At 53.6% G+C, this 67,934-nt stretch overlaps 5 protein-coding genes across 7 annotated transcripts in view; 4 read left to right on the plus strand and 1 right to left on the minus strand.

Annotated features, from left to right (window-relative positions):
• Window positions 1–6,617, plus strand: part of CDC42EP1 (CDC42 effector protein 1) — a 7,947-nt gene extending 1,330 nt beyond the window's left edge. Inside the window, exons 2-3 of the mRNA XM_058805105.1 lie at window positions 2,323–3,207; window positions 4,204–6,617. Of these exons, the coding sequence (XP_058661088.1) occupies window positions 2,763–3,207; window positions 4,204–5,003 (1,245 nt within the window). The 5' untranslated portion in view covers window positions 2,323–2,762 and the 3' untranslated portion in view covers window positions 5,004–6,617. The remainder of the gene's footprint in view (window positions 1–2,322; window positions 3,208–4,203) is intronic.
• Window positions 6,618–7,507: 890 nt separating this feature from the next.
• Window positions 7,508–13,480, minus strand: LGALS2 (galectin 2). 3 transcript variants are annotated; one of them, XM_058805874.1, is made up of 4 exons: window positions 13,405–13,480; window positions 9,233–9,315; window positions 8,862–9,021; window positions 7,508–7,705 (listed from the first exon to the last, which is right to left on the minus strand). In XM_058805874.1, the coding sequence occupies exons 1-4, from the start codon at window positions 13,408–13,410 to the stop codon at window positions 7,559–7,561; spliced, it is 396 nt and encodes a 131-aa protein (XP_058661857.1). In that variant the 5' UTR covers window positions 13,411–13,480; the 3' UTR covers window positions 7,508–7,558. The 3 variants fall into 3 exon arrangements, with proteins under 3 accessions (XP_058661857.1, XP_058661858.1, XP_058661856.1); XM_058805875.1 differs by lacking the exon at window positions 13,405–13,480 and adding an exon at window positions 12,895–12,990; XM_058805873.1 differs by lacking the exons at window positions 9,233–9,315; window positions 13,405–13,480 and having other exon boundaries at window positions 8,862–9,116.
• Window positions 13,481–28,188: 14,708 nt separating this feature from the next.
• On the plus strand, window positions 28,189–38,574 carry GGA1 (golgi associated, gamma adaptin ear containing, ARF binding protein 1). Its single transcript, XM_058804584.1, has 17 exons — window positions 28,189–28,311; window positions 28,668–28,752; window positions 29,052–29,127; window positions 29,743–29,841; window positions 31,045–31,168; window positions 31,637–31,737; window positions 32,773–32,853; window positions 33,262–33,399; window positions 33,547–33,628; window positions 33,817–33,924; window positions 34,195–34,350; window positions 35,110–35,174; window positions 35,300–35,478; window positions 35,585–35,868; window positions 36,081–36,250; window positions 36,488–36,598; window positions 36,750–38,574. Exons 1-17 carry the CDS (start codon window positions 28,281–28,283, stop codon window positions 36,858–36,860), a joined length of 2,001 nt encoding a protein of 666 aa, XP_058660567.1. The 5' UTR covers window positions 28,189–28,280; the 3' UTR covers window positions 36,861–38,574.
• Window positions 38,575–40,341: 1,767 nt separating this feature from the next.
• Window positions 40,342–50,242, plus strand: SH3BP1 (SH3 domain binding protein 1). The gene is made up of 18 exons (XM_058805632.1): window positions 40,342–40,576; window positions 42,325–42,367; window positions 43,751–43,855; window positions 44,245–44,321; window positions 44,601–44,712; window positions 44,813–44,889; window positions 45,263–45,398; window positions 46,033–46,101; window positions 46,486–46,576; window positions 46,870–47,012; window positions 47,109–47,220; window positions 47,305–47,386; window positions 47,671–47,751; window positions 47,859–47,975; window positions 48,430–48,521; window positions 48,703–48,832; window positions 48,997–49,112; window positions 49,501–50,242. Exons 1-18 carry the CDS (start codon window positions 40,515–40,517, stop codon window positions 49,833–49,835), a joined length of 1,980 nt encoding a protein of 659 aa, XP_058661615.1. The 5' UTR covers window positions 40,342–40,514; the 3' UTR covers window positions 49,836–50,242.
• A 942-nt stretch (window positions 50,243–51,184) lies between these two features.
• On the plus strand, window positions 51,185–53,515 carry PDXP (pyridoxal phosphatase). Its single transcript, XM_058805612.1, has 2 exons — window positions 51,185–51,761; window positions 52,004–53,515. Exons 1-2 carry the CDS (start codon window positions 51,185–51,187, stop codon window positions 52,327–52,329), a joined length of 903 nt encoding a protein of 300 aa, XP_058661595.1. The 3' UTR covers window positions 52,330–53,515.
• Window positions 53,516–67,934: the final 14,419 nt, after the last annotated feature.

Genomic DNA, 67,934 nt, shown 5'->3' on the forward strand with positions numbered 1-67,934 from the left:
TGCCAGATGGAAGTAGTGGCACCCAGACAGAGAGAGGGCCAGGCAGAGGGTCCCTTTGCCCAGTGGAGGAAAGGACAGCACCCAGGTCACCCTTTGCCCACAGAATCACGAGTTCCCCTGGCCTGGAGGAGTCTGTTCGGGAGGGGGGAAGGGGGCAGGGAGCGACTCCAGGGGCAGAAGGAAAGAAAAGAAGGAGGGAGAATGGAAGGAGGAAAAGCCCAACAGGCCTGCCAGAAACCTGCCATCCAGGTAGGGCTGGGCACCAGCTGCTTCACTCCCTCCCTCCCTCTCTCCCTCCCTCCTCTTCCCAGCACTTGCTGCCTGCCAGCAGGCAAGGAGAGCCAGGGGCCAGGAGTTGCTGGCTTGCTTCCCTGTGGTGACCAAGGGACAAGGAAGGAGAAACACTTTCCTCCACCCCACTCCCTCACTCAGTAGTTGTCCAGATAGGGAACAAGGGGATGCTCTCCTCCCACATCCCCCCTTTTCCTTGCCTCCCCACCCCACCCCAAGGTGTGATGTCCCACACAGGGGGGTGCAGGGCAGCTGTGTTGTGGGGGGATCTGGGGTGGGGGTAGGAGTAGCCCTGGCTGTGCAGTACATGCTAAAGGGGTCAGTCCCCACTTTGGGTTTCTCAAGGGCTCCAACGTGCAGAGGAAGGGAAAAACTTGAGTGCTGTAGCTCACCTAATCCCCTCTGCCAGAGTCACGTGCTTTCCTTGGGAGATCCTGGGGACAGCTCAAAAATATGGTTGCATCTCTCTCCCGGTGCTCCCAAGACCCCAGTTGTGCTGCAGGCACCATCCCATTAGTTTCCTTTGCACTCCAGGAGAGCCCTGCCCCAATGGCTGTGGGTGGGCTTTCACCACAGAAAGGAAATAGCCCCCCAGTTGTGTCTTTACCCCAAATCTGCCATGTGCCTGGTTTGCTGAAAGGCAGCACTGCATGGTGCCTGTGGGCAGGAGGAGGACATGAGCTACAGGACCTGGGGGCCAGCAGGAACCCAGCCTGCCACCACTCTGTCCCTGCTGCCACCAGCCACTGCCACCCCAGGAGGCCACTGCCACCCTGGGAGGCAGCCAATGGTGCTGGGTGCTGCTGGGGGAGGTTTGTTTTCCCTTCCCCAGTCATTAGCCCCGGGCAGATAAGAGAGGCCCCGGGTGAGCAAACAAGGCCAGGGCAAAGCAAAAATGCATCTAGCCAGCCAGGAAAGCAATTTCATGTCCAGGATCCCCTTCTCCAGGGCCTTTGCCGTCCTGGCACTGCCTGGCTGCTCCAAGGCAATGCACGGACAAGCAGGAGAGGCAGGGAACGTGGCAGGGAAAGCCATGCAGCACTGGGGGACCCAGCACACGCAGATAAGAGATGTGGCTCCTGCGTCACCGCTTGGCATGCTGTCCTTCACAGCCAGCCCTGCTGCAGGACTCAGCTCTGTCTGATGGCCCAGGCACAGAACTGAGCCCAGGGAAGGATGCGTCCCCAGCTGGCTTCCCAGGCCACCAACACTCTGAGATGTCCCAAATCCTCTCCTTTCCCCAGCCCACCCTCTCCCACTTGCTATGCACGCTAACAGGGGATCTGCTGATCTGACAGTCCTCCCCACTGACTGGGAGGTCATCACCCTGCCGTGCATCCAGTGCATCCAGCTGCTGCTTCCTGCCTGCCCCTCGTTGCCTCTGGGACCTGCCTGAGTGGAGGGACCCATCCCACCTTCTCCTCCAGCCTCAGGCAATCACCTCCCTTGCCGTGCCTCAGTTTCCCCTGTCTGCAGAGTGGCTGCCCTCCCCACACTGCCGACTCCCTGCTTCTCCAATATGTCTGCCCAGCTCCCAGGGACCCAGCCAGTGAAGGACAAACAAAGCAATATACAAATACTGCATTTTTGCTTCCCACCACTTCTCCCAAGAAGCACATGGGCCCCAGGCCTCACCCTCTCCTCAAGGGTTCATCTGAATAGCAAAAAGGAGGGAGAGGTTTCTCACCCCAGGAGCTGGGGCAGCCAAGCAGGGCATTGCTCTGGGAGGAGGTTCTGCCTCGGAGGGAAATCCTCGGCCTGTGTTGTGGCGTGGGTCTGGCAAAGCTGCTTTGCAGACAGGAAACTAAGGCATACTGAGGTAGGTCAGCAAGGTGAGGGAGAGCACATGTTTTTGGAGGAAAGCCTTTTTCTTCCTCCCCAGGAGAAGGGCCAGATAAAGGGGCAGCCAGTAGCAAGCTCGCCACTGCCTTTTGCACTGCCTTTAACCTCCTCAGGCAGTTCTGTGGATACAGCCAATGGGATTGGGAACATCCTGTCCAAGGCTTTCACTGTTCCTCTTGCCTTGTTTAGGTGGCCAACAAGGGGACCAATGCTCTTGCCCCGCCAGTCCACCTGAAGCTCCCTTTGCTGCCTGCTGTCCCATCCATGACTGGCTCCCACTCACCCAGCGACAGTAGAAGACAGCAGATTAACCTCTAAGTCTACGACCAGACACAGCCTCCAGTGACCTCCGCAGAACAGGGGGTGACCCAGACACCCCCTGGGGATATCCGCGTGCCACCACTATCCTCACCACTGGGGAGGTACCCTCTGAGGGTGATTTCATGAGCACAACGTAGCGCAGGGAAGCAAGAAACCTGCCGAGAGATAAAGTGCCATGCACCATCACCCCAAGAGCATCGGAGCAGAAGCAATGGGGAGGCTGGGGAAGTGACAGAGCAGCCCAGTGCCGGAAGCCTGGTGAGGGCTGATTTTTGGAGCTTTTTCAAAGGCAGGCTGAAGGGTGCAACATGAGCCTGGGGAAGCTGCCGGTGCTGAGCTGGGTGTCAGGCTCCCACGGCAAGCGGCGGCTGAAGTCAGAGCTGACGCCGGACATGATCAGCCCGCCGCTGGGCGATTTCCGGCACACCATGCACGTGGGGCGCGGCGGCGACGTCTTCGGGGACACCTCCTTCCTCAGCAACCATGGCGGGGCCAACGCCGCCAAGCCCAACAGCTTCCTGGCGCGAACGCTGCAGCATGTGCGCCGCAGCCCGCTGAAGAGACGGGGCAGCGGGGGCCAGGTGGGCGCCTCGCCCGCGCCCCCCGCCGTCTCGCCCATCATCAAGAACGCCGTCTCGCTGCCGCAGCTCAACGAGGCCATGTATGATGGAGACAGCACCAGCAGGGGCTTGACCAGCAAGTTCTCCTTCAAAAGTGCCTCTAACAGCTTCTCCAAAACACACCAGGCCTACGGTGAGTGCAGCGTGAGGCCCAGGCTGGTGCCCTGGTACTGAACACCCTCTGCAGCCCTTCTCCATTGCTCCATGCCTCAGTTTCCTCCACAGTGAGGAACTTAAGGTTTTAAGGAGGAATGGGATATTTGTGACCGCCTGGTCTTGACAATCGCCCCAAGCAGATAATCCTGACCTTCCTCCTGCCCTTGGAAGGTCTCCTTCCAGGGTGTCCCTCAAAGCGGGGCAGGGATGGTTTCTCTGTTTCTGCCCCTCTCCTGCAGTGCCACACAGCCTGTGTGCAGTACCTGTAAGGGAGCACCCCCCATCTGCCTTTTTACTTGAGCAGCCTCCCTGAGGAAGCCAAAAAGGTGCTGGGACAGTGCAGCAATTCCCACTCCAAAGTAGTGAGGTCAAGGGGACCCACAGCATGGCCTTCCCCACCTCCACACAGATGCTCCAACCCTGTCCCTAGCTGTGCCAGCCTCTACATCTCCATATGCTGCTCCTTAGGGATTCCATCCACCCTTCTCCACCGTGTCCACATCCCTCCCTGCCAGCCAGGGTGCCCTTTGGGGAAGGGTTGTGGGAAGGACGGGACAGGACATCTGTATGGCTCCTCTCCAGCCTCACTGCTCTGGGCTGTGCTCAGCTTTTCCCCAGGGAAGGAGGTCTGGAGCAGAAGGTCTCAGGGTGGGGGTTGGATCAGGGGTGCCTGCAGCAGCCGGGGGAGGAGGCCGGGCTCAGAGGGAAAGGCAGGCTGAGGCAATGCTGCCATCTCCTGGTCTCACCTGCCTGGCTCAGCCCCACTGCCAGCTTGCCGAGCCCAGAGCCCACCTGGAGACCCTCTGCTGTAACTCTGTGCTTTGGAGATGTCCACAGAGACATTGACCTGTCCTTTAGAGGCCAGTGCCACTGACAGGAGCATGGCCTGAGCCACTTTGTCAGCGGTGTCCCTTTTCCCCTGCAGAACTAAGTCAGGCTTGCTCCCTCACCAGCCATACCTTCTGCCTCACAGGTCTGGAGTCCGGATTTTGTACCATCCCTCGTGTCCCTCGTTTGGAAAAGGCCCAAGAGAGCACCTGTCCCGGGGAGGATGAGCTGGATCGCTCCGACTCCCTGCTGTCCTTCCGCCTCGATCTGGGGCCCTCCCTGATGAGCGAGCTCCTCCAGGTGATGAGCTTCTCTGAAACCAATGGCAACGAGGTGGGGGAGGATGGCCCACACCTCCTGTGTGAAGAGGGGACCAAGGACAGGGTCCCTCCAGCAGTGCCTGCATCCCATGAAGAGGACAAGGCAGCATCTAGCTTCTGGGACCACTCCAGGCAGAGCGACGTGTCAGGGGTCAGCTCACTGCCAGGCCTGTCGGTCCATGCCAACGGAGAGGCACGTGCCATCGAAGGCGCTGGAGCGAACTCTGTCTGGGCTTCGGGGCCAGGGCCAGTGTCCACAGGGTCCCCGTGGCAAGGCCACTGGAACGACTGCACCATTGAGGCTGGAGAATTTGACCGAGCAGCCCATGTCCTGGCCCGCCATTATGGTGGGACCAGCACCCCGCGGAGCCCAGAGAAGGGTGAGGGTCCCCGGCAGGCCCGGACACAGACCCCGTGGGAGAGCCCCAGCAGCAGCCTGTGGGGGTCACGAGTGACAAGGGAGAGCCGCTCCCCCGAGGCCAGCTGGAACCAAGGAGAGGAGGAGGAGGAGGAGACCAAGCTCTCCAGCCTGCAGGAAAGCCACAGCGGTGCCCGAGGGGGCCGCAGCAATTCCTTCGAGTATGCTGATGCGGAGGAGGAAGAGGACGATGAAGTCAAGGTGTGAACAGCCATCCCGCCCATCACAGGCCCCAGAAGAGACACTGGTGCCAGCGTCTTTGCCCTCCTCCCTGTGCCCCACCCGCTGGTGCTGGTGTCACCAGCAGGCCCAGTGGGTGACCTCCTTGCCAGGTGGGGGCACTGGGCAGGCCGGGGAGGGCAGGAGGAGAGCCCATCTCCTGGGGGGCTCCCTGGGGCTGGGCCAGTGGGCTCCACAGAGCCAGGCATAGCACCCCTACTCCAGCCTCACGGCCCTTAGACATCAAAGGAACAGCCCCATATGCCAAAGGAACCCTGAATCCTTCCTACCCCATCCCATTCTCCCCAGCACCCCCTCTCTCAAGCCCCAACCTGGCTCCACCAGCATGTCTGGGGACATACTTCATCCTTCCACTGATGTTCCCAGCCCTCCTCTGCAATGGCACGCGTGCCTCCCCAGAGGTATTCCCAATGATGGCTCTGGGAAGAAGGGGATGGCATTTCCCCAGCTCCAGCTGGTGCAAGACCCTTCAGAACAGCCCATCTATCAACAGGGGAAGGTCAGCTGGGGTCCCAAGGGACAGGCAAACCCCACAGAACTGAGGTTTCTCTTTTCCCCTGCCTCCCTCAAAAAGCTGTGTGCTCGGTGTTCAGGAGGTGAGAGCATGCACAGAAATAATCAGGAAAGTTTCCACTTGCCTCCTGCTGCTGGGCATCACTTAGGACAGCTTCCTTCCTTGCCCCCACTCCCCTCAGCAATTGAGAGGAGAGAAACTTTTTGGCTGACTAGTGGCAAAGGCAGGTTGTCAGGTCACCAAATTCTGCAGTTCAGGCCCTAAATATCCCTTCTTTTCCCCCTGCCTCAGAACAAGGAGACTCCTCTGCAACCACTTGGTTTGTGCCACCATCCTCGTGGTGGTGGTGGCACAGTTTGTGTCTCCATCCTGTCCCCTGCTCATTCCCCACACACACCCCTCTTTGCAGCGCACCCTCCCCAAGGGTGGCATGGAGCATGGCTGCTGTCCCCTGCCGGGTGGCCCTGGGTGACACAGCTGCCCTGGAATGAGCTGTCCCCACGCTGGCCCGCGTGCAGATTGGCCCTCACAGAAGCGCCTTTGTGCCACGGTGTGGAGCCAACATGCTCGGGGGCTGAGGTCACTGGGGGGACCCTCACAGGACCCCCCTTGTTCTCTGGGACAGCAGGGCGTGTGCAGTGGGAGGAGATGCTGGGCCATGGCTGCAGGACTCTGCTCCCACGCATCTCTCCTGCCACCTGGCTGCTTTTGCCAGGAAGCTTTTCAGAGCAGGATAAAGAGCTTCAGGATGCACGTGCAAGTGCCACTTGCAGCCAGGCCACCAAGGTTAAGGACAAGCCCATGTGCCCCAGCCTCCCCAAGGGGCTGCCTCATGCCAGCCACCAGCAGCAAACCAGGGCAGGCACCAGCTTCAGGAAGTCCCCAGGTCTGGCCACTGGCAGCCAGCAGGATCAGCCTTATTCTCCCATGCACCTTCCAGGGTGGGGACTGGGCTCTCAGGATGAGCTCCCCTCTGCCCTCTGCTTCCCAGACCATAACACAAGACCAAAGATCCATATCTGTGGAATTATCCTTTCTGCCTCCCCTCTGTATCCCATGCACTTATTATTGACCTTATTAAAACAGTTTTGATACTAACCTCTGGTGTGTCCTCTTGGCTGCTGTGACCTTATTGTCTTCCTTGCCATGTCTGCTGGAGCCCCAGCCACCAATCCCTCCATCTTTGGCAGTGAGGAAGTGGAGAGGGAGGGCCAGGACACTGCCACCTTGCCTTGGACCAGGCTCCCTGTAAGATGTTCTTCTACTCTGCTCTCCTCCCACCAAGCCTGAAGTGTCCCAATGTTTGTTGTCACACATCAGTCTCACTTTTGAGTTGGCAAGGTACTTTCGAATTAGAGCAGCACATGTAATAATTGGGACTAATTGCCTGTAGTCCTGTGCTAGGAGGCCAAATCCCACTGCCTCATTTTTGATGAATAGGATCTGCTGTGGAAATGTCAGAGTAATGGCTAACCTGACTGGAATGTGCCAGCAGATAAGTGAGGTGAGGTAGAAGGGAAAGTTGGAGACAATCCCTTATCTATGGCAGGAATGTTGGCTGGGGGCATACCTGTGCTGTCATCCCCATGCCACCTTTTAATGATGCACTTTTGTAGCACCTAATGCCACATCAAATGCCACTTCATTTACATTTATGCCTTCCTTCCCAATTCACCATCCCCCCTTCCCAAAAGCTTGGCTGCAGGAAGTAATGGAGCTTTGTGAAAAGATTACACATCCGTTTCCCCAGCAATCATATGGTGTCCTCATCCTGGACCCCACCTACAGCCTGCTTTGGCCTACCTACCATCCCTTCAAGCCCACAGCCTGTTCTGACCTGGAAGGTATCTGGCATTATCCCACAATGGCTTCTTTCCTATTGGTGGGAGAACCTTGGGCTTGGTCACTGGCTTGCACAGAGACACAGAGCTCTCACAGAAGACCAAGCAGCTGGAACAGCCAGACTTCCACTGGCTTGGGTTTTATTAGAGCCAGGAAGCAGTGCCCATCAGGTGAGCTTGAAGGAGATGATCTTCAGTCCCCCCACGATGCTTACGTAGCTGATGTTGCGGTGGCCGTGCCGGTTGGGGAAGCACACCTCATGGCCATCGGGCAGCTTCACACGGAACTTGTCCGACAGCATTTCAATGAAGAACTGGGGAAAAAAGAGAAAGAAGGGCAGGAATTGGGAGCAAAGAGGGTATTCAGGGGTCAGCTTTTAGGCAAAAGGCCTGACTACATAAGAGGGTCAGACCTGTCCACTACAACCTTAAGCAAGGTGCTGGGGGTTGAGGTGAGGGTGATTCAGGAAATGAGCAGTTGATATCAAGGGTCTAAGCAGGAATATAGACTATGACTGGGGAGAGGATCTCTCCCAAGGCTGTTTCAGCTACTCAGAATGTAAACTCCCAGCAGCTAAACCCAGGTATGCCTTTACATGTATTCACAGAGCATATGGAAGGTGTACAACCACTGTTCTGAATAAACCTGACCCCATAATGCCCTCAGCAGGTCACCAGGACTCCGAAAAAGGAGCTTTGCTGATAAACATGCACAAGCAGACAGGACAAGAATGCATCACTGGTCATTCAAAACTAAAGGCAATGTTCCCCAAAGCCGTCACCTCACTACCCCTTCCCCAAGAGCTGGTTCTGTCTAAAGAAACAAGCTTTCTCTCCACAGATATAGGAACTGGACTACTTCTAAATGCAATCCTGTTAATCCTAAATGGACTACTCCTAAATGCAGCCCTGTTAGTGATTTGGGACATCAGATAAGGTGAGGCAGCAACTACCAGAGGACAGGACAGCATCCCTGGCAGGAAGAGAGAAAGGACAGATTGGCAGCATGGATCCAGGAGTAATTAGGACAGAAGAGTTCAGCGAGAGGCTTTTGGACATTGCTCCAAACTCGAAGTTGCCTTAAAGCCTGTGTTTACACAGGAAGGAGGGAGAGAAATAAGGTAAACAGCAGCAAACTGTTTCTCTGCTTCTTGGAGACTCCCTTTACTTTCATACATGCCCCAGGTACACTCCCCTGCTGAGCAGACAGAGGGGCCAGGAAGCACTTACAAAGTGTGAGACAGACAGGGCTCACTTAAAATTCCCAGAAACATTGCAATTTTGAAAGAGGAGTGGAAACGGCAATCAGGACCAAAAACCCAGAAGAGGGGCCATGGTGAGGGAGCAGGAGGTATTGGGTGGAACCGGGAAAACTATGGTATGGGAATCTGCTAACCAGGGGCTTCCCCTCACACCCTATCAGCCCAAACACACCCCACATACCCCCTGACACCATGCTGGCACCCTCACCTTGACAGTGCAGCCCCTGAAGAAAGGGAGGTGGCGGTCACGGAGTTCCGTCTGCCAGGAATCGGAGCACTTGGAGTTGCAGACGATGACAGACTCGTTGAAGCGAGGATTGAAGTGAAATGCCAGATCTCTTGAGCTGCAGCCAAGATTGATGCTGAAGCTGTAAAGGAGCATGAGGAAAATCATATGCATGGACAGGAGAGGGTCTTGGAAGACTTGAGATCCAACACACATCTCTGCACCCAGTTCCTCCATCAGTGTTGCAGGTGGCACAACAATGTGCTATTTTGTATCTGGCAACCTTGGAAAACCACCTTCCTCTATAGCCCACCTTCAACCCTGGCATGGCAAGGTGGTTTCTTTGTACTTACCCAACAGTATCAGCAGATATTTTGCCCTTCACCTTCAGGGTGTTCCCAGGCTTCATATTCAGGTTTAAGATTTCAATATTTCCCTAAGGGAGAGAAAAATAGTCTGTGGGGCTCCTTCAGCCATTCCTCCTGACTTGACACTACCATTTAGAGGGTGCTGCTTGGAGGCATCCCAGCCAGGAGAACATAAATTGCTCTCAGCTGGTGCTCCTCTCATGACAAAACCCTCCACACTGCAAGTCTTGCATGAACTTCTCATTCAGTGAGAGAAGAGTGGGCTGAGTGAAACCCACAAGAGAGAAGAGACATCCAAGAGAGAGGAAGTGAAACCTGGCTTGTCCTCAGCAGAATGAAGAGAAAGCAGGACAGTGGAGACACAAAGAGCAGAGGGGCACTGTCCAGGGTTTGGTGGAAAGCCAATGCTGCCCAAGAAATGCAAGTGGTGAGAGTGGCTATGACTCGCCAGTCTCACTCAGCCTTGCTGAGCTGAGGACCCTGGGTGACAGAGGACAGGAGCAGCAGCCCTTACAGGCATTTTCCTCAGAGGGCAGAGTAACCAGGCAGGGAGACACCAGCAGTTTAGCTCAGAAATGCTTTGCACATAGGACCTTACGGCTCTGGACTTCCCAAGGCTTACACATTAACATGACTCCTGCTTGTAAAAAACTCCAACGGCTGCTATTAAGCCAGAAGGCTTTGATCCCAGGAAAAAAAACTCCATATGTACACTTCTTACTAGGGATTCCAGCAAATAAAAGCAAATCCCAGCCTCCTTGGTGGGGTCCCAGGGGAAGGACTATGACACAGAGACCTTAGGGGTGCTACTTTAGACATGAGATAGGACAAGCATCTTCCCAGCTGGCCAGGGAGGTGTGACCACCATGTTCCCTTCTTTCCTGTGTGTAACAGCTCACCCAAAAGAACATCCCAGCTCCTTCCTTTTGTGGCAAGGGGAAGCTCCGAAATCCATACCAGCAGACAAAAATGGTCTCCACCATCCTTCCCCACAGTGCTCCAAGGAAGGGCTCAAAGGGGCTTGGAGGAGAGGACAACCAACACATCCCCTCTAGATGGCTTGAGTTATGGAGCGTCCTTTGCAGGAGTGACAGAGTGGCATCCCAGCACCTTCCCTTCTTGTGGCTCTAGATTCAGCTGTGTGGATTGCAGTACCCATATGTGGCAGCTCTCTGCAACCTCCCATCCAAGCCCCATCCAAACCCAAACCTTTTAGCCTGAGGAGCCACACACCAGGCCACATCAGGTTCAATAGTTCCATCCTCCCTAATCCTTAGATATAGGAATGTTGTCCTCACAGGAGACTATCATCCCTGCTGTATTCTTCCCAGGTAAGAGCTCAGCAGACAGTGCCCCTGCTTTGCAAGACCCCAAAAGTCAAGTGGAAAAAGGAGATGGAGGAGAGGGTCAAGGCTTGAGAGACCAGTCATCCCTCAGTCCCTCTCCCAAGCCCTACAGAGAGCAGCTGAGTGCTCCTGCTGCTGCACAGACAGCTGGTAGACAGCTTCTACCATTTCCTAAAACATTCTGAAGAAAGGAGAAATACTGATAAGCACTCCTTCCTTGGAGTGTTTCCCACAAGCAAGGGGTCATATACTCCAGCAGGCTTGGGAAATTTGTTTACTGTGGAGGACCTGAAACTGTTGGTGAAACTTCCAGGGCTGATCATGGAACCAGCAGGAACCAGTGCTGGGGATGGTGTTTTCTGGCATTGGGTCTCTTTCCCACCACACTGCTGTGTCCACACCTTCCTATCAACTGCTGCCCTGCAGCCATCCCAGGGATAATACAGAGCCCAGGGTCCCCTTCTCAAATATTGGAGCAAAACCTAATGACTGGCTAAATTGCACAGTAACTCGCTTTTTCTCTGGGGAGTAAGGACTTGCTGTCTGAACAGTATCCTGGGCATTCCAGTCTTAGTAAATATACCCATGAGAAGGGGGTCTTCTACAGACTTAGGCAAAAGCAAACAAGCAGTAATTGCTTATTTTCATTAAGTATAAACATATTAAACCAAGGCATATCTTTCCAACACAGTTTACAAATGTCATACTTGTTAACCTTCATTACTTGGTTGAATTTGTAAACAAAACTTAGAGATACATACACAAATTAAAACCACCAGAACATAGTACACAGAAAAGCTAAAATCTGCTGTGGGTGCCTAAGGTTGGAATAGGAGAACTCTCAGCTCTAGGTGCAGTTTCTAATATGCAGGATTCCTATAACCTGGAAAAACCATAAAATGGAATTGCTCCGTTTCTGTCTAACCAGTGCACAGTGGGTTAACAGGAGGGCATTATCCATCTGGCAATAATTTGATGGATTTTTCCAGAACTGTCTTTCACTTCCCAAGGGTAACACAGAAAATTTCAGCTCTGTCACCACCCTATCAATAGCTGCAGCAGTGGGTACTGTTAATGGAATCAAGTCTTGGTTTAGATTTTGGCTTTGCTGTGCTGGTTTAAATTCAACAGACTCACCAGGGGGGTTCAGGTGGCTTCCCAGAAGTTGCTCCAACCCATCCCATATGGCACCAATAATTCCCTATTTCCTGGGAGAATTCATACCAGGTAGGTATGTGAATTTGGTCTGTAGATGGTTGTGCCACTGCTGCAGTAATATTCATGGTGCCATCCATTTGTATGTGAATTTGGGCTTTTGAAACAAACATTTTCAGCCTATCTGGAAGGCCACAAAGGGGAGGAGTTAATAGGGCTGGACTGACAGGAGCTACCATCAGGACTCGCCTTAATTGGTGTCTTTCATACATTGCTTAATTACACGCTGCCTTTTGCACAGAGGCTGCCAGATCTGAGAATCCTGTCATTTTAAACAGCAGCAGGCTTTCCTGTGTCCTCTGGGTCTATGCCCCCAGCCCAGCAAGCAGCTCAGGCAGTCAATGAGTAGTTATGGTTACCCGGGGTGGTAGTTAAAAATACTCTATGTCACCAGAATCTTTCTGCCTCTTCCTCACTCAGCAAGATCTGATCTCTGCCCATAAGAGAAACTTGTATTCAGTTTCACATTCCCCTGAACATCTAGAATGTTCTTCCTGCAATGTATCTTACTCTGCAGGGAACAGTAGTGTGAGTTTCTCCACCCCCCCTCATCCACAGTTTCAGTTTCAATTAAAGGCTGAACTTTTTCTGCTTTTGGGGTAGCGTGAGAGTCTGCCTCTAAATCACCACCACTGTACCAAATGTCCCCATCCCATGTTTCAAGATCCTCACAATATACCACCCTGTGATATATTTAATATTATTAATTATATTATTAATAGTATTTTATTAATATATTTTAAATAATTTAAGTAATTTATTAATATAATGTAAATAATATATTAATTATTAATAGTAATTTACCTAGATTTTTCTGCATCTGTTTTTCTCATATTTCAGCTGCAGAACTTTTTTTCTAATTGTTCATTTTTATTTAAAATAATATCTACTAGTTTTTACAATTTCTCCCATGTCCCTTTCTCAAAAGACAATGCTGTTCTAAGAACCTCATTTTCTGACTTCAAACTCGTGAATTTTAGATCTGCAACCCTTTTCAGGAGGCAGGTTTGATTTTTGCACACAAGATAAACAACCTCCCAAATCTGCACAAATAACTTACCTTCTTACCTTTGATGGGCAACTTACCTTTTCCTCGTCCCATTTTTCATTCGACCTGCAAACTAGTGATGTGTTCAGCTATTGCCTGTACATTATCACAATTAGTTTATACCCATTCCAGCCCTAGAGGAGAGAGGCAATTACCAAGACAGAGTAAAATTTTAGCTTTACACTGGTCACCCTTGATAACCATCTCCCTCAGAAGGAGGTAACCTGGGCACACCAGGCAGGAGAAAGATGTCACCCACAGAGGGACAGTAAAGTAACAGTAAAGGCTTGGTCAATCTCCCACCAGGTGGGAAGAACAGTCAAAGTTTGGAATTGTTGAACAGCACTTTGGGCCAGAAAATGGTGATGCCAATTAAAATGCTACCATTTGCTGTTGAAGTCATCTGCCCAAATTAAGGTGGAAAGGAGACTAAATGCCAGTTCAACAATGCCGACTTTATTTTACAAAATTAATCTTATGTGGAAAAGAGGGAGAGAGAAAGAGAGAGGGGGAGAAGAAGAGAAATAGGTCAAGTAGAAGGTGGTCACCTCCATGGATCTAGCAGCCTCCCGTTGGTCCTTCTGTGCCTTGGGCTTCTTGATGGTGGGGTCTCATCCAGTCCACTTTATTTCCTCAATAATTCTCATGCAGTCCCTTATTGGGTAAAGAGCAGAAGTAGAAGTGGCTTTCAGTTCCACATTAGCATGTGAGGGAAGAGTAGGCATGGTTCTGCCACCGTGCACACTCAGATCTTAATTCAATGGTCACCAGGGGATTCTGGGGGTTGTGTGAGACAAGTACCTCAAAAAATAAGTGTCCTATTTGTGACCCCACTTCTTGCACTTCCACAGTAGTTCATTTCTTATCCAAACACACCACAGTTGAACTTTGACCTGAACAGTTTTGATTCAGTTGAACTGAACCAAAACTGAAACCTTGTTTCCTTCATGGGTTGTGCACAGGCACTTGTGACTTTTTTTCTGCAACAAGTTCACCACCAAGCCCTTGTTTAAGGCATATACTGCAAATTACTAACCCTTTCCCTACAGCTGCCTGAGAGGGAGAGCAGTGTGTGTCTCCTACTGTGTCCAGTCTGGGCTCCTCAGGACGAGGGAGCCATGGAGCTCCTGGAGCGGGTCCATCAGAGAGCTATGGAGATGATGGAGGGACTGCAATGTCTCTTACGAGGAAAGGCTGAAGGAGCTGGGCCTGTTCAGCCTTGAGAAGAGACAACTGAGAAGGGACTTCACTAATGTATATCAGCATCTGAAGGAGGGTGTCAGAGGGATGGAGCCAGACTCAGTGGTGCCAAGCAATAGGACAAGAGGCAACGGGCAGAAACTGATTCACAGGAAGTTCCATCTAAACATGAGGAAGTGCAGGTGATTGCACAGTGGAACAGACTGCCCAGAGAGGTTGTGGAGTCTCCCTCACTGGAGATATTCCAGGACCATCAGTATGTTATCCTGTGCAATGTGCTCTGGGACAATCCTGCTGGAGCAGGGAGGCTGGGCAAGGAGGAGATGAGCCCCTGTGGGCCCTTCCAACCTGACCCATTCTGTGATTCTGTCTGAGGGATGAGTAAAACCCTGTGCAGAGAGTTGAGTGCAGAGCCACAAGTACTGGGGATGTGAGAATATGCAGAGAGAGAGGCGAGCAGGAAAGAGGCACGAGCTGCTCAGAGAGGGGCCATGAGATTTTATCAAGATAACATTTACCCCCTCCTACAATGCTCAGCAGGGGCGTTCACCCCCCTTTTATTTGCCATTGGGAACAATAGTGGGAAGCCAGGCAGCAACTCTGCCAGCACTGGCGACTTCCTTCATCTGCAGAGCTGAGCCTCCACGTGGTCACACACCAGCCCTGTGCAGATGGTATCCCTTGTGCAGGGGTATGTGCTCCCCACATCCAGAAGGGGATGAGACTTTAGGGACCCCAGAAGAGACAAAATTCTCCACTGCAGTTGGAGAATTTTGGAGATGGCGATTGGGATGATGAAAGGAGGGTGACAGGGGCAGGTTGATATTTCCCTGCTGACACTGCAAAGCAGAAAGCCTGGGGAAACAATGATAGCATGGGAATGTAAATCCCAAAGAAAGAGGAAATCCGGCTAAAGAGCATCTGCAAAAGAGGTGGAGGATCTGTGCAGTAAGGAAAACATAAACAATAGCTGTGGAAGCTGGCAGCCACTGGTGCAAAGGATCCAGGAACCCTTCACTCCCCAGAGAGATGATCCTATAATAGGATACCTGATTGGGAGCACCCTGCCAGGGACCCCTAGATTTCTACCCAGGCCAGAGGGCAGTTGGCTTGTACTGGTATGGGACACCCATGTTCACATCTCTGTGACCAGAGGCGCATTTGCTGCATTCTCAGAGGGACAGCAAAGACCCAACAGGCAGTCATTTGGTGTGAGGGTGGGGGCCACCAAGGGCAGGGTGAGCTTCCAGCAGTGAGCAGGCAGGCCTGCAATTTCGCATGGAGAAAACAAAATAACCCTAAACATATTTTAAGAAGGGAAGAGCCTAATGCAAGCATGTTGGCTTTCAGCCAGGAGAATGGTAGGGAAGGTCCTCTGCAGACAGCTTTCACCCCATAAAATGCAGCAGCTCTATTGCAGAGGTCCCACATGGTAAATTTTGGGGTCAACAATCTTTCCCAGCCTTCCCGCTAGTCCTGAGTGATCTCAGGCCACCAGGAGCATCAATGGGATCTCAGGACCCTGGATGCCTCCAGACAGCAGCACCTGCTGTACCATAGCCTAGAGCTGCCACCACAGCCACAGGGCACCCACACAGCCTTTGAGAACAGACTGAATGCCACCCTCCCCAGCAGGCTGCCAAGATCCTCGGCAGCATCCTTGCTGGCAGAAGGATTTATTTTGTTTTCTTATTTGGGCAGGAGATAAGCCAGCTAGGTGTGAAGCCCTGAAGAAAACCACAGACTTCTCCACTTCCCAGCCAAGGCAGACTCAGCAGTTAGAGGATTCTCAGGGCCTTTTGTGGCAGAGACAGCCCCCAGAATCCACACCAATCCAGCATGCCAAAATCATCCCCACCCTCTCTCTCAACAGGATTCTGAGGAAGGGCTGCAAGGGGCTCAGAGGAGAGGGCAGCCAACACATTCTCTGTAGACAACATGAGCTATGAACAGCTCCCTGCAGGAGTGACACAGGTCACCACCAGAGATAATGCTCAATCCAGAGGCATCAGGAAGATAGAGGAAGGCAAGGCAACCATCCTGGGTGCATGGATATATGTGCTACTGTCTCCACATCAACCCAAGCTCTGCAAGAAGAGGGCAGAGATCCCTTTAGCACCCTCATGAAAGGCTTGGTGCTAACTAGGCACCAAAGAAGTGGCACTGGAGAATGGCACTGCAGCATGGATGAGGTACCTGTCCCACGTTGCACTCCAGGCACCGAGGGAGCCTGTGCCTTGGACCAGGCATCAGTGTCTGCTCAAGGCAAAGGGAGCTGGAGAGATCAACCATGCATTCTTTCTCGGAGTAGCAGCTGCTTACTCTGCTATTATTTCCTACTGCTTCATATAATTGTGTACTCCACAGCAAGCTATTGTCCTTTCCCACTGGCTATTTATTTCCTTGAATAGCCTCTGGGGAAAGATTTCAGTGCAAGAGTAAAGAAAAAAGAAAAACTCCACACAATAAATCTCAAGCAGTGACCTGATTTAAACTGTGTTCTCTGACCTCATCTCTGGGCCCTGGTTGTGTTCTTCGTGGCAGTTGTGATTAAGGCCCTGTTTCTGCTTTGATTTCCTCTCTTTTCATTAAGCCTAGGGAGGAATGACCCCTGCCCTTAGAGGGCTGTGGGGTGGATTTTCAGAGGCCACGGCTCAGGACACAGACTAGCAGAGCAGAGCTTCCACCACCTCCTAACGGAGATGCTCAGCCCTCCACACCTCTGCCAGTACAGAAATTCCTGGATAGGACCTAGCTTCTCCTTTAGTCAAGAGGTGTTGGTTGATCTCTCAGCAGAGAGTGCTGCAAACCTACACCCAGCTGATCCCTGAGCTCTGAAAGTCAGCCAGCTTCCTAACAGAGGAGGACCGAAAGAAACAGAGTGTACTTACCTCAGCCAAACACTGAGGTAGAGCAAGAAACTGGGTAAGCAGGTCTGAGGATCTGAAGGGTGTTTACAGGACACAGTTGTCCAGGAGATGCAGGAGAAGCCAAAGCAAGGATGAGCACAAGAAAAAAGTGCCCAGAGCACCAAGCCCCTGCCTAAGATGTTACCCAGAGTGGGATGGCTCCTCTAGAGAAAGCACTGGTCTCCACATTCAGATCAGGTAAAATGGGAAGGAACAAAGGACTAGAGATTAATCTCCTGCCCCTCCTCCTGCCTCAGCTTCCTCACAGAGCATCATCCAGAGCACCGGTGGAAACTACAGAATTAGCATCCATGATCTAAAACCAGAGGGCATCCAGTAGGCTCTCCATGAACATCACCCCTCTTCAGCTGTAGGGTGCAATTTCTCTTCCTTAGGAAGTGGGGGAAGGAAGGAAGGAAGGAAGGAAGGAAGGAAGGAAGGAAGGAAGGAAGGAAGGAAGGAAGGAAGGAAGGAAGGAAGGAAGGAAGGAAGGAAGGAAGGAAGGAAGGAAGGAAGGAAGGAAGGAAGGAAGGAAGGAAGGAAGGAAGGAAGGAAGGAAGGAAGGAAGGAAGGAAGGAAGAAGGAAGGAAGGAAGGAAGGAAGGAAGGAAGGAGGAAGGAAGGAAGGAAGGAAGGAAGGAAGGAAGGAAGGAAGGAAGGAAGGAAGGAAGGAAGGAAGGAAGGAAGGAAGGAAGGAAGGAAGGAAGGAAGGAAGGAAGGAAGGAAGGAAGGAAGGAAGGAAGGAAGGAAGGAAGGAAGGAAGGAAGGAAGGAAGGAAGGAAGGAAGGAAGGAAGGAAGGAAGGAAGGAAGGAAGGAAGGAAGGAAGGAAGGAAGGAAGGAAGGAAGGAAGGAAGGAAGGAAGGAAGGAAGGAAGGAAGGAAGGAAGGAAGGAAGGAAGGAAGGAAGGAAGGAAGGAAGGAAGGAAGGAAGGAAGGAAGGAAGGAAGGAAGGAAGGAAGGAAGGAAGGAAGGAAGGAAGGAAGGAAGGAAGGAAGGAAGGAAGGAAGGAAGGAAGGAAGGAAGGAAGGAAGGAAGGAAGGAAGGAAGGAAGGAAGGAAGGAAGGAAGGAAGGAAGGAAGGAAGGAAGGAAGGAAGGAAGGAAGGAAGGAAGGAAGGAAGGAAGGAAGGAAGGAAGGAAGGAAGGAAGGAAGGAAGGAAGGAAGGAAGGAAGGAAGGAAGGAAGGAAGGAAGGAAGGAAGGAAGGAAGGAAGGAAGGAAGGAAGGAAGGAAGGAAGGAAGGAAGGAAGGAAGGAAGGAAGGAAGGAAGGAAGGAAGGAAGGAAGGAAGGAAGGAAGGAAGGAAGGAAGGAAGGAAGGAAGAAGGAAGGAAGGAAGGAAGGAAGGAAGGAAGGAAGGAAGGAAGGAAGGAAGGAAGGAAGGAAGGAAGGAAGGACAAAGATAGCTGAAGAACTAAAATGTGGGGGAAACCCCACACCTTTCTTCAGGGCTAGGGGCAGCAGTGAGAAAGGGAATCTGCATCAAGCAGGGGAGCAGATCAAGAGCACAGGGAACAAGTACAGCCTCAGTCTCCATCTCTCTCCCTCCTCTGTCTGAAGGGTGGTGGTGCCATGGTGGCTGGCATCTCCCATCTCCATGGGAGAGCTTAAACGTGCTCTGATAGATGCTTTCCAAGTTATGTCCTTGAGCTTTGCAGGGAATGTCTGTCTCAGGCAGCTCTGAAGTCTGTATAAACATTTCTGTGTGGTCTGAGCTGTGCACAGGGAAGGGGAGAAAGGTGGCTCATTTGCAAGGAAGTTGGTCAATAAAGGGTCATTTTTATCAACCCAAGCAGCCAGATGAGTCATGTCTTCTGTCCTCAGCTTGGCTGAGGGGCAGGGGAATGAACACAAGTGGCAGAGGGTGGATAAGGGAGGTCAGAGCACTGATGGCATGCCACCCAGTTCATTTCCAGACTTCATTTCTCCAATTCTTTCACTCATAGGTGCATGCCAGGAAATGCGGGTTGTGGGAAAGGCTTTCAAAAACACGCCTGGAGATAATAATTCCCTGGTGTTGAAAGCTTCTCTGCTGGAAAATAGAAGATGTATAGAAAGCTCACAGCTTCTCTCTCTCTCTGGGATTTTTGGGATCACACAGCTCTACCCACAATCTCTAGATGAGATATATTAACTTAATGGGAAAAGGATCCTCCAAAGAGCACTCCACAAAGGATCAGTTTCATGAGGTCTTGTGGTCCACTTGCATCTTCCACCAAAAGATTATCATCTGCAACAGTTTTATCTTACCATTGAGCAAAGAAGATGGCAGCTCCCTCACAAGAGGAAACTGAGGCACAGACACCCAAGTTCACATCCAAAATCAACTCCTCCTCTTTGGATTCTCATCCTAAAGTTTTCACGGCCACAAAATCAAATCAAATCATTTTGCAAACCTGTGCAAAAAGCTAAAAGGAAGCTGTGCTCTCCTAGCTGATAGCACTGCAGTATCAAAGATGCTGATCTCTCATCACACCATCTACTATCAGCAGGAGGTACTGAGGCATTCGGTGCCTCTGGAAAAAATCAGCCCTTGGGTGGGTCCAATTAAGTCTGAAAACCAGAGGCATTCAAAGAACAGAAGTCTTCCTGCAGTGGAAGCCATGGCACTTCCAAGATGCCCCAAGCCCAATTTGATTGAGTTCAAGGGGGCCATTTCCCACAACAGAGGCAGCATGAGACCAGCTGGCTGGAACTAGAATAAGCCAAACAGAAATGCAGAATTGCACCATTATACAAAAGATCCTTGGGGACCTCCCTCCACAGAGCAGCCATCCTGGATTCAACTCCCCAGCACAGCCAGGGCAAGCAGTGAGAGTGCCTGGCGAGTCTCCCTTTCAGAGTGATTCTCACAGCTTCCTGCGCTCAGCCCAGGCAGGTTGGACAACTCTTGAGGATTTGCAGGAATCTTTCAGACAAGCAGAATCCAACTGAGTCACACGCACGAGGCACGATGCCAATGGTGGCTCATCCACTGGAAAAAAAAAAAAAAAGAGAGAGAAAGAAATGCGAAGGGAGAAATAGCAAGTTTTGAAAAGCCACAAGAATTAACAGCTCATAGGCTGGAAAGAAGGGGAGCAAAAAAAAGTCTGTTCTCCCATGCTCACATCATTAAAGCCAAGTATCCTTCATCTCCACTGGGAAGCAGCAAGCCACCTTACCACACAGCAGCTCTGAGAGCATCTGAAGGGGTGACCCACCCTGGACCCAAGGCCATGACTGAGGTCTGCAAAGGAAGGGGTTGTCAAGTCAAAACTATCCATTGCTGCAAAATCAGCTTGAACAAACTCCCTTTGATGGCACTGCAAAATGAAACAGTAAAAACCAAACCAGACGAACATGGGAAAGAAAAGCTGCCAAAAAAAAGTGAGTCCAAATCCCCAAATGACTGACTCAGTGCAGGAAATGGGCATCTAAAGAGGGAACTGCAGGCATCTGAAGGAGATCTAAGAAAAGATCAGGCCCACACAAATGACTCTCCATAATCCTTTTCTCCCATTTTCCAGAGGGGAGGGCACCAGAAATACCTATGGACCTTCAGAGTGAGACACAGGAAAAGAGCTGGGCCACAGAACTGCCCTGAGGTATTTCATCTCCACTAGATACTCCAGGGAGCAGGGCAGTGACTGCTTTGCACTGATGGGACACCTGGTCTCCGTTTCCAGCACTACACTGGGCACTCAGGGACACCCTGTCCCACACAGGTGTCCTGTTCCTTCTCTGGACTGCACCCACGAGCCTCTACTCTTGTTTCTGACCCATGTGGCCAGTAGTACATCAGCCCTCACTGGAGCACAGTGGATGTTTATTTTGCATTCCCAGCAGTCATGCCAAGCTCTTTGTTCTCTCTGGCTCTCTTTCCCTTCCTTCCAGTTTGTGCCTTTTCCTGCTGTCCTTTTTTTCCCTCACCACTGGCAACAGGCAGGGGCTAGAACATGGCTGTGTCTCTCTAGCTGCCCCCAAGTTTCTTTGTGCTGCTCCCCTCCTAAAGAGCCCCCAGCAGCAAAACAAACACCAGGCTTTAATTGCAGTCAGATTCCTGGACAGAGGATGCTTGCTCCAGAGAGAAGAAAAGAATATTTGAAACTAAATGCCTTCAATGCGACTCACCCCAGACTAATCTTATCATATCACAGGCTGAAAAGCCTCAAACACCGTTGCCAACAAACAGACTCAAACAGACTTCCCAAGCTGGGAGATCTGATAAGCACAATGTGAGGACAGGTGGCTGCGACTGCCAGGCAAGTTCCCATCTGCAGCAGCTATCTTATCTCTTCTGTCAGGATGGGACACACATCCACACAGCAGGGAAAAGCCAGTGGAGACCTGCTTTCTGGTCCTGAACGTGCACGTAGCACTGCTTACAACACCATCCCTGAGGAACATCTCTATTATTCACTCGGCCTCATTAGGAAAGGGGTGGGAATCTTTCCTGAACATCTCTGTCAGAGACAGGGCTTCCCTGAGAGCTGGCTCAGGATGAGCTGAAGAGTGCCTCACACTAGTTCTGGACACCAGCAGGAGAAGCACAGCAGTCAGAGAGAAGAAGTCTCATAGCCCACTCTTGAGCCATGCCATGACATCAAAGCTTTTAACCCTACCAAATCCCAGTACCCTCCTGAAATTCAGCCAGAGCACCGCTGCTGGGAACCAGGCTACTCCCTATGCAAAGCTGCTCTCTTTGGGGAGGAGCAACCTCTGTGGAAAGAGGAGCACCCTCTGCTAGGAGCATCTCCCTCCTCTCCAAGATGAGGGGGCTTGGGCTGCTCATCAGGGACAGCAAAAGTTCAAGGTGGTTGCAGCAAGAACCACCAAGAACATGGACACTGCCTTTGAAAAGCCCGTGGAGCTGAGGGGAACAGTGAGTGGCTTGAACAAAGTCCCTCCAAGTGGAGACAAGGCAGAGGCTGGTCAAAGGCGCCTGCTCCTTCTTCTGGCTGGGGGACACGTCTGTCAGCAGCATGTTACATGGGGGATACATGAGCTCTGCCCCTGTTCTGCTCCCTGGCTTGATCTCCCAAACCTGATGTGGCTTGGGGTGGCAGGGGAAAGAGGACACAGGTGTGTGTGCATGGGAAGTTCTTGCAGAAGCATGTGCTCCATGGGCTCCTTGTTCTGCCAGCCTCAAGCAGGAGAGCCAGAAGGGCAAATTCCACATGCTTTTATGCCCAGGCCTGTCTGATCCCTGCATCGAGGAGCAGGCCCACACACTGACCTCATTTGCTTGGGCAACATTTTCTCCTAATATCTCACCCACCCGACATGACAGAAGGTCAAATGCAGCCAATGATGCATAGCATGGAGTATTGGACACTGAGTCACAACCCACAGTTCAGTCCAGCAGACAGAGCATTTCCCAGTTTCAGTCTGGCACACACACCTCCATCCCACACACTCACCCACGACCTGTTGCATGACATTCCCCAATCTTCAACGAGGAAAACACTGGAAAATTAGAGGATAAATGTACAGGCTGCAGGTGACTGCACTTCAAAAACCTGTCTTCTGAAGGACCTGGGCTTACAGGGTGTAGCTGTTTCACCCTTGGCCCCAAAAGCCAAGGAGCAGAACACAGCTCCCATCCATGGGGTTAAAAGCATGGCAACAAGGCTCTGTTTGGAACAGCCCCCAGCCTACCCTGTCCCCCAGCCATGCCTGGGCACTGTGGCACTGCTCAAAACCAAGGCAGGGGGATTGCTAACAACGGCACGACACAAGCTATCATCCTGAGGCAATGCTGAGGCCCAGCCCTGCTCCTGTTGCACTTACTAAAACAGATGAAGCCAGAGGGACTAGAACGGAGCCTATGAAAAGCCAGGTCCACCCTTGGGTAATCTGCGTATGCAGACTCAGCGTCTCCCTCCCCCTCCTCTTGGGTCACAGCTTTCTTTTGATCCCTGGCTCCACGTCCACCCTGCCCCAGCACTGGGATCACTCTGCCCTGCTGCTCCTCACCATCAGCAGCAACGGGGCAGAAGCTGGCTGTAGTGCCAGGTGGCAGAGACTGAACAGCCAGGCTGCAGGGAGGGCGCCGCCGGACTGCCTCCTCCTGCTGTTCCACAGCCCGGACTTCAGCCAGCGCTGGAGTTTCCTAGGGAACCTGAGGCGGCTGCAGCAAAAACGAGAGCGCTGGCAATGGGGGATTTTCAAGCCTGGGCCAAAACCCATCTATTCAAACTCATCATGGCACACTTGAGCCAGCTGCACAGCTGAGTACACGTGCATTCGGCACTGGGGCACTCTGCACCAGGAAAAGAGATGCTGCACACACCTGATCCCTGAGCTCCTGGGTGGCTGCCACATTAACCATCCCCAGCAAACGCTGCACAGGGCTGATCCCTGTGCTCCTGGGTGGCTGCCACATCAACTGATATAAACAAAGGCCAGGAGAATTCTTCTACTTTTTAATGCCTTTATTAAAAGTGATCAGCTCGGGATTGGGCGGCTCGACGGGTCTGCAGCGTCCGTCGTCTCTCCCAAAGCGACTCAGATGAGGAGGATATGCACAGCTCTGTCCACCAGGGGCAGAGCTAGGGATCAGATCCTCTTGGGAGCCTTTAGGGCGTGCTGATCCCGTCACATGGTACCCCTCCCCCTCTGTCAGCTTGGTCTCACCGCCGGGGGTCAACTCTCGTGGTCAGGGCGAGAGGGTCCGAAGGTGTTCCGCGTCTCTGCAGGCTCAGCACTCGGCTCCTCACGTCCAGACATCACTCCAGTCTCTCAACTCTTAGGTGGCTCGTTGTTTTTGGGGTTTCTCCATGAGTTTGGAGATGGGGGTCCCACAAAGCATTCTGGTCTTGGGAGTCACTTTGCACAACCCCCCCCACCTTCTCAGGTGTCTTCCCTATTCTGAGAAAGGTAAAACTTAGCCTCGGGCAAGGTCCCCACCCAGGAGAAGGGCCATTACCTCGCCCCAGCCAGGGCTTTTACTGATACAAAAACAACCATTAACGACAACGACCCGTGATTACAATAACAAAGGCAGCAGCCCAGCAGTAGTGGTAACTTTTTCTCACAGAAAAAAATATTAACCGAATTTTTGTTCATAACATAACCATCCCCAGCAAACGCTGCACAGGGCTGATCCCTGAGCTCCCAGGCTGCCACATTAACCATCCCCAGCAAACGCTGCACTGAGGCACGCTTGGCTGTCGCCGCAATGCGGGGATGTGTTCATCACCCAGCTTGGGGATTTGCTGCAGCTGGGCTCCCCGATTTGCTTCAGGATGCTGAGCTTCGTGTTGCCAATTTCTGCTCAGATCACGCTTGGGTGCCCATGAAAAATGCCTTTGCAATAGGGTTTTTCTCCTTCTCCCTTCTGCTGTTCTTTAGAGCCAAACTGTATCTCAGCAAAATCCAGGCTCTTGAAGTGCTTTTCTCCCTCCAGTACTTGTGCTCTCTCATCATGCCCCTCCCATCTGCCAGCTGCAACTCTGCAAGCAAGGGGTAAAGCAAGAATGGGTGAATCTGTTCACGTTTTCCAGTGCCTCTGCCGACTCCGGAGCACCGAGTGCACAGTATTGGTCATGGATCTGTTCCAGTCTGGAGCTGATCTCATCAGCAGTGCTGTGAATGACTCCATCGAGGCTCCCCCTTGCGGGCTCAGCGCCCTCAGCGCTCACTTCAGCCGCATAAATTCAAAGCAGCTCGCTCTAACCTGGCAGGTCTTCCTCTCCTTGTTCAGTTTCCAGCTACAAAACCTACCAGCCCCCAAGCCACAGCTACAACGAGGGCTTCTGTCCCATCAGTTTTATTTCATCTTTGCCTGCTGCAGATACAGCTCCTCAGCAGCAAGAGCATTCCCATATTCTCAGAGCACACCCCAAATGCCCCAGACCTCGTTGGAAAGAAGCTATCAGCATCAGCAAACCCACTTGAGCCTTCCCCAGCATGTAAAGAGACAATTTCACACCCCACACTGCACAGAAAGGCACTGCTGCCTGCTCAGGCAAGGAATAAAGACATCCCTTGAGCTGGGAAGTAAGGCTTGAACACAAGGAAACAGGGATCTGCACAGCTCACCTCTAACTCTGGTATTTGCTTCTCTCACTTGTCTCGCTGAGCCAGTTGCTCTAATGACAGAACCAATGTGGAAAGGAAAATTGGTGTACAGAGGTCAAGGCAATTCCCCAAAGGAAGAAAATGAAATTATACCCCCATGCTAACAACCAGGGAAACTGAGGCAGCAAGATTAGCTGAGTATTTCCCCGAGTCTTGCTTCAAGACGTGCTTAATTGCAGAGATCTAGCCAGCAGGTTTTCTGATCCCTTATGCAGCATCCTGTTTCCTCATTCTGCTCCTGTAGCTGCAGAAGGATGCCTTTGATCACCGGGGACAGGTCTTCCTACAGCTGAAAGGGAAACTGCTGCAAGAAATGGAAGGGAGCAATCCTGGTAGATGATTGCATACAAGAAAGTGCTGCATATGAAAGGGAAGGAGACATTTCCTATTAGATTAAAGGAGCTCAAACCTGCTCTCCCTCTACAGAAGTATGCAACTCTATACTTGCCTCTCTAATTGCAACCCTCTGCTGGGAAAGGTGCTTAAAAGTATTGCAAAAGGAAGGAGATTAGCCAAGGCCAGGGAATGGCAGGGCTGCAAATCCAGAGGACTATGTAAAGAGGTGCATGGTCCGAGGTGTTTTTAGGAGAGGTGCTGCCTGCTTGTTCCAAGAGTGAAAACTGAGCCAGCCCCCAGGAACTGGCTGCTGGAGTCAGCCAGAGCAGGAAAACAAACAAACAAACACACACACACACAAAAAGTAACAAAAGATCACAATACCAAACTTCAGGAAAGTGAAAGGTCTCTGGCAGAACACCTTGCCAAAGAAAGGAATCTGATGGGGAAAGGAAGGCTCATGTCCTGGAGCAGAGCTGACGACCCAGGAGGAAGCGCACACAAGCACATCTGAAAAAGATCACAGGGTTCACATAAACCCACACGGCAGAGAAGCCAAACAAACATGGGAACTGACAAGGGGTGACAGGGTGGTTCTGGCCGGCAGAAGATGACAGAGCAGGTGGAAAACCCCTCTCCCAGGCGGACCCGGCACTCCTCTGAGGCCTTTCCTTCCCGATGGAGAGGGACTTGGCTTGTTTGGGATTCACCTCGAGTGTGCAAGCAGCAGGAGCGCTCGCTGAGCCCGGGCCGCTCAGGCAGGGGCTCCCCTGCCTGCTGGTGCCCTCTGCGGGCGGTGCTGCGGAGCCGGGTACCACGGACTGCGTCCCTGTGCCGAACCTGGGACTGCAGCCCTGTGCCCAGCCTGGGACTGCAGCCCTGTGCCGAACCCGGGACTGCACCCCTGTGCCGAACCAGGGCCATGCTCTGACCCCATGAGCCGTGCTCATCCAGACCTCTGGCTTGCACGCCACCACTTTCCTCCGCAACTGGCTCCAAGCTAATTATAGCTCCGGTACTTTCCCTCTGGAGCAGTGTTAATTACAACTTGGAGCGCCTCACTCCGTCCAAACCTAGCTTAAAATTCCAGCTGTCGGTAAAAATAAATCGAGGGGAGAAAGGTTGTTCCTTATACATCATCTAGCCGCTCTTACAGGGAGCAAAGATTCACATTCCGATCTCTTTTTCCATTGGCTGCACTTTGGGTCCCTGCTATATGGAAAGCAGATGTAACAAAGGGGAAAGAGACTTGTAAATCTGTGAGAAATGAAAGCAAGGTCGCCGCTGACAGGACTGTTATGCACGAGTTCACTCGCCATTGTTTTCAACCAGCCGAAAAGAGGCGCAGCCTTCCATTCATCCTGGACTTGCTAACCACTGGGTGTTGCCAAAGACAGGAAAACAAACACGCTCGAGACTCAGACAGACCGAAACCTGAGCAAAAGGGGGCTGTGTAAAACACCGGCCTGCGAAACTTCTCATTCAGAGGCATCGCTGTGGGGGATGGAGCGGTGCGTGCCTTCTATGCAGATCGTACATGACCTGGAGGGCTCCTAGAGATGACTTCAGGATTCTCAGAAAAAATCAAAGGAATAGTGACAGGCAGGGCTGACTCATAAGATTATTTTAATCTGCGTAAAACGTGCCTGAACACAGCAAGGGGAAGGATGTTGCAATTTTCTATGAAAAGCACTTTAAAAGGGCTTTGTGATGCAAGGCAGTAACAGTTAAAAAAAAGAACTACATTCAGGCGCCAAAAAGTGCTTTTTAATGGCCAAAAAGCCCTTACCAAAACAATGGCTATCCATCAGGAAAAGCCATTAGGGGTGACAAGAGGGCAGTTCCCCCGTCAGCCGCGGGATCAGCGCTGTAAATGAGTAACCCAGCCCGGCCGCGGTGCGCTCAGACGCCTGTCTGCACATCAGAGGCCGGAACGCCGAGCTGCGGCTGCATTGTGCTTATCGCCGAGGCCCTGGCCCGCCCCGGCCCCAAGCCCGCCGCCCTCAGCGGGCACCCCTCACACAGACGCCCCCCGAGGTCCCTCGGGATCTGAAAGGCAGGAAAGCGAACTGCCAAAGCAGCGAGTCGGGGAGAAGCCGTGCTGCTCCTGGAGCACAGAGAAAACAGGCGCTGTTAGGTGCCCAGCTGGCTGGCCTGGATCACCAGAGCCACACGGAAAGCGGATATAAACGGAGTTTGTATTCTGGGACAAACGGAGTTTGTTTTCCTGGAACGCTCCAGCGGGTTCTGGAGCATCACCCCCACCCCCGCCCGCTCCACACGCTGCTCGGCCAGGCAGAAGGGCCAGGCCAGGCGCTGGCCAGAAGATCAGCTGCTATTTACAGTACAGTGCATGGAACGGCACTTGCTGCCATTTATATTTATATTTATTACTGGCCGACACCCGACCCCGGCTGGACTGCCGGGCCTCGGCGGGCGCGCAGCGCGCATGCGCGGCCCCGGCGGGCCCGTGTCCTTTTAAAGGACACCGCTGGCTGCCCGCCGGAAGTGCCCGTTCTCCATGCCGGAAGTGGCTTCACCTGCCAGTAACATGGCTTCTTCCGGGAGGGGCCGGCTCGCCCGGTTTCCGCGCGGCGCTGCTTTCCGGCGCTCCGCCCCGCCCCGCGCCCGCTTGCCCTCTGTGTCCTTCTCCGGGAGGGCCTTCCGCCTCCCTCCGCTTCCTTCCGCTTCCTTCAGCCTCCCTTCGCCTCCCGCGCCCTTCCCTGCCCTGCGCGGTGAGCTGATGGTGCAGCGGGAGCGCGGGCCGCCAGGGGGCGCGCTGGCAGCGGAGCGGCGCTCCGCGCGGCCGACTTCCGGCTCTCGGTGGCCAGAGCGATCGCGGCTCTCCATGGCGCGGCCGCGCCGGGCCCGGCGGCAGGGCGGCGGAGCGGCGCTGCCCCGCTGAGGAGCCGCGGGCCGCCGACATGGAGCCCGAGACGCTGGAGGCGCGCATCAGTGAGTGCGGCTGCGACCACCGCTGCTCTCCCAGTGGGGCGCGGCGGGCGCGGGGGGCGCAGGGCTGTGAGGGAGGGGGCCTGTGAGGGAGGGGGGCTGCGGGCGCGGTGAGACCCCAGGGCCCAGCCGGAGGCAGGGGTAAGGTGGGCCAGCAGGGAGGAGGGAGGCACAGTTGGTGCACAGGGCTGCCGTGGGAAGGGGCGAGTGGACGCGAGTGTGTTTCTCCTCCCACGCCGTCCCCTGCTGCTGCTGCACCCGCTGGAGTTGGCAGGGAGGGAGTGGCATCAATGATGTCCTTCCACACAGTAGGAGCCTGTTGGGTTTTTCTTCTCACCGTCCCCTCCTCCTGCCCGCAGACAAAGCCACAAACCCCCTGAACAAGGACCTGGACTGGGATGGTATCAATGCGTTCTGTGAGCAGCTCAATAAGGAGCTGGAGGGGTAAGTGCTTTGTCCTTTCCCCAGGCTTCTCCAGGTCACAGGCCTGGTTATGATTTCCCACCCAGCAAAATCCAGTGGGATTGCCCCAAAAGCTGAATAGGCATGAAGGCCCTTGAGGTGGGGGTAGGTGGGGGATCCACTAATGGAAGGTTTCCTCCGGATTTTGAGGTGTCTTAGTGCCTTATCAGCATCTTCAGCTTGCAACATGCTTTTCAGCTCTGGATTTGCAGACAGAAATGCAGGTACCAGACATTTTGTCAATAACCGGCGAGCTTTTCTTTTCCCCTCACTCCTTCCAGTCCTCCACTTGCCACCCGGCTTCTTGCCCACAAGATCCAGTCTCCACAGGAATGGGAAGCTATCCAGGCCCTCACGGTAAGGGCATCTGCAGGCTGGTAGAACTAGATGGAGGGGCAGGGTGTGGAGATGCTCCAGCTTGACTGGAGAAGCACGGGAACCTTTGAATTCCCTCTGAGAAAGCCCTAGAGCACCTGGGCCCTTGGGTGGGAGAGGGACTGAAGGTGGTTCCACAAGTCAGGAGAGGTTACTTGGAAAGGTTTTGTTCCTAGAAGGATCATAGCCTGTTGAAGTTGAATAGGAAGCTTTTTGGCTTTTGTTGTGGTGGCCTTGGCAGTGCTGTGTTAATGGTTGGACTGTATGATCTTGATGATACTTTCCAACCTAAAGGATTCAATGATTCTTAATCATGTTGTGGATCCCTACTTTGAAACCCTGGTGTTTGTGACCTCTCTAAGGGTAACCCTTTGGTTGGGCTGTTCAGTCATCTCTGTAAAAACTGGCCCCAAAGATGGGAATCTTTCTTCCCTGAGGGAGGGTGCTTGAGCACCCGGGAGGGAGCAGAGGATGTCCCTTTGTGCTGCTGTGACAGTAGCCACATGCTCTGTACCTGGTGAGGGGCAAGCAGGAAGGAGCAGGCTCCTGACCCTGCTGCTGGCCCCATGCTGGGACTCACGTGGCTGCTGTCCCCAGGTGCTGGAGTCGTGCATGAAGAGCTGTGGCAAACGCTTCCACGATGAGGTGGGCAAGTTCCGCTTCCTCAACGAGCTCATCAAGGTGGTGTCCCCTAAGGTGGGTCTCATGGCATTGTGCTGGAAGGGAATGCTGCCTGGTGGCAGGAGGACTTTGGGAAAAAGTGGTGGCTGAGAAAAAAGGTCAGACACCCACTGGGATGTGTGTGAAATAGGACAGTGTTAGTAGGAGATCTAGTCCTTGTTTCCTGGTGAGTTTTCTGGTGGGAAGTGAGTTTTCACCCCGCTGTTCCAGGCTGATTCTTGTTGTAGGAAGCTGAGCACCAACTGGACATGGTGCAGCCAGCACTTGTGAGACAGCTGAGCTCATGTGCGTGCCTGGAGTCACCTTCCCTGCATCCCTGTAGGGCTCTGTCTGTGCTGCATGTGCTCAGGAACATCCCCCAGCTGCGACAGGACCATGTCTCTTTGGGGTGTCCCAACCTGACTGAGACACTCTTGGAGGGCAAGCCCAGGCTTGGTCAGGGGTGTTCTGGTGAGTCCATCTGAAGGACCAAGTCAGTGCCTGCTCCTGTGCTGATGCTGCTGTTCCTGCAGCAGAACAAGCTGTGCGGGCTCCCCTGCTTCAGTCAAGGCAGTGAACACCAGCAAGCGTAGAGTTAAGGGAACCCAGGCTAAATATGACTAAGGAAAACCTTTGTCTGCCAGTCACAGCTTGTGATCTGTGATGATGAATAGCCCCAGACAGTGACAGCAGCATCCTAAAGTTCTCCTGCTTGGCACCCTAGAGTATGTTCTCTGCCTTAAGCCACTTGTTTCTGGTGGCACATGCACTGTTTGTACCACCAGTGCTCCCATCAGACCCATGTGAGAAGGCTGAAGGATGATTGCATGGCGCCTGCTGCGTGCTGCTCAGCTGGGCTCACCTTGCTCAGGGCCCTACCTCTGAGACCATTACCCACACCCCTCTCCCAGAGGGCTGCCTTGCTGAGCAGCTTCTTTTCACAGGACCCTTCCCTTCACAAGGTGACAGGAGACCTGCCTGAGCCTTCCCACCTGTCCCTGTGTGCCACTGAGGAGCTGCTGCTGCAGCATTTCTCACACCTCTTGTTTTTCCTGTGATGGAAACCAGGCACAGCATAGCATGTGTTGCAAGGCCCTCGTGAGCTTTCCTGCCTGCTTCCTCTTTCCTCCTTGTGCCATTGGGAACAGTCTCACTTCTCCTGGGAGGGCGAGGAGAGGAACAGGCCAGATTTGCAACAGCTCAGATCAGCTTCACACCTCCTCTTTTCTCTTCCTCTAGTATCTTGGCAGCCGGACATCAGAGAAAGTGAAGTCAAAGATCCTGGAGCTCATGTACAGCTGGACATTAGGGCTGCCTCATGAGGTGAAGATTACTGAAGCCTACCAGATGCTGAAGAAACAAGGTGAGAGGCAGTGGTCTGGAAGGGGCAGTGGACAGAAGGTTTTGCCCACCTTCATTTTTTGTCTGGGAGAAATCTGAAACAAGCTCTCCCTTCCCTCTGCCCAGACCCAGGGCATTCATCAGTCTGACTCAGCACCAGGGTCAGGAGACAGAGCAGGTGCCTTGGAGCTCCTGGCTGAGCAGAGGGAGTTGCTGGGTTGGAGGGCTCATCTGCTTGCTCACGTGGGAGATGGGGCACTGGAAAGGTCTGGGGCTGAAGGGCTGCAAGTACTTCAGCAGTATAGACTGGAATTTTCTAAGCAAGGATATTTATCGGGAATGGAAACACAATCCAGGATCTTGTGTAACAGGAGCTAACCCACACACCCTCAGTCCCAGCTGGATTTGGTGGGCCATTAGGGAAAAAAGACCTGAGTGGCAGTGCCATCCCTGTGTGGGTGAGTCCTCCTGATCTCTCCTTCTACTGCAGGGATTGTGAAGTGTGACCCCAAACTTCCTGATGACGCTCCTTTTCCACCGCCTCCTCCTCGACCCAAGAACATCATCTTTGATGATGAAGAAAAATCCAAGGTAAGGGCTCTGTGCAAGGAGAGGGACAGTAGGCATCATCTTCCTGCTCCAGCACCTTATGTCCCCCTGATATGGGAGAGTCAAAGTCCCTGCTGTCCTTGAGAAAATGCATCACAGGAATGCTGAGGGCCTGTTCCAAAATCATGACAAAGGAAATATCCAGAGGAGTGGGGCATGTGGGTCTGTTTGACCTTTGGAGCACTTAGCTGCAGGATGGTGCAAAGAGTGAGGCACTGACATTGGCCCAAGCAGGTCTGGGGAGGTTTGCTGCTGTGAGCTCTCTAGACTTTGGAGTTATCTGGCCATGAGGTTTAAATCTCAGCCCCAGATGCTGCTGCTGTTATCTCTTCCCCACCCCCAGCACTGCAATCTGCTTATTGCCCAACCACTTATAGCCACCTGGACCCATCCTGTGTTGTCTTTCCATCAGAATTGTGTCACCACTCAGGCAAACCTCTGCACTATCACATTTAAGCAAGTACTGGGCTCCTCTGGGTCTAGTTCTACAGCAGGAGTGTGATGCCAGTTTGCGGTAAGAGATATAGTCTGCCTCCATGGGTCACGGTCTGAAAATGAGGATTTGAAGATGAGCAGTTCACTGACTGTGGAGAGGAAGTGGGAGCTCTCTCTCACCACCAGCAAAGAGGCATGTGAACAAGTCCAAGTAGGAGTCCATTACAATGCCACGGCAATTCTTGCATAAACCAGGCTCTCTTCCTGTCTCAGTGCTGCTGCACTCCAGACTCTCCATGGTGGGTAATGGGCAGGCCAGAGCAGGTTTTGAATGCAGGGGATCTTCAGGGAAAGACCTAGCTTGCATAACCAGAACTACAAGAGGAAAAGCCAAGCCAGTTGTACTTCTCTCCCTGGTCTCTGATAGCCCACAGGCTCCTGTGGCTGGGCTTTCTAAATGATTAGAGTTGTCCACTGCCAGATACAGGTTTGGGATGGGGACAGCTCTTGGCTCTAGTGATGCAAGAGTGACTCTGGCTGCCATCCCTCAGCTTGGGCTCAGGAGTCCCTTCTCTTTTGCAGACACTGGCTCGCCTCCTGAAAAGTTCCCATCCTGAGGATCTCCGGGCTGCCAACAAGCTCATCAAGGAGATGGTTCAGGAGGTGTGACTGGGGAAGAAGGGAGCTGGGGGGTCATGGTCTGGGTGATGATGGCTGGCACCAAAGGAAGACTGGCTTTGTGACCTCATGACCTCAAGGCATATGGAGCTTCTGCCCAAAATTTGGGTGCAGCAGCTGTGAAAGAGTCCTTGTGTGAGTTCTGCCATCCCCTGGCTGCTTGGGGGAATGGCTCTGAGTGCATTCTGTGGCCCAAGCCCTGCTGCAGCACAAGATCCACAGCAATTCCATCCCTGTGTGGCATGTTCCTGCCCTGAGATGACCTGGAGTTTTCCACTGGAGTGGGAGCTGTTGTGAGGGCAGTGTTGCTGGGCTTTAGTCCAGGCTGGCTGGTTGGCCTGGCCTTCCTCCTCTCCAGGTGAGGACATCCTTCCCCATGTGCTTCCCCTCCAGGACCAGAAGCGCATGGAGAAGATCTCCAAGAGGGTGAATGCCATTGAGGAGGTGAACAACAACGTGAAGCTGCTGACAGAGATGGTGACAAGCTACAGCAAGGGGGAGACAACGGAAAGCAATGAGGACCTAATGAAGGTGAGGAAAGGCAATCCCAGAATCATCCTTGGGCTTAGCAGAAATGGGTGACCCTTATCCCCTCATCCTCCTGCCTATTTTGCACACCCAGCTGAGCATCCTGCTGCTCAGGATGCTCACCTCATGACTGTTTCTCTGCTGCCCCAGGAGCTGTATCAGCGCTGTGAGCGCATGAGGCCCATGCTTTTCCGGCTCGCCAGTGACACAGAAGACAATGATGAAGCTCTAGGTAAACATGTCTGACCTTTCTCCTTCCTGCTGAGCCTGCCCTGGAGGTGTCAGTGTACCCTGGTGCAGCCTGCAGCAGCAATGGTGGAAATGCTCTCTGCAGTGGTTTTGTTTGCAGCAACTTGGGCCTTGCTTGGGAGAAACAGACAGACTTAGGGTATAAGAGTTACTCTCTTCGCTTGTTTTCAGCGGAGATTCTGCAAGCCAATGACAATCTGACCCAGGTGATCAATCTCTACAAGCAGCTTGTACGGGGAGAAGAGATCAATGGGGAGACGGTGGCCAGTCCCCTTCGAGGTGAGGAGACTTGAAGAATGGGGACAGGAAGGTCAAGCAGAGGGACCCTGTTGCTGGTTTCTTGCAGAGTAAGAGAGGACTGAGAGAAGTGGAAAGGGGAAACCTGCAGGAGCTTAGAGTGGGGCTGGTGAGATAAGGAAATGGCTTGTGGATGTGCATGAAGAAGGGGAACTGGAAGGGAGAGCAGCGGGTGTGAGGAAGGATGAGAGCAAGGCCTCACCACATTGCATAAGGACTGGACAACGTTTTCAGAGTCTTTTGTTTTTGCAGGCAGCACCTCAGCACTTCTAGATCTGTCTGGCCTGGAGCTTCCAGCAACAGGCCCTTCCTACCCAGCCTTGCCCACCCTTTCAGGTGGCTCAGCAGTCCCTGTGCCTGACCAAGCTGGCTCTGTCTCCTTGCTGGATGATGAACTTATGTCTTTAGGTGAGAAATCCAGAGCAAAAGTTCCTCGTTCTTTGACTCTAGATAGTTCTTCTTTGGCAGGAACATGAATAAGAGAGAGCTCTGGTAGAAATGAATAATGAAAGACAAAGAGGTTCTTTCATTTAGTGTGAGGGAGAGGAGGGAAGGACTCTGCTACAATTCTGAACTTCAGTCCCATGGTGTTTTCCTGGCTAGTCAGAGAGAGCCTGTAGGGATGTGCCCACTGATTTGCTCTGGGTAAACTGACCTGGCAGGTAAATCAAGAGTGATGCAATGGCCATCCCCAGATGGGATCACAAGGGTGGGTCACCCCCAGCTCCTCGTGTTTTCTGCTTGCTTTTGAAGTCATGAACTGACAACAGATGCATGGGACTTCCAGAACTGTTGACATGAAATCATGTAAAGTGTCACTCCTAGAATGCTCTAGAGTCCTGCTTTGCACAACAAAAGTGTCTGTTTCCTAAGTCAAGTGTTTTTGAGTACAACAGCATCAAGTAGACAACATGGTCAGTCAGATTGGTCAGCTCAGTAGCAGTCATTTTTCTGTTGATTGCAGTGAGACATGAACTATAAATGAAGCTATCTGGACAGAAAAAAGCCACTGTCACCCTCCTGGCTCTCCCCCACGTAAGGATGGGAGCCAGAGATGGAGACCACATTGGCAGTTCTGCCCTGCTGCTTCTGTGTCTTACTCAGGCCATGTTTAATGCTCTTAGTGATTTGGTAGGTAAGCTGAATGTTTGCTTATACTCCTGGCAGGCCTGAATGACCCAGCACCACATCCTGTCCAGGCCAGTGACAGCAGTGGCTGGAACAGCTTCCAGGTAATGCACTGGGAGATAGGGCGGAGGGTGGTAGAAGCCCCCTCAAATGAAGGCAGGGAAACATGCCACAGCTGGTGTTGATATGCAGCCCTGCTTTGGGGCTCTCCTCCGTGCTCTTTTCACAGTCATCAGACAGCAATGAGCTCAATATCACCCCTATCATGGCAACACCACCACTCAAAGCAGATGCTGGTGCATCCTCCCCGAAACCATCTCCTAGCAGCAGTGGCCTGGATGACCTGGACCTCCTGGGCAAGACACTGCTGCAGCAGTCTTTGCCTCCAGAATCTCAACAAGTGCGATGGTAAGCACTAGGTAGTGCAGTCTGGCATCTCTCGCCATTGTTTCCATTTCTGGGTGCTGGACAGCATTTCAGTGCCCTCTTCCACTCAATCTCTCTCCCCCTGTAGGGAGAAGCAGCAGCCACCCCCTCGGCTCACCCTGAGGGATCTGCAGAACAGGAGCAGCTCTGGCACCACAGCCCACAATCCCAGTGCTCTGCCTGTACTCCAGAGTATTTCCCCTAACCCCACGCTGCCTCTGACCTCAGAGCTGCCTGCCGCTGCCACACTTCCAAAAGCTGCCACCACACCAGCAGGAAGTACTGCAGTGCCACCACGGCCTCCTGCCACTGCGCTGCCCCAGGAGATCTCGCTGGCCAACATCACTGTGCCTCTGGAGTCAATCAAACCCAGTGAGCTGGGGAAAAATAGGGGGGCAGGCATGGGGGGATTCAACCCTGCACACATGGAAGGGAAGAATGCGAAGAAACTTCTTGCTTGTTGGATTTTGTGGGATTTTGTGGAGGCTGAAGAGGAATGGTGTCTCTGTCACTAGGATGATGGGGAAGGTTCTCAGGCCAGTTCCCTCCTGGTTGACTGCTGTGTGTCCCTGCCTTTCCCACAGGCAGCATCCTCCCTGTGACAGTGTATGATCAGCATGGCTTCCGTGTCCTCTTCCACTTTGCTAAGGATGCCCTGCCCGAGAGGCCTGACGTACTTGTGGTGGTGATTTCTATGCTGAGCACAGCCCCGCAGCCCATCCGCAATATTGTCTTTCAGTCTGCCGTCCCCAAGGTAAGACAGCTGCTGGGGCTGAGGTCCCAAACTGGGCAAAGCTTTATTCTACTTCTGCGGGAAAACTGGGTGGATGGAGAGAGCTCCCTGGGCATGGGAGCAAATTCTGATGCCTTCAGATCAGCACAATGCTTTTCTCTTTGACTAGGCAGCAAAGCTTCCCAAGTGCAGCAGAGCTTCTGGCTGCCAAGTCATTCTCAGGAATGTGGTCACTCTCTCCTCTCACTCTCTCCCTAGATAATGAAGGTGAAGCTACAGCCTCCCTCAGGCACGGAGCTGCCAGCATTCAATCCCATCGTCCACCCCAGTGCCATCACCCAAGTCCTGCTGCTCGCTAACCCACAGAAGGTAACAGCACTGTCCCTGGGGCATGAACAGGGGCTGGTCTTGGTGCTTAGGTGAAGCCTCACTACCCTATCCCTGTTCCCTCTACTCAGCAGCATGTGAGATGTGAATGGTTTGTGCCTCATGCCTTTCTTCCTTTTTCTCCCATGTCCAGGAGAAAGTGAGGCTACGGTACAAACTGACCTTCACCATGGGAGAGCAAACCTACAATGAAATTGGGGACGTGGACCAGTTTCCCCCACCAGAATCCTGGGGAAACCTTTAGGGCCACATGTTGCAGGCACTACACTGCAGATTCCTTGGGAAGCCAACCCTGTGGGGCTGGAGCAGCCAGAGGAAATGGGAGGGTGGCTGGGGGCTGGTGCTCACGCTCTGTTCTCCAGATGGCCGGGCAAGGGCCAGAGGGAGCATGCCTCAAGGAGGAGAGCAGAGATGCCAGGAGATGTTAATCTCACAGGACTAGAAGTGGAGTGGAAAGCTTCATGTGTGTGAACAGTTGCCTTCCCTGCTCTTCTGAAGATGACACTCCCTCCCCAGTCTGTCCAGCTTGTCTTCTAACCCTGCTTTCCTGCTTTAGGTGCATAGGGAAACAAGGATGGGGAGCTTTAACAGCCTCAGCCCAGGGCAAGGCCTAGCAAAGGAAGATCCTTTTCCTTGTCTGCTCCCTCCACACTTCTCAGCCCTTCAGCTACTTCGTGCTCTATGGTGCTCTCTCTTGCCCCCTTGCCCCCTCCTTAGAGCTGGGCCCCAGTGATTCCATGTGGTGGGATCACACTGGAGCTGATGAGGAACAGGGCTGAGCAGAGCTTAGGGATCTCTCCAGCACCAGAGAGCAGACAGCTGTCTCTGCTTTGGGGGGGGTCAGGGGGAGTGATCATCACATATCTCTGTCCTAGCTGCTTACAGAGCTGTTGGTGAGAGGTGGGGCCTCAGGGGCTAGGAAGGGTTGCTCTGTGCCTTCCCCGCCCCTTCAGCTGGCATTCTGAACCCCTGTGGCATGGTAGGAACCATTCCCACAGCCTTTATCTATCATAGCAAGCTGTGGGAATGGTGGCCAGAGAGGGGCATGCTCTGGGGGTTAAGACTGCCTGCAGCCTCCTGGCAGATGGGGAGAGGAAGCAGCAGTGAGGCTTCCTTTCCCCAGCTGGGCTGGAGAGCTCGGTGGGGCAGGGGGGTTTTCTCAGCTCTTGAGTGTCCTCTCGCAGAGGGGTGAGTGATGGGCTGGGAGCTGGGGGAGATGGGAGCCCAGCTCATCACCACCAAGCTCTGCACTGGGGCACGGGGGGGTTCAGCTGTGCCTTGTGCACCTTTGCTGCAGCTGAGGGCAGGCCTGGCTCCCTGTGGCAGGGAGGGGGCTCACCCCAGCCGCCTGATCACTGTGACACAAGAGCTGGGATCTGCAGCACCGAGGAGACCGAGGGTAGCACATCCCAAGCAACCCCCAATCCCATGGCACTTAGGACCATGGAAGCTGCTTCCCATCCCTAAGTTGGTTTGGAGAGGGCCTGATCATAAAAAGCAGAGGCAAGCTGTGCTCTGCAGTGGCTTGCCAGAGGTTGAAGGAATCATGTGAGAGATGGAGATGAGCAGGGTGCCTCGCACTCAAGGCTCGGGCAGCGAAGGTGATGTGTCTCAGAGCTGGGCACAGCAGGCAGTAAAGGGGAGGGGGAAGCAAGGTCTTTATGCTGGGATTCTGCTGTCTTCCCTTTCCCGTCTCTTCAGGGTTTTGTATGGGTTTTTCTTTGCAGATCTTGTTTGGTTCTTGAATAGACTTGTATATATTTTCAGTGCAAAATTCTGTAAATGGAAGAAAACAAACATTTAAAACAAGACGCCCGGCGCGAAGAATCTGCTGTATTTATGGGAAATAAAGAGTTCTTTCCTGATCCTCCTCCTCTGTCTTTTGACCCAAGGAATGCATTTTTCCCCTTACTTTTCCTGGACCCCTGAGGAGCTTCTCTGCATCCTGTCCAGCTCAATCCTGCCCCCTCAGTCCTGTAGTTCATCCCTCAGTCGCTCAGGCCCTTGTCACAATGATTTCCCTGCTCCCAAGAGCAGGGTTGGTGGAATTCCCCTGGCAGTTCTCAATTCCTTTTTTGAGAGCAGTGACTTCCAGGCTTTGAACTGGGTGCTGCGCACTTCCCTTGTGCCCCATGGAGAGGCAGTGGGCAGGAATGTGTGCCTGACAGCCCACGGAAAGCAGGGCTTGAGCTCACTCCCATGCCTCACATGACTGCAGCTTCACCACTGCTGGTGGCAGCACTTGGAAGCAGCTCCACGAGGCAGTTTTATTTCAGGAGTACAAAGGGGGATCTCCTCTGACAAGCAGCAGCAGCAGCCCAGGGCTGGGAGCGGCTCTGATACTGCATATAAGAATTCGCCCAGCCCCCCCTTGATGCAGCCAGTGAGGATCTGGGGGGCCTTAGCTGCATGTTTGCAACAGGCGCTTGAAGCTGCCTGTCAGGAGCACCCAGGGCTTGATGGTGGAGGATTAGATGTGCTCTGCCGCAGGTTGAGAACAGCCTGGTGTTTTGGGCAGAGAGACAGTGGTGCTCTGTCACCCCACAACCACTTGAAAACAGCTGCCAGCACCACTTTGCTAGACAGTAACTGGAGACCTGATCCTTGCCAAGAAGCACAGCCTAGCAGCCCTCAAATTTTTGCTCCTCCACCTTCAGGGCACACATGAAGTGGCCCTTCTGCCTCATTTTCTTTTGCTGCTTGCCTCTTCTACCCACAACCTGACCGCTTCTTGTTTTGGCTTGGTTTGCTGCTTCCTTTGCCAGCCATGTAACCCAGCTAACAGCAACCTCTGCCCTCTCTTAGTGCAGGTGAAAAGTCCTATCTGCAGGTAGCCAGAAATAAAGTGAGATAGATACATGTCTCAGAGAGTCAACACCAAAAGTCGTGATGGTGTGGAGTGGATGTTTTTCGACAAAAAGGAGAAAAGAAAAACAAACAAAAAAAAAATTGTATGAGCTCTGGTGCGGCTCTGCAGAGAGCAGGCAGCAGCTGAGCCTGAGAACCGGGAGTTTGCGGTCCCCGTGCAACTGCGGCTGCTGCTGGCCCTGCTCGGAGGAGCTCCTCTGGCGGGGGGAGGGACCAGGCAGCAGCCGCTGGCCGCAACTTTGCGGTAGCTCCGGAGAGCCTCAGCGACGGCAGAGAGGGAAAGCAGCAAGAGGGTGCAGGGGTGGCTTTGCTGCTTGTGCCTTGCTGCTTTTGTCGCAACAAGGCGGTATGTCGCAGGGCAAGAGGGTGGAGCTGCACCCGTGAGCATGGAGAGGTGCCTGAGCAGTGCTGGCAGAGTTGGGTGGCCAGGTAGGGCAGGGTGTACATCCATATGAGCTGCACAGGCAGCTGGCACCGCACGGGCTGCCCCGCGGCACAGCTGCTGGTGGGCACGGGAAGGAAGGAAGGGGAACCACCCCAGCTGAGACACAGCAAGAAACAGCGTGGGCCCTTCACGCGGGCTCGGCAGCGGCATGTGCTTGTCCTGCCTTGCTATGCATATGCTGTAATAAAATTTCCCCTTTAAGGCTGGGCTGAAGTTATTTTTACTTGTGGGCTGGTGACAGGAACACAGAACGGAGCAGGAGCTCTGAACTGTTCTTACCTGATCTGTGGCGGAGGGGCGGACGGAGGAGGAAGGAAGCTCAGAAAAGGAGAGGGGGTGAGAGAACGAAGCTCAAGGGAGGGGAAAAGAAAGCAGGCAGGGCATCCCTAGGGAGGGACTAGGGAGGGGACCAGCTGGGGAAACTGAAAAAGAGGGAACGAGGGAGGGAAGAAGAGGAATAAGGAGGCAGAGGTCCTCTGGGAAAAGCAAAGTGGCTGCAGGCATCCGATGCCAAGCATTACCAAGGGCAGCTGAGCGGGTACAGCCAAGCAGAGCAGCTTTTGTGGTCTCCTCCCGACTCTCAAGATGATGAAAAGACAGTTCAATCGAATGCGCCAGCAGCTGTCCCATCCCAGTGCCACCACCAGGTAAGGACTTCTCCACCAGCAGTACCGGAGGGAGCGGGATGCGTGTCCTGGAGGGCTTGTGCTGGGGCTGTGGCCTGGGAAAAGGGGAAAGGAGGGGGAAACCTTTAGGGTTTAGAGCATCTTCAGCACAAGCTGAAGGGCTTTGTGAAGGCTGCATTGGTGCTGCTCAGCAGTAAATGACCCTCAAGCCCAGCTACCTCTCCCAGAGCCCACATTCCTGCATTCACCAGGAAACAGGACTTTGCCAAGCTTGGCTTTGCCAGGATGTGGGACAGTGGGGCTATGAGGAGGGACCTTCCAGCCACATGCCCCTGGCTATGCAATGACCAGGAGGGGGATTGGGCTGGGACCTGCCCTCCCTGCTGAGTCTGGGGTGCCCCACAGGAGCCAAATGCCCTGCATAGCTCTGGCCAGCCCAGCAGCGTGAGCAGCCCAGAATGCCCTTTGAGGAGAGAACCAGGGGCCCTCGGATGGACCCATGGAGGACTTACAGCTCCACACAAAACCCTCTGTCCCTGTTCTACCTCTGCCATTTCCTTCTTTTTATCTTTGACTTTCCAAAGCTCTCCCCTTGCAAAACCCAGAACTGAAATTACAGGGCTGGGCCCTCCCTGCTCAGCCCCCTCACTCCCTTTCCTACTGCCACCTCTGCAGCACTGGGTGGCTAAGAGGGACCAAGCATGTCCCCTGAACCATTGAGGTCCTTCAGCCAGCCCAGCAAATCAACCATGAGGAAGCAACTCCTATATGCTGGTGGCCTCTTGCTCTCCTCACATTCCCTGGAAGGGAGCATGATGCCCCTTCCCATCCCTCTTCCCTCAAGATTTCATCCATGTCAGATGCATCTCCCTTTTGCTTCATGTCAGGCAGGCAAGCCTCAAGCATGTTGTGAAGTCCAAGAGCAAACTCTTCACCTGCTGAGGAGCCTCTCCTCTATTGACCATGACCTCACGTGATCTTGCTTGCCTTCAACCAAACCATGTTTCCTGCAGCTCCACATCCTCGTGCCACATTGACTTTGACAGGCAGTGAAAAGAGAGAAATGTGAATGGGGAAAAAGCAGCAGCAGATGGAAATCAAATGGGGTTCCTGGGACATAGCAATGATAGAAGGCTATGAAGCAAGGCTTCCTCTATAGGAGGCATCAGGGAGGCTTTAGGGTCATGTGGCTGGTGGGTTTTGAATTTGGTTTTGAGCAGAACCACAAAAAGCTGGATTTGTGAGGGCATTTCTGGAGGGGCTGGTGTTGGTCTTGGACCCCAGATTGATCACAAGGATACCTTTGCTCCCACACCAGTGGCCCCACTGCTACTGAGTACCCAGGCCTGCAAAGACGTGTGCCAGACTGCAGCATCACTGCCCTGGCTTCACCTTCAGGGGAGAGATGGGGCAGTCAGGGGCAGTAAACATCCTGCTCCTGTTGTGGCCCTGCTAAGCACTCTGACTCCAGAAACACAGGCCACACCTGGACTTTTTGACTGAGGTGCACAGACAGGAAACCCTATCTGATGGGGTGTCCACCAGCCAGCAAAGTTGGCTCCCTTGCCCTGCTCCTGCTGTTCTTGTCCTCCCAGGCTCGTTCTACCCACGGCCTTGTAGGCCTTGTATCTGATGGTCCAGGCTATAGCCTGTGTCTCCTGCTTCCAGGAGCCCAAAGAGAGGCCAGGAGGCACAAGGACCTGCCTTCCCAAAGAAGCTGGGTGGAGGTGACCCCCATTCGCTTATGGTTCCTTCTCCTTCCTCTGCAGAGCCCAAGAAGCAACTGAGCTCCTGTCAGAAGATTTGCTGCAGGTGAGGTGTGGGCTGGGCTGGCAGGCGTGTGTCTGCTTGTGCCTGGGCGTGGAACCTGCCCCGCTCCTGCTGCCATCTGCCCTGCCAGCACGTCCAAGTCATGGGGCTGGGATCTGCCCGCGTGCCAGAGGGTGATTTCAGGACCACAGTGTCAAGGGATTGGCAGGCTCCTGCTACCAGCAAGGGCTTTCCCAGCAGCTCACAGAGGGATGAGTCCTGACCGGGAGTTGTGCTCCCTTTTCACTGGACCAGATGCTCCAAGCTGTGGCAGGAGGCTGGGCAGGTGTCATGGTTTGATACTGCCCAAATGCCATGTACCCACAAAAGTTGCTCACTCATCCTCCCCTGCCACAGTTGGGCTGAGGAAAATTTAATGAAGGCTTCATGAGCTAAGGACCAGGAGAAAACACTCCAAGGGCAAAACAGGCTTGACTTAGAGATACAAAGTGAATTTATTGCTAACAAAATCAGAGGAGGATAATGAGCAGTAAAATAAGCCCTTGAAAACACCTTTTCTTCCCCCAATCCTTCCCTCCTTCCCACTGACAGTGCAGGGGACAGGGTGTGGGGATTTTGGTCCGTTCATCACCCGAGATATTCTTCCCCTGCTGAGGGAGAGGAGTCCCTCCGCTGCTCTGGTGCACCACAGGAGACCTGAGTTCTCTGTGAACTTCTCCAGCCTGGCTCCAAATCTCATGAGCAGCAGTCCTCCCAAAACTGCTGCAGCATGGGTCACTCTTCCACGGGGTGCAGTCCTCCAAGGACAGGCTGCTCCAGTCTGGAAGCAGGGGCCCTCTCTCCAGTGGGTCTCCCACTGGATCACAGCCTCCTCCCGCTCCAGTGTCAGCACCTCCCCCGTGGGCTGTGGGTGGATCTCTGTCCCTGTGTGGATCCCCATGGCTGCAGGGGCACTGCTGCTTCACCATGGTCTCACCATGGCCTGCAGAGGAATCTCAGCTCCAGTGCCTGGAGCACCTCCTGCCCCTCCTTCTCCACTGGCCTTGGTGTCTCCATGTTGTTTCCCTCACAGGTTCTCACCTGCTTCTCTTCTCTGGCTAGGAAAAAAATGTGTCCCCACTTTGTTGTGATTTTCTTCTCAAACATGTTTTCACAGAGGCATTCCCACTATCTCTGATTGGCCCAGGCTTGGCCAGCAGCATGTCCACCTTCAGAGCTGTCAGGGATTGGCTCTGCTGGACATGGTGGAAGCTTCTGGCAGCTTCTCATAGAAGCCACCTCCATGGCTCCCCCTGCTACCCAAAACCAGCCCATGCAAAACCAGCACAGCAGGCCATCCTCACCCAGAGCAGGGTAGTGGGGAAATGGCCTCGAGGTGCCATGGCTGACAAAATGGCTTCCCCAGTCCCACTTTTCTGCCTGCAGATTGAGCAGAGGATTGAGCCAGCCAAGCGAGCAGCTCACAGTGTGTCCAAGAGGCTCCAAGCCTGCCTGCAGGGACAGTGTGGCTCCGAGATGGACAAGCGAGTGGTGAGAAAAATCTTCCCACGCAGCCTGTGCTCACCCCAGCTCTGTCCCTTGCCAAAAACAGGGATGCCAGGCCCCTGCTTTGCCAGCTTTGCTGAAGGGTGGCTCAAAGCTATGCCAAGCCCAGGTCCCATTGTCAGCAGTGACCTCCAGCCTTCAGCTCTGCCTGGGATGAGCAGAGCAGGGCAACCCCTTCAATCATCACTAATTTAGGACACTCCTGAGAGACAGCGTCTTTGCATTGAATAACCCTCCAAAGCCCTTGCTGTCTATGTTCCTTCCCAAACCCCCATGAACTCTGGCACCCATGGTGCCCTGTGGTGGGGAGCACCACATTGTGGCCAGGCACAGTGGTGTCACCACTCCTCTCCCAAATCCTTGGCTCTGTGCAGAAGAAGCTGCCCTTGATGGCTCTGTCCATGGCGATGGCTGAGAGCTTCAAGGAACTGGACACAGAATCCAGCCTTGGGTAAGTACTGGTGGGAAAAAGTGCCAGGGTGACCCCAAAAGATGCCAGATCCTGGTGGTGACACTGTCTTGGCTCAGGGTCTGCCATGGCTCAAACCATGTCCCAGAGCAAGCACTGGTGTTGCACTGGGAGAAGGGACAGCCAGAACCTTCAGCCTCCAATTGCAGAGCAGGGCTGGGGGCTGGCTCAGGGTCCCCCATGGGTACAGGGACAGGGGGATGTTGGGTCAGACAGGGGCATGGCTCCAGCCTGCAGTCATTGCATCTCTGTCCCACACAGGAAAGCCCTGGAGATGGGTTGCTGCATACAGAGCTCACTGGCCAAAATCGTGGCTGAGTTCGAGATTGACCTGGAGCACTACGTCCTGCAGCCACTCAACAAGCTCAGTGAGGTAGTCCTGGCTGCTCTACTGGCTCCACTTTCCAATCCTTCCACCACTCCCTCCTGTGTCCCCAGACCTCCCCCGCTCACTCTGGCCCTCTCTCCCCCAGGAGGAGCTCCCCACCATCCTGAAGCGCAAGAAGACCCTCCAGAAGTTGATTTCTGACTGGAACACAATCAAGAGCCGGTATGGGTCACACTGCAATCCTGAGGCCCAGGGCATGCCCAGCACAGCCCCCAGACAGGTTGGGGAGAGAGGAGGATAACTGCCCTGGAGACTCAATTTCCAATAGCTCTTCAGGAGCACCCAGCTAGCTCCTCTGTAGGTGCATCCTGCTCTGGGCTCACATGCTGATTCTAGCACCAGAGAGAAGGGCAGCTCTGCTGCTAAAGGCAGTAAAGTGCCCTGGTGGTGCTTGGGACACTGAGATCACCTCATTCCAGTTCTTGCCAGGGGTAGCCCTTGCCATGCCACATTTCTCTGAAAGTCTGCACACCAGTTCTACCCAACATTCCTGGCACTGAGACCATAAATGCACCTCTTCTTTCCCACCCCAAAGGCTGAACCAAGCTGCCAAGAGTTCCAGTAACAGCACTGGGGCTGGTGCTGGCCCGGGGGCATCTTGTGCTGCCACCAAACTGGAGATCTTGAAGGAAGAAGAGGAGGAGGTGAAGAGGAAGGTGGAGCAGTGCAAGGTCAGAGGCTCACTTGCTCTCCCCCATGGATCAGCTCCAGGGCTGCAGACCTGCTCCCCTCCACTAGTCTTGCCTGAGGTGACCCCACGCTGGGATGGACTGCAGCCAGCCAGCATGTCCTGCCCTCTGAAAGCAAATGGGGCCCTCAAGCAGAAACAGGGAGATGGCCCAAGCCCGGGGAAGAAAAAGAGTAAAGGAATTCAAAGTGCAAGCTGCTGCAGAGAGGAGGGGCCAGGGGCAAAATCAGGGAGCATATGGGGTCCATTCAGGGTGGAAAACAGCTGAGCTAGGATCTGTCATGGGTGGCAGGGAAGTTTCACATCAGCTTTCTCCACTTCTGCCCCATGTCTCTGAAAAGCCCAGCACCTCGTCTGGCTGAGCTCATGAGCTCACTGGAGCTGAAGGTGCAGAGGCCTCTTGTTCCTGAGCCACTTGTGCAAGGGCTTTGATCATGGGGCAGGTTGCTGCCACTACCCAAACACAACTATGGGAAGCAAGAAGAAAGCCCCACTCCCCCCAGAGACCCTGTCTAGACCACTCACAGGCCAGATGAAAGGGCGTCATGGAGGTGTCTCCTCTTCCTTGGGTGCCAGAGAGGGGATGGAAAATTGCTCTTCTTTGTCTCCCCTCCTAGGATGAGTACATGGCTGACCTCTACCACTTCTCCACCAAAGAGGACATCTATGCCAGCTACTTCATCAAAGTAAGTCTTCTGTCTCACTTCTCCCCAGTATGTGAATGTCAGCTGCAACGTGTCTGAGCCCAGCCTTGCCCCCATCCACACCAAGTGCCCCCAAGCAGGGCAGGGACAGATCAAAGCATCAGCAGCTGGCCTTGCTCCTGCCACTGCAGGTTAATGCCACCACTAGCACCGAGTGCAAACAAGCAGCTTGTCCTGAAGGTGCCCCTCTCCAATCTGCCCTCTATGCCTCACTACAGACACAGTCCCATAGACCCCGGGGGGGGGCTCACCTTGCAGCTCCCTCTTTGTACTGTCTTCATGTGGGTGCAGTGCCCTGGGAATGGGCACCTCTCCAAGAGGGGCTGGTGCCAACTGAATGCCGTTTGCCTGTCCCCTGTCTGGCAGCTATTGGAAGTCCAAGCCCAGTACCACCGGCAGTCACTGGAATCTCTGGACTCAGCTCTAGCAGAGCTGAGGGAAAGCCACAGACAGACAGGTACCCTCTGGCTCTCCGTGCAGCCTGGCAAGGGCTGCAGCTGAGCCTGGGGGATACAAGTATGTCCAGCAAAGCTGGAAAAGGCTAATTTTCCCTCCCTACACCTGCTGCTGCCTACCATGTTGGGCTGGTAGGTTGGGGACGCAGCTTGACACGGGCTGGAGATGCTGCCTGTCCTGCCTCTGCCTGTAGCCAGCCTGGTTCGGCTTGGAGCAGGATGTTGCCATGGCCAAATGCTGAACGGTCCCAGGGATGGCCCATCATCCCTCTTGACATTTTCCTTCCTCTTCCAGAGCCTTCCTTCACAACAGACACGCCAGTGGCAGGGTACTACGGTGTGTCCCTAGAGACACACCTCAAGAGCTTGGGCCGGGAGATTGCGCTTCCCATCGAAGCCTGTGTCATGATGCTGTTGGCTTCCGGCATGAAGGAGGAGGTAGGGAGTGCTCCAGACTCCCTCATCACCTTTCTTCCCCAGATGCACTCCTCCCAAACTCAAAATGCATCCCTTCCCTCTTCATGCCATCCCCAGGGACTCTTCCGGCTGGCAGCAGGTGCCTCAGTGCTGAGGAAGCTGAAGAGCAGCTTGGCCAGTGGCTCCAATGCCCTGGAGGAGTTTTACTCAGACCCCCATGCTGTGGCTGGTGAGGGCCAGCAAGGCACATGACTGGGCAGTCCCTGCCATCCCTCAGCTGCCATCAGCTCCACTGCTCCCCCTCTCCCCCCAGGTGCACTGAAATCCTACCTGCGGGAGCTGCCCCAGCCTTTGATGACCTTCGAACTCTATGACGAATGGGTCAAAGCAGCCAGGTGGGTCCAGGCACTGGGGTGGAAATCCCTGGCAGGTCTCAGAAAGCCCCCAGTCAACCCTCTCCATCCCTCCTGGCACTTGGAGCAGGGGTGCTCTGTCTCACTTGGGGAGATACAGACACAGAGCCTCCGTGCATGCCTGCCTTCACTGCCCAGTAAAGCAGGACATCTCCATCTGCGGGGCTATGGCCTGCACGGGCAGCCAACACTGCCCTTCCTCCTTGTCCAGTGTCCCCCTGTGCCACAGGGAAAGGCTCCTCTCTGCTCCTCCTTCTCTCTTACAGCCTAAAGGACATTGACAGCCGCCTGCAGAGCCTGCGAGACACCTGCGGCCGCCTGCCCCAGGACAGCTACAACAATCTCAGGTGGTTTGTCAGAACAGGGCTTCTTCAGCCCCAAGCAATCACCAGGGGTAGCCATTTCCTCCTCAAATCTCTTTCTACTAAACCCCTGCCCTCCTTTCACCCCACAGGTATCTGATCAAGTTTTTAGCCAAGCTGGCTGAACACCAGGAGGTGAATAAAATGACCCCCAGCAACATTGCCATTGTGCTGGGCCCAAATCTGCTGTGGTCGCAGCAGAGCACAGGGTAAGGTCTGGTTTGAAGGGGTGAGAGGCAGCTCCCTAGCCCCAGCTGGGGTGCCCTGAAGGCAAAAGCCATGGCAAAGGCTGATCCAGCACTTACAGGCTGGTCTAAAGCACTTAAACCTCTTCCATCCTCAAGTCCTGTCCCTTGGTCCCATGCTCCCCAGGTTGCATGTTCCCTCACCAAGCACATGTGCTCTTAGCCACTCTGCAAGTAGTAAAGGAGGGGACTGAGATCCAAAGCACTTGTGACATGGGTGGCTTTCAACACCACTGGTCTCCAACACCAAACCAGGGTTCCCAGGACAGGATAAAAGCCCATCACCCATGTTGCCGTCGCCCTTGGCTGGGCTGCCTTCCCTTCAGACCCTAACCCCTGCGGAATGAACACAAAAACTCATTTGGGGTTAATACCCCCAAACCCTTTTTCTGATGCCTCCCCCACCCCTGTCTCTCAGAGACCCCATGCAACTGGACTTGGCCTCAGTCTCCTCCATCCAAGTTGTGGTGGAAGCCCTCATCCAGAACGTGGACACTCTCTTCCCTGGAGGTAGGGCCAGGGCATCACTTGGTGGGCCCCAGCAGAGAGTGAGAGGGAGTGGAAGGGAAGGGAACATTTCTCCATCTCCAGGACGGGAGAAGCGGGAGGCTGCTCTGGCTCCCTGCTGTGGGGTCATTGCTCTGGGTGGGAAGTGCTTCCTCACAGGATCTCCTCCTTTTTCTTCACCCAGAGGTAGACTTCAATGTCTCGGGCATGTTCATGCCACCCACAAACACCGGACTTTCCAAGGCTGTCCCAGAGGAAGAGCCAACTCCTGCGACCCCTCCAGCCAGCACCCCCACCCTTTTGGATGGAGAGGCGTAAGTCTGATAGCAGCTAGAGGCTCTGGCTGTCCCAGCTCTCCCATGCCCTCCCTCCATCCCACCCCACACCAGGGCCATACTCTCACAGGTGGCTGCAAGGTGCCTCACAGCCAGGACCACCATGCCCAACCAAAGCCTGACTTGCCTTGTTCTCTGCACAGCACCTCCAGGGACCCTGAGGCCAGGTCCCAGCCTGCATCCCCAGGACTGCCCGGGCCATCTCCTGAAGCAGCAGGGCCACCGGCTCCAGTGATGACTGACAACACCACCCGCAAAGGTTAGGGTGCCCCACATGTTTGGGAAATTACACCCCCCAATGCCACCTCATGTGGTTTAGTCATCATCCTGCTGTTCCCCACACAAGTGGGCACTGGAGATGTCCTTGTGGGAAAGGCCTCTGGCCAGGGCAGCATGCCCACAATCCAGCCAAGATGGGGCCATGGGATGGATGAAGTACGTCCTCCAGTGTTGGGTTGAACACCTCCAGTAAAGAGGTGTCAAAGCTTTGTGAAGGGAAGAGGGAAAGGCCCCCAGAAAAGTTGGTGTGCGTCTTCAGGACAGGAGCTGGGCAAGGGGCAATTTTTCCGGCCAGCTGCCTGCAGCCCCGGCGCCCTTTGGAGAGCCCCGGTGGCGAGGAGCCCAGCCCACCTCAGCTTTCTTTCCAGGCAAACGCCCAGCTCCGGCCCGGCCCGCAGTGCCCCCGCCGCCCGTGGCGCAGCCCCGGGGCACGGCCCCTGCCCGGGCCGCCAGCCCCAAAGCCCTGCCGCGCCGCACCGCGCCCGGCCGGGCCCCCGCCGTGCCGCCGCCACTCCCGCCGCAGCCGGCGCCCCGCCACAGCCGAGACGATGCCCCACCGGCCCGCAGGCCTTCCTCTGCTGAGGCTGACACAGCGGCTGCCGGGGACTGTGTGCCAGGAACCACAGAGGAGGGGCAGCCACTGCCTGCAGGAGGAAGCCCCCTGGCCACATCGGCCCCAGAAGGACAGCCCACAGAGAACTGAACAGGGTGAGAGGCATGGAGGAATCACAGGTTAGGGAGATGGGATCTGGCACCTCTCTGGGACCCAGCAGACACTGTGGAAATGCCAGGGTGGCCTGAGGGATAGCGTCTCTTGGTGTTCCACCTTGTTCCCTCACACCACCTGGCATAGCTTTGCCGGCCTTCTCTGACTCCCCCATCTCGGTCGCCACCTCTCCACACTACCACGTCCCTGCCAGAGCCCAGCCACCAGATCCCTGCCCAGATCCCCAGCCTGATCCCCACCCTGATCCCCCACTGCAGGCTCAGACACTGCTTGCAGCTCTCGGACAGCTTGGCCCCATGGGGCCATTCACGGATGCTCAGCCATGATCCCAGCCCCGTTTTGCCTTAAAATGCATTGCCCCAGGAACACACAGATGGATATATATAAATACAGATGTATAGAGATATATATAGATATATACACATAGATATATCTATATAGATACGTATATTTGGAGTGCATGTTCTGTTAGGCTGAAGGAGCTGGGGTTGTTCAGCCTGTAGAAAAAGAGGCTCAGGGGTGCCCTGATCACTCTCTACAACACCCTGAAAGGAGGCCGTAGCCACGTGGAGCTCGACCTCTTGTCCCAGGCAGCAAGAGCACATAGTCACAAGCTGCACCAGGGGAGGTTTCGGTGGGACAGTAGGAGGGAACTTTTTCATAGAGTGATTAGACATGGGAATGGGCTGCCCAGGGAGGTGCTGGAGTCACCGTCCCTGGGGGTGTTTAACGCTGGATGTTGCACTCAGTGCCACGCTCTAGTTGACATGGTTCACTCTTAGGCTGGACTCGGTGATGTTAGAAGGCTTTTCCAGCCTAAGTGCCTCTGTTGATATTTTGCCAGAATTTGAGAAGTTGGTGTCAAAGCCGCACGCCGGTGTGAGCAGGGCACACTTGGCAGTCTGAGGTGATGGAGGGTGCAGCCCGTGGGCCCCAGCGGGAAGGGCAGGAGGCGGGACCACGGCGGGCGCCCGGGGCCGTGGAGAGGCGGGCCGGGCCGTAATGGCAGCCGCCCTGCCACAGCCCCGCCGGCCGGCAGGGGGCGCTGCGCGGCTGCGCGGGCACGGCGGGGGGCGCGGGCCGGGCACGGCGGCTCCAGCCAATGGGCAGCGGCCCGGGCCTGTCCCCGCCCTCTCCCAGCCGTGGTCACTTTGGGGCCGGCCCTGGGCCTGGCTCTGCCTCTGGGAGCGTCAGGGCCTCCCATTGGTGGCGGTGGCGCGGCTGGGGGGCGGTGATTGGCTGCGCGGCGGGGCGGGGCGCGGCGGGGGCGGTGATTGGCTGCGCGGCGGGGCGGGGCGGGCTGCGGCTGCGGCGGCGGCGGCAGCATGGCGAGCTGCCGGCGGCTGAGCGGCGCGGGGCTGCGCGAGGTTCTGGGCCCGGCGCAGGGGCTGCTCTTCGACTGCGACGGCGTCCTGTGGGCGGGCGAGCGCGCCGTGCCCGGCGCCCCCGAGCTGCTGGAGCGGCTGCGGCGCAGCGGCAAGGCCGCCCTTTTCGTCAGCAATAACAGCCGCCGCTCGGTGGCCGAGCTGGAGCGGCGTTTCAGCCGTCTCGGCTTCCGCGGCGTGCGCGCCGAGCACGTCTTCAGCTCCGCGCTCTGCTCCGCGCTCTTCCTCCGCCAGCGCCTCCTCGGCGGCGGCGGGAACGGGAGCGGGGCCGGCCGCGTCTTCGTGCTGGGCGGCGAGGGGCTGCGCGGCGAGGTGCGCGACGCCGGGCTGCGCCTGGCGGGCGAGGGCGAGCCGACAGCCGGCGAGCCGGTGCGCGCCGTCCTGGTGGGCTACGACGACCAGTTCACCTTCGCCAAGCTGGCGCAGGCCTGCGGCTACCTGCGCGACCCGCAGTGCCTGCTGGTGGCCACCGACCCCGACCCCTGGCACCCGCTCAGCGACGGCCAGCGCACCCCCGGTGAGCCCGCGCCCCGTCCCGCGCCGCCCCGGGGGGAAGGGGCTGTGGCGGGGGTGGCCTCGGGTGGGGTTCGCTGTCCCAGGTGAGGGCGAGGCGGTGCCCTGAGCGGCAGGGCCAGCAGGGATGCCCTGGCAGTCCGTGCCAGCTCCCGAAGCGGGGCTGCCAGCATCCCTGTCCTGTGGCGGGGCCCGGGCGCTGAGCTGCCCGCGGCTACTTCTGTTCCTCCTGCTTCTCTCCCGCAGGCACTGGCAGCCTCACCGCCGCAGTGGAGACGGCTTCGGGCCGCAAGGCGCTGGTGGTGGGGAAGCCCAACACGTACATGTTTGATTGCATCGTGGAGCGTTTCGGGGTCGACCCGTCCCGCACGCTCATGGTGGGAGACCGTCTGGAGACAGACATCCTGTTCGGCAAGAACTGCGGCCTGGCCACCATCCTCACCCTGACAGGCGTGTCCCGCCTGGAAGAGGCGCAGGCCTACATGGCCAGCGACAGCGCCGCCGCCAAGGATCTGGTGCCCAACTACTATGTGGACAGTATTGCAGACTTGATACCAGGCCTGGATGAGTAACAGTTTGTACATGTGAGGGCAGAGGGGTCAGTTCCCCATCCCAGATCTCCATCTGTTCCCATTTCTCTCTCACTGCCCTATTCCCTCAATCCCCGGTTTCTTCACATGCCAACATCCTTCTTTGGGGGCAAAATGGGAAGGGGATTGGCAGGAGGGGACAGATTTCAAGTTGTCTCCTTTCTGCTGAGAGCTATCCATGATGGACTGAGTTCTTGTCTCCCTCATTGCCAGCTGCCAGCATCTTTGGAAGAGAGCTGGAGTCCTTGAGGCTGCTGAGGGGAATCAAATCAGTGTCAGTCTCTCCAGGGGTTTGGGACTGGCTGCTTTAGTGTTATTTTTCCCTTGGATAACCAGTGGCAGCTTTTACTGCTGTCCTTTGACTTGTAACTCTTTAATTCTGAGCAGCATCCCTGCAGTCCTTGTGGTAACCCCCTCCTTGCCAGGGGATTGGCTGGCACTGTCACCCACCTCGTGTCTGTCAGTGCCAGGGCATGCGGAAGGAGTGTGCCAGACCTCTGGAATCATGAATGAGAGCATCTCTGCCTCCCACAAGTGAAAGAGAGCATTGCCTCATCTCTCCTCTCCCCTGTTCCTTAGAGAAGTTTCTCCCACTACCCCCCTGCCCCGACCCAGTCAATAACTGTGCCAGTGTCCATCTGAAGGACAGAAGAGACCAGTTTGAGGGTTTTTTCCTGTGCCAAACAGACAAGCTGTGACTGCACAGTGGGTCTGCAGCTGTACCTTCAGAACCCTTTCTGAAGGGGCTTTTGAAGGACAGAGGGCTCCTAGGCCATGACAACACAGCACTAGTGAACTGTATGACTCTCCCTGGCTGCCCCTTCTCAGTTGGATTTTGTCATAGTACAGTGAGAGAAAAGTGCTGATGGGGGTCTGTGCTCCAGCTGCCGGTGTGCAGGTGAGATGGTGATGGTGTTGTCACTGCTGTGAATGTGTCACAGTCCTCAGAATCATTCCTTGCTGCTTTGTCTTTCTACGTTTTTTTAATTTCTTGATCTAATTTATCAAACTTATTTATTGTTCAAATATTGTATTATTTGTATAAATTATGCTGACTGGTTGCACCAAGGGGACAGAATGGAGTGCCTTTGGGCATCCCTTACTGTCCATGTCCCATGTTGATGTTCTTACACTCACTGTGTCTCTGTATATAATAAAGTGTGAGCATAGGCTGGAAATGACCTCTTTATTCACTCATGGTCCCATCAAGATGAAACTGCCCTAGGTATCTTTGAGCCCTCACAGGCGAGGATGTGGCAGGACCTTTCCTCACTCAAGGGGGTGCTGCTGGGTAGACAAGACAGCTGGGTGGTGCCTTTGAGGTGCCCTTTGCTGGATCACTGGTGCCTCAGCACCGCCTGGTGGGGCTGTGATGCAGAGTGCAGGGTCCAGCCAGGTCACCTGGAGCAGTGAGCAGTGCAGGCCTTGCCAGCTGCCTTTGCATTTCACAGGGGACATTGCTGAGAACAGTGACCTCTTGTGCTGCACCTGAAGGCTGCCTCTGCTGGCCAGGTGGGCCCCAATGACCTATGTGGCCCTGCTGGGCTAGGGGTGAGGTGCCACCTCTGTTATGTGCATAGAGGGGCTGAGAACTGCCCAAGCGAGGTTTTACTGTGGCCTTTCTTGACTGTGCTGTGCTTTAAGTGACAGGGAGATGGCTGTGACTGTAGCCCTGGGGTGACCTTAACTGGACTAAATCTTGCCTTGTCCTGGGTTTGTCCATACTCCCAGCCCAGGGAGAAAATGGATTGGGTAAGAGTTGGAAGTGACTCAAATGTGCTTTGCCTCCATTCCCCATACAGGAACCAATCCTCCCCTTTGTCTGCCAGACCCCTTTAACTGCTGTTGATGGGAAGCAGGCATCACATCTCCGGCTGGAGAGATCAGCACTGAGTGTTCAGTAACTGCTCTGTGTCAGGTACTGCACTGTCAGCTCACATGGGAGGATTGCATGCAGCTTATTGTCCCTAGGATAGTTCCAGGTGCCTTCTTTGTTTTTTTCTGTCCAAAATAACCTAGGAAAGAGCCTTCCAAAATAAAAGAACATCCAAAGAGCTTTCTGAATATTGCCTGTCATCTTAATCAGTCCCCTTTGCATATGACCATTTCTCTCTTTTGTCTGTCCCATGTCCAATTAGGCCACCAGAGGACTGGTACTTGATGAGTACTTGACCAACACTTGCATCATTAAGTAGAGCAAGATTGACACCTAATGTGTCTGCTAACTTGGCTTGCCAATCTAGAGATACCCAGAGCCTGGTTTATTTTTCAGAGCTCTCAGTTCTTGTATCAGGCTGAAATCTGAAGTGCTGTTGTTGTGACTTTGGGGCCACAGCTGGAAATGCGCAGTATGGCTGCAAACTTCCCAGGCTGAACTGGTTACTTGTGGGTGTACAGAGGAGACTGTGCACAGTGAGAACATTCCCAAGACATGCCTCCTTTTTTCTAGGGTGCTTTGAGGGTGAGCGCTTGCCTGCTCTGTTCTTTCCAGTTCTCCCAGACAGCAGATGGGATGCTGGAGGCTGTAGTCTCCCAGGCTGGCACACTGGAAACAAAACAGGAAATCCAGTAGCTGGTCAGAGTGTTCCAGCCTGTGTTTGGGCCATCTCCAAAGATACTTTGGAGTTTGTCCTTTGGATTCCAAATGGTGAGCCTGCAGAGTAGGTTTTTTTCATGTGACTGCTGCTGAAAACACAGCTCAGCAGGAGTGATGGCTGATCCCTATCTCTTATGACCATGTAGCTTCTTTTCATCTGCTGCATCTCTCCATGAGGGCTTTGCTATGAAGGAGAGGTGGACTTGGAGCAAAGGGTTTATCTGTCCTTCCCTTGGTTCATCATGTAGGTGAGGGTATTAGGCAGGGATGACTTCTGTCCTGTATACATCAGTGCAGCTGCTCTTGCTCTGAACGGGGATGGAGCAGCACTGGGGTCCATCAGGCCTGCCAGGCTTTGGTTTTGTGTGGCTTCTCCCTGCTACTATTGCTCCTGCATGTACTGGATGTGCATGTGAGCAGATCTTGTCAGGAAACTAGACTGACAGCACTCCTGGGGTAAAGAGCTCCCTACCCAAGCCTGTCAGACATCCATTCAGCCACTGACAATAGGGGTCTGTGATCCTCAGGGGGTTCAGGCTTTGGTTCCCTCTGGGATAGGTCTGGTAGGGCTGCAGATAACATCTGCTGTTTAAACTGAAAAAAGCAATGGTTCTTGCCTAAGTCAGCTGATTTCTTCTTGTCTAATGCAGCTTTTCTTCTTGGGTTGAGTGTTTAGGGAAGCAGTGCAGTTGCCAGGGAGGACAGGGCTGTGAAATGTAGCACACAGGAGGGTGGAGCAGATGGGAAGCCCCACTTGGTGTAGTGTGGGTAAAGGTATTTATTTTCTCCTCCTCAGAAAACTGCATTGCCCTTTCCTGCCGTGCAGCAGAGACAACAGCCAGACAGGTGGCCGTTGTTCCATTAGACCAGAAAACTCCTATCCTCCACCCATAAGTGCAGTTACTGTGGCAACCATTGGCTGGATGATGTCAGCTGCAACTTGCTGAGCATTGCCTGCTCTGGGCAAGGCTTTATTCCCTTAGTCATCTTTGTGCCCCTTCTCTGGACTCTCTCCAATATGTCTCTGACTCTCTTGTACTAGGGAGCCCAGAACTGGACCCAGCACTGGACCCCAGGTCCTTTTCTGTCGTGCTGCTTTCCAGCTGGGTGGTCCCCAATATTTACTGGTCCCTGGGTTACTGTTTCCCAGATGAAGGACTTTGCACTTCTCATTGGATTTTTTGAGATTCCTGCCAGCCTGTTTTCCCAGCCTATCAAGGTGGGTGGGACCACAACCCTCTGGTGTGTCAGCTGCTCCTCCCAGTTTTGTGTCACCAGCAAACTTGCTGAGGGTACACTCTACCTCATCTTACAGTTCATTAACGAAGATGCCAAACAGAATAAATACAACAGTATTGACCCCTGGGGGACACCCCTAATTACAAGCCTGCAGCTAGATTTTATGCCACTGATCAGCATTCCTGAGGCCCAGATGTTCTCACAGTTTCCTGTCCACTTCACTGTTACCTCAGCCAGCCCATACTTCCATTACCTTCTCTAGAGGAATGTTGTGGGAAGCAGGGCCAAAGGCCTTGCTGAAGTCAGGGTTTATGTCCACTGCTTTCCTCTCATCAGGCAAGCCAGCCATTTCATCATGGAAGAGTGTCAACTTGGTCAAGTGACTGACACTTCAGGAAAAAAACAAACGGGCCCAAAGATATTGATCGGTGAGTAGATGTCTTTAACATGAGGAGCTAGAGATCATCCTGGCTGGGAAGCTGTTAATGTTCAGCCACATGACATGGTAATAGAACTGGCACAATCTGGAAGGTGTTGAGACTGGTAGGACAGAGGAGTTTTTTTTGCATGGGAAAGTGCCTCCAGAGCCAAGAAAGGATCATGATCCTAGGAGCTCGCTCGATACTTGCCCAACCTGATGTGAGAGTCCCCTCTGCCAAGGCAGGCAGCTCTGGCGCCACCCTGTCCCGCAGCAGCTGGAGCACGGAGGAGGAGGAGAAGGTGAGGAGCAGCAGCCTGTTACTGCCTGCCCTGCCAGCATTTACTCTTCCTCCAGCAGTAGTGTGGGTAGAAGTCCCTCCTCTGCAGCACAGCTTCCCCCTCCTCACTCTTTACTCAAGGCATTGTCCCATCCCCACCATAACATGGGGTTTCAGGTTCCTCTTTGCCATCTCTCTATCATTATCCTTTTTTTTCCCTTCGTTACTACTGCCTCATTTGCTCTATGGACTCTGACCCCAGAAGCAGCCCAGGAGAATGACATGGCTATGCACATCTAGGAACTGCTACTGTTGTTGGACTCTGCCTGGGAACTGTGTGTGGATAATGTATTGGAAGTGCCCCTGGCAGACAAGCTATTTTCCTTATACTCTCTGGGGGATGATGAACTTGCTGAGGGAAATTAAAAACCCTTAAGGACTGCACCAGCTTTCAGAGTTGTACTGCTCTTTGTAGCTTCAGTACCCCACTGCAGCAAAGCACTGTCAGCTCTGTAAGCCTCCAGCATGGAGACAAGGGAGATGTGATGCCAGAAACATTCCCAGATGACAGGACAGCTGCCTGTGACCATCCAGGTTGTTCTGCCCTGTGGTTTAGCCTGCTGGATGTGCAGCTCCAGCAGCTAGCAGTTTCCAGTCTGTATAGGATATTGCTGAGCACTGAGATGCTTTCTTCACGCATTGGGGTGAGAGAAACCTGTCCTTTTAATGGTTGTTCATCAGATAATTCAAAAGTCCTGTGCCAGCCTTTCTGCCCTTGCTGAACCTCTGGCCTGGCTTCCACAGAAGCTGGACCAAAAGTAGTACCTGGGTAAAATTTATGGCAGGAATTGCACCTATACTTGAGCTGTTTCAAGCAAGATGAAACAACTCAGATCTGTGTTTCTGTTTCCTCCAGGTACACTCCACTGCCATACTACAGCTGCCTATGTGCAAGTAAGGTACTTTATCCCTGCAGTACAACAGCCAGAGGAAACTGAGTCTTTGTGGGCTGTAGATTAGAGATTTCCCACCTGCTGGGACATAACTGTGGCCCTGGCAAGGTTTCCTTCATGAAACAGAGGTGTTCCTGACTTGGTGTCCTTCTCTGGCCTAGTGTTTGCAGGCTTTTGATTCCACTGGGTTTGGACAGAGCCTGTGAGTGGCACGGAGCAGTGCCAGTCCCTACTTGTGCACTTGTCAAGGCTGGAGGTAGACATGTGAAGAATGGCAATATGCCACTGTTCAGCACCTGAGTACAACTAGAGGACCATGTGCCTGCCACAGTCTTGGTTACCTGGAAACTGACACAGCTCAGGAGACAGGGTGGCCATACTCCTCCAGGAGAGTGTAGGCTGTGTTTAGGTTGTTTCATGATGCCTTGCAATTCATCACAGTCTCATTAGCTGCCTTCCCACAACAATTTCAGGGCTGAAAGGACCCATGTCAGTGAGCAATCCCACACTGTGTTTGACTCCTGTTTGGCCATAAGCAATTCTGAATGCCCTTGAGCTGATGTTGCTGGAAATCTGCCTGTTAGTTCAGGTTCTTGAGTTACTTTCTTGTCAGTTATTAAGAATTAATAAGGTATTAAGGATTCTCAGAAGAGCTTCCTACAGAACTAGTCTTCCTCTTGGTCATTGTCACTTGCTGATGACCCAGCAGCAGTAGAACAGTCCTAGAGGAGCATATCTGATCCTTGGGTCAGCCCAGGGATTGGGGTGGCAGGTAGCACCTGGTCCTGGCTGGCACACCCTTTAAGTAGCAGGATCTGAGGCAGACCCCACAGTACTGCTTGCTGATGCAATTCAAATCTCTGTCACTACTCCTTTGGGTGTGTTACGATTTTTCCAGGACAACATGTCCATCAATGGGACACAAACAGCACCAGGAAAACCTGTCTGATTCCTGTAGTGACTTGGAAAGAGATACATCTACCTGGAAAAGGAGTACATGAATTACCCTGGGACTTCTTCTGGCATCAGGCCTCCAAGCTCAGAACATGGAGGCATCCTGTCTAATATCCATAATTTCTCCTTTTTCCGGGCAATGTTCAGCAATGCAGAGGGGTAAGACACCTGCAAAGGATCATCCTTATATGCTCCTTGTCTCTTGAACTTGGATGCTATGCCAGATGCAGTAAGTCAATTAGACAACTCTGGTAAGGCATCAGTCTAGGGATCTCACCCTCCCATCCTCTGGACTATTGTTCTTTAGGCTGAAAATAAATCTAGAAGTAGGAGGCTCCTGTATTGTGTTTCCATTATGCTGGCTGGAGTTAATTGACACCAGATTTTTCTTCCATTTCATAATATTCCCATGAAATGTTCTCTTTCCTTTTACCTTTCTGTTACCACTAACAGGCCCTCTACTGCCTGCCTGTTCCTTGTATGATTGTGTGAGTTGGGCATCCCTGTCACCATCCAACCCACCAAGACCAGCTGTCAGCCTGTCCTGTAGCACACAGCTGGCTGATACCTAGAGGCCTCGGTGTGGGCATGGTAAGAGGCAAAAATACAACTGATTAGAAAGAAGTGCAGCTGAAATTGCTCTCCAGCAAGACCTCACTTTCACTGTTGCCTGAGCCTACTGTCTGTCTGTCTTTCTCAGTAGGAGGAAAGGAGTGGGAGGTTCCACATCAGCATTTCTCCATAGATCTGTAAACCCAACACAAGCTGGTGCTGCAAAAACCGCAGTTATTTTCACATCAGTCTGATGCTCAGCAGCAGGAATGCTTTCATGACAAGACAGGAGGCTTGCAGGCAGGGGTGAACAACTGAAGGCTGGAGAGTTGAATGGGAAGGTGTGGGGTGTCATCCCAGCTGATATGAATGAGCTCACAGAAATATGGACTGATCAATGGCAGCTGGTTGGGGAAAGAGTGTGAAATCCTGTCCCTTTGCACATTCAAATCTTGCATTCCTCTGAGTTGTTCAACAAGACCCCTTCCCATGAGCTGAAAAGCTGGATTTATACTTACAGACAATTTTGGCTGTACTTCTGGTGTCAGCTTCTTTTACTAGACATTGTTGACACTGCAGGGCCCTAACTACCGCTGGCTCCCTGGGTGCAGGCAGCCCCCTGCCGCTGCAGCTCCCTGCTGCAGAGCTGGTTCTCATCACAGCTCATTCTTCCTTCAGCCCACAGCTCCGCTCGGCAGCGGCTTGGTCACGCAAGCATCTCGCTTAGGAGAGCTTGGCTGCTGGCAAGCACAAGGCTGTGTCCTGGATAGCAAATGGCACACAATGTGGCCAACAGCCCTGCAGTCTGCATCCAAGTCACAGCTCTCTTTTGTGCATGCTTAATCAGCTCCTTCTGTGCTAGGCATTTTCTGTCATACTTCCAGGGGACCATGCCCTCCACCAGTGCTCTATAGTTTAATTGCTAGAGATGTATGCTTTCTAGTTTGCACATTATCCTCCTTTCAAGAGCTGACTTATGCAGTACTCTTCATTCACTCCTGATGAACACCAGATACCCTGCTTGCTGCTTTACTCGTTGTTCCATCAGCTGCATCACTACAAGAGTTTCATTTGTTTTTCAGGACTGTAGCACATCGGTTTTGCCTTTCCAAGTCAAAGGGAAAAAGGATGTAATCTGTTCAGGCACTGCTGTAAACCCCTTAGCAGTAGTTTCAGGTACTTAAATCTCTGCACAGCCACCTGCAATCCCCTCTGAGGGGTGCAGCAATCCCAAATGCATGTGCAGTGCCCATTTCCAGACTCACATGGAGGGCAGTTATTGATCCAGCAGGCAAGCAGTCAGATTGCACAGAACAGTGCCCCTTCTCCTCTGCAGCTACACAGGGCTGGCCAGGCATGGGGAAGGAGAGCACCTGGGACTGTGGTTGCAGGATGCTGGAAGCTGCATGAATGCAAATTTGATGATGTAATGGCAGCCTTCACCTTCATCCCAACTCATTCACTGGTGCCCGGCAGGTTTGCCCTTAAGGAGTGATGTTTCAACAGGAGGAGGCCACAGACAGCCAGAGCAGGGCAGCTGTCACACCACTGAGGTTGCCACCACAGCATGCCCAGCTCTCCCAGGGCTGGGAGAGCCAGGGCTGTGGTCACAAGTCCCACAGGCACAGCCAGCAGTGAAGCTGGGCTTGGCACCCTGGTGCAATGCAGAGAGAGAGCTCACCGCACTTCCTCAGGCAGAGCTGAAACCTGCCGGCTGGGCAAAGGCTTGCTGGGGAGCTGGGGCCAGTCAGTGCTTGTCCTGCTTGCAGACAGAGCAGGACAGGGACTTGGTCCACCTGCAGCCAGGGTGGTGTTGAGATGCCACCAGCAGTGGGAGCCAGGGGAGCCGCCTGTGCAAGGCTGTTGTTTGTGATAGGTGTGCAGGTGCAGGTGGGTGAGAGGCAGGCTTTCATCCAGGCAGCCAGTTTTCCTGTGATAACAGCCAGTGTGCCAGCATTCTGCAAAATGTACAGCTGGAATTGTTTTGGTGGGTTATGGGAGGAACCCGTGGTAATCCTCCAGGGAGGAGTTTCCTTGAGAAATCTCGGGATCCCTGTTCTCATCCTAAAACACTGCTTGCTCACCGGCCATCCTCTCTCCCCCTGACCAGGCCAGCTCTGACTCTCTCTTGTGCTGCATGCTTAAGCCTGCATTCCCACCAGCACTGCTGGTGCTGCTGAGAGCTGATCCATGGTATGACAGTGCTGGAGATATCTGTTTAGGAGATATCATGCTGTTTCTGGAACCATCCATACACAAACCAGAAGACTGAACAGCATTGCATTAAAAAGAAAAGTAGGAAACAAAAGCAGTGTATTTCATGTTTCAGCCTCTTGGAGGGCCCAAAGGGTATACTGTATTTAGAAATACTACAGAAAGCTAAAAAGATATATGAGCCCAGCTGTGAAATGTAATACATTTCTGCTTTCTGGCATCTCCTGGGGTTCACCCCTCCCTGCCCACTGCAGGTACCCATTCCCTGGCACAGTTCTGGGGCTCTGCATGGCTGGGCTGAGCCACCCTTCCTTGGGCACTCAGCACAGAGGGAGGCCCTACAAACATACAGGGTGTCATTCTACCTTTAGCAGACCTGTGCCAGGCCAAAAAACCTCAAAGGACATCAACTTTTCTGAACTATGTGTGAGTCTCCCCTGAAAAAGGGAGAGCACATGCCCAGCAAGCTAGAGCATCCCATCTCCAGCAGATCTCACCCCCTGCCTAGAGAGTGCTCATGGAACATTATTTGCCAAGAGCCTGCCTTTCTCAGAAAGTGTCCAGTGTCCCCATGAGAGTCAAGTTACTCTCCTGCCTCATCACTCAGAGCCAGGTTACCCTCCTGCCTAAAGAGGGATGGTCAGCTCACAGCATGGCCAAGCACATTCCCACTTCTGTATGGGAACAGCAATACAGAGCCCAGCATCTCAGTTTCACCCTGAGAGGTAAAACCATCAGTCTCCCAAGTGAGCTAAGATGCACCATGTGCTAGGCACAGCCTAACCTTTCTGCAGTGGGAAACAAGTTTCACAAAGGGAATCTTGATGAGGAGCTGGTTAGCATCCAGGCTCAGTCCTTGAGACTGCTCCCCAGGCAGCAGCAGCTCACCAGCTTTGGTCAGTCAGCTCTTCCCTCATATTGTATGCTTTCAAGAGATTCAGCATCTCTGAGGCTGACCTGACCAAACCTCATCAACCCTGTGATTCCCAATAATGGGTCTGAGGGGTTGGGTTTTCTCTGTCAGGGCTGCCCTGAGCAGAGCCAGGGATAAGGAGATGGGATTGCAGCAGCAGCAGAGGCCCTGCATGAACTCCATCTCCTTCCCAGCCCATGAGACACATCACAAGGATGGTTCAATCTACACAGAGCTTGTAGCAAGGCTCAGGTGTGGGTGTTTTCGCCAGAGAGACTTCCAGAAAGTGCTAGGTGCTGCCTGTGGTTTCTGTGCTGTGTGTGGGGTCCATGCAGGGCTGGTGGAAGGAAAAGAGTGGATACTGATGAAGCAATGGTGAGCTTGAAGGATGGCCAACTGAGACACCCTGAGAAACAAAGCAAGTAATAAAATCCCAGAGAAAACAGCGCTCCGCACCCAGCCGGGCCCTCTCCTGGAGCTGCCAAAAAGGCATCCTTGGCTCACAGGTACGCAGTCATAAAATGCAGGGAGAGACTTCCCAGGGAGGGAAGGTTTTACCTGTCGAGCAAGTTCATGGGTACCCTCCTCAGACCCAAGCCTTCCTGCATGGAGAAGCAGTTCTGTCTCCTCGTAGGACTGTCCCTCAGCACCCCGGCCCCACCAGACCTGATGGGTCCTTCTCTCAAACCCTGCTCCCCCTCCACCACTCATCCCTGCTCGCCCATCCCTGCTAGTGGGCACAGGTCCTCATGGACTCGCTCAGCAGGTAAAACACCCCCTGCCCACAAAGCTGAGCTTGCACCCCCAGGGCAGATGAATAAAGCACCACGTGGGGCAAGGCCCTGTTCTGCTCTCTGCTGTTTCTGCTTCCCTTTCCCCCAAATAAACAGAACACCACAAAGAGAGACAAATGCCTTTGTTTTCCAGGGAAGGACTGTCAGAATGGCGTGTGTCCCTGCATCTTGTTAGGGGTTAGATAAGTCCCCAGGAGCCATGGGGAGCTCTGTCACACAGCACAAGTCATTGCTGACAGTACCATTGTTAAGAAGGGGTGCATTTTGGGAGGGCTGGGGCTTTTGCCCCCTGCTTGTTTCTCTCCAAGAAAGTCACGGCTCATGCCTGCTTGCCCAGGGAAACTTCCCTCCCCAACAACTCTTATCCTGAACAGACAGTAGATTGGCAGTCACTGAGGGGTGTGGAGGCTGGCCTCCATTTCTGGACCTCTCCACATGCCCCTGGGCTTGCAGGCACTTCATGGGGTGCCAAAACTGAGCTCTAAAGAAGTTGCCTTCTTTTGGGGCTGCCCAGCACCAAGTTCACAGTGCTCCAACCAACATCTGCACCCAGCAGTGGCCCTTGGATTGCTCCTGCCAGCAGCAATCTCCCTCTGCTCCCAGCAGAGCCAGTGAAACAAGTCCAGGATGCTCACCCTGCCTGGTATGGGGGATGCCTTGCCCAGGGCTTGGCTTAGGGCTAGGTCCTGCAAAGGTCCTGTCCCACTCGGGGCAAGGTTACACAACAGCAGACTCTGCAGGGATGGAGCTTTCCCTATAAGGTTACCTCCTTATCATGGGCTTGACCTGGGGACTTCTCTCATCTTCCATCTTCCCTTTAAAAGAGAGGAGGTGGATTATACCACAAATTGAACCTGCCTGACTAAATATAGCCAGTGCAGAGTCCAGAAGAACCTCCCTAGTTTTCCCCTGTTTGCTTTGGTGGGAATGGAAATAATGAATCCCAGGTGTTGCCTGCTTCTGGAGCAAATGCCTGAGGACCTGGAGGCCAGTACCTCTCAGACGTCCATGGTTTTTGAACATAATCCACCCTGTACAGGGAAACTTTTAGATGGTGCAGTGGCCCTTGGCTTCATGGTGTGTCTGGTGAGCCCTCTGTGGGCTGAACAGACAGTGTGGATATGTCTCACAGGCTAGCTGCCTATGGGGAATGGAGGCTATGTCCAAAACCACCTGGCTGGCTGATGGACCCTCCCTTACCTTCCATGCTGGGTGAGAAGAGCAGGCTTCATGCTCACATGAGCAGCACTTGCCACCAAAGCACTGGTGTGTGGATGCTGCAAGAGAACGTCCATCCCTCTTCCCCCAGGTTCCCACTGTGACAAGGTGAATCAGAAGCTGATATTACATCTCATCAACTCCTTGCTCAATCTCTACCAAAACATCTCTCAACCAGCAGCCCATGAGCTAAATATGCTTCATAAAATCCTCAAAACTGTCCCACAGAAAAGCCCCCCCACCTAACACATGGTCAGGCAGTTGGCTGGCATGTCAAGATTTACCCCTTCAGCAAAAGGCAGGAGTTTGTCAGTGCTTGGCTCCATGTCCATCACAACAACAGCAAGACTACAACCCTGTAGAACAAAGCCATGTTGTTCACCTTGGCACTAAGTGCATCAACATGCCTCCCGCCCTTCTCACAAGTCACCCACTTCTACTGGGATATGAGCTGGTCCTTGGCCTTCTTCTTGAAAAATGACCCAATTTTTGTTTGGGAAAGGAGCTTCTGCCCAGGAACACAGGCCAGGAGAGGGAGAGTACATCTGTGCTGCCTGTGCTGGGGGTGTGTGAGCTCATGCTCCTGACAAAATGACCTGCATTACCACCCCTCCAGCTGCTGCTGTGAACCTGCCCCAGCTCAGGATCTCTAGGAGGGAGCCAAGGAGATCCCTAGTGTGGATCCTATCTTTTGCATGAGGTGTGGACAGTTGACACCTGGACTAGGCTAAGCACAAATGGTCAACTCTGTCCAGGTGCTGCAGGCTGGCAAAGCCCAGCTTGGGTGTTGGTGGGCTGCTTCAGCACCTGCTCTCTGCCCAGGGTGCAAAGGAAGCTGGAGAAGCCAGAGGTAAGGGAGAGCAGACCCTTGTGAGGGACATGATGATGGGTGGTGGATCTTCTTGGTGGCAGCAGCAGAGATGGCTCTGCAAAGGGCTTCTTTGGAAGGATCCATTTGCAAAAACTCCCAAAAGAGCAACACAGCCTCACCACAGCAATGATGTGTGCATGCCCACCAGCCTCAAAAGTGTCTGGGCCCCCTTGCAAGGGAGTGGGAACCAGCAGCATGGCAGAGAATGACACATCCCAGTGCTTTCCACAGCCTCCAAACTGTGATAGCATCAGAAAGTGCCCTGCACTTTCTTCCCCCCCCCAATAGTGTAAGCCTCAGGAAAATGAGGGTGCCAAGCCCTGCTGAAACACCCTCCCATTTCAGCAGCTGATCCTGGCAGATAACAGACAGCTTAACAGGATAATTGTTCCAGCTGGCTCTAGGGTGGCAGGCAGCAGCTGCCTAACAGAGCTCACAGACCCCTAAATGTTTGGGGCATCCAGTGAAGGATGGCACATGTTACTGGAACCCCCAAGGGTGTTTTGGGGGACTGAGGGTCCCCTGTGGAGGACAGTCCCAGGCTGCACCAGCTCTGTCCCTGCCAGAAAGATGCATCCATGCTGGGGAATGATGAGCTAGCTGCCCACCCCCCACCCCACAGGACCCCCAGGAAGAGCAGCTGCATGTCTGCCCAACACAATTCTGTTTTCTCCAGCCCTTGCTGTCTGGTGGGGCCCCATTCCCCTCTGAAAAGGCCAAGTTGGTCTTTTGCCTGCCTTGGCTTCTGTTCAGCTCTGTTGATGCCTTGTGGTCCCATGTGCTTTGGAAGCTCTCCAAGCACGAGATGTGCTCCTAATAGGGGCTCGTGGGCTGGCTGCAGATGAATGCAGATGCAATGGCCCAAGCAGGGTTTGTCTCAGGGAGTAAAACCTGATGTGCTCAGGCTCCCTGCTGGTCTCACCTCCTGAGCATCGCTGCTGCTGTTTCTGACGTGTGGAGACAAACATCACAGTCTACACCCTAGGTACCACTTCCCATAAACACAAAAAAATACCAAACAGGTGTTTTCAGGCTTCTTGTCATTCCTGGCAGCAAATCCTGCTCATGGCAACCCTTGTCTTCGGGATTATCATTCCACACTGGTTTTTACACACATTGCTTACTGAAAAATGGCATGCAGGTGAGTTTCGGTCTTAAGGGTGTTGGAGAAGGACGTGCCTGTGTTCCATGAACATATTTCTCCTGAGCACTGTTTGTTGGAAGACCTGAAACCAGCACCTGGGTTGCTGCAACATGTTCAAACACAGCATCCACTTACAATTTGCATATTAAGTACAGCAAACAAATTCTGCCTGGCGCATCTCAAAAGTCACTTTAACAAAAGACAAAAAATGAGACAGCAAATATGCCTCAGCAGGTTATTTCTAGGCTTGAAATAGGCTCAATAAATGGCAGGTTCCTAAGGCACCTCAAGGACACCAATTTGGGTGTTGCAGCAGCACAGAGCCAGTGGCCACAGTCAGGCAATAGCCAGCAGCTCTCCTGCTCGGGCACACCTGTGATGAAACATCTGACCCTCATGCATGGAGCTACATTTCCTCGCCCTTGAACTTCCAGCACTAATGAGCAGCACAAGAATAATTCTTGGCGTCGTATTTTAGCACAATTATACTTTTCAGTCCTGCAGCGTGGTGCTGGGCTTATATTGCAGGCCCTCTGGAAGTCATTAGCCAACATCCAGACAAGCAGTGGCAATGTTTGCCCCTCTATAGTCAGCATCTGCTGAGCTTGCAGCCCTGCTTTCAAAATTTGTCATTTCTTATAGGGTAGGTTTGAAGCCTTGCCTTCAGAGCCCACACAACCTGAACAACACATGCTGAACCCCAACTCACTTTCAGTTTTATCTTTACCTTTCCTTCTATGTCTTTGCCTTGATTTATTTGAAGAAAATTGGAAATTCATGCCACCGGTCAGAAGTAGATTTTCCGCTTTTTATAAAATAAGAAAAATATTATCGGCTTCAAAGTCAGAGTTGTATGAGGTCCCTAACTGTACTTTGTTCACAACAGAACTTAAGACTTGCTCCATTCACTGTCCAGCTCTTCCCAGTTTGTTGTTCCACTCCAGCTCAAGCAGCAATTGCCAGGCTTTGTTTAACCTGTGTTTGCAGCTCTTGGAAATACTCTGCGTGCAGAAACCCACTGGTCCAGGCTATGTCATTGTGAGCAACCTCTGTGTCAAAACCAAGAAGGTGCTTTCCTGAAGCACTCCTCCTTGACTTGCCTTTGCTGTGCTGCCCTGGGCCAAGCGCCCTTAAACTGAAGAGCAGATGGCCTGGAGCCTTCCTGATTAAAGATCTGCTAACCCATGCTCCAGCCTGGCAGTCGGGATCCTTCACCCCAGCAGACAGAGGAGTTAGCCCTCATCAGTGGGTGTCTCCTTGCTGGTCTCACATGCCAGGACAGTACTTGAACAGCTTGGGCCTGCCACCTCCGCGGGCTGACACAGGCTGGTCCATGTTGCTCATGGCCACGACCCAGCACCAAGCTCCGTCCTTGCCTCCCTGGTCAGGGTGCTGTGTCCATCCCACAGTTACAGGGATGCCACCCCACTGACAGACCAGG

Source organism: Ammospiza caudacuta, chromosome 5 (assembly GCF_027887145.1).
Source record: "Ammospiza caudacuta isolate bAmmCau1 chromosome 5, bAmmCau1.pri, whole genome shotgun sequence".
NCBI lineage: Eukaryota > Metazoa > Chordata > Aves > Passeriformes > Passerellidae > Ammospiza > Ammospiza caudacuta.

Excerpts from the sequence above, each read along its gene's own strand:
- LGALS2 (XM_058805873.1), bottom strand. The coding sequence starts at position 9,116 with ATGGAGGAACTGGGTGCAGAGATGTGTGTTGGATCTCAAGTCTTCCAA. Across the intron at positions 7,706-8,861 it reads TCAGGGGCTGCACTGTCAAG|TTCTTCATTGAAATGCTGTC; the intron begins GTGAGGGTGCCA and ends TTTTTTCCCCAG.
- GGA1 (XM_058804584.1), top strand. The coding sequence starts at position 28,281 with ATGGAGCCCGAGACGCTGGAGGCGCGCATCA. Across the intron at positions 29,128-29,742 it reads AAGCTATCCAGGCCCTCACG|GTGCTGGAGTCGTGCATGAA; the intron begins GTAAGGGCATCT and ends TGCTGTCCCCAG. Across the intron at positions 34,351-35,109 it reads TGATGAACTTATGTCTTTAG|GCCTGAATGACCCAGCACCA; the intron begins GTGAGAAATCCA and ends TACTCCTGGCAG.
- SH3BP1 (XM_058805632.1), top strand. The coding sequence starts at position 40,515 with ATGATGAAAAGACAGTTCAATCGAATGCGCCAGCAGCTGTCCCATCCC. Across the intron at positions 44,713-44,812 it reads CACTCAACAAGCTCAGTGAG|GAGGAGCTCCCCACCATCCT; the intron begins GTAGTCCTGGCT and ends TCTCTCCCCCAG. Across the intron at positions 47,221-47,304 it reads AGACCCCCATGCTGTGGCTG|GTGCACTGAAATCCTACCTG; the intron begins GTGAGGGCCAGC and ends CTCTCCCCCCAG.
- PDXP (XM_058805612.1), top strand. The coding sequence starts at position 51,185 with ATGGCGAGCTGCCGGCGGCTGAGCGGCGCGGGGCTGCGCGAGGTTCTG. Across the intron at positions 51,762-52,003 it reads CGACGGCCAGCGCACCCCCG|GCACTGGCAGCCTCACCGCC; the intron begins GTGAGCCCGCGC and ends TCTCTCCCGCAG.